This window comes from Eschrichtius robustus, chromosome 16 (assembly GCF_028021215.1).
Source record: "Eschrichtius robustus isolate mEscRob2 chromosome 16, mEscRob2.pri, whole genome shotgun sequence".
NCBI classification, from domain to species: domain Eukaryota; kingdom Metazoa; phylum Chordata; class Mammalia; order Artiodactyla; family Eschrichtiidae; genus Eschrichtius; species Eschrichtius robustus.
Window position 1 is genome coordinate 86,175,435 of NC_090839.1, and position 58,053 is coordinate 86,233,487.

At 53.3% G+C, this 58,053-nt stretch overlaps 3 protein-coding genes across 5 annotated transcripts; 2 read left to right on the top strand and 1 right to left on the bottom strand.

Annotated features, from left to right (window-relative positions):
- Nucleotides 1–12,851: 12,851 nt before the first annotated feature.
- Nucleotides 12,852–20,646, bottom strand: NYAP1 (neuronal tyrosine phosphorylated phosphoinositide-3-kinase adaptor 1). Of its 3 annotated transcripts, none has more exons than XM_068524860.1 (7): nucleotides 20,533–20,646; nucleotides 19,127–19,278; nucleotides 17,290–17,645; nucleotides 15,304–16,824; nucleotides 14,230–14,445; nucleotides 13,908–14,017; nucleotides 12,852–13,425 (listed from the first exon to the last, which is right to left on the bottom strand). In XM_068524860.1, exons 2-7 carry the CDS (start codon nucleotides 19,192–19,194, stop codon nucleotides 13,150–13,152), a joined length of 2,547 nt encoding a protein of 848 aa, XP_068380961.1. In that variant the 5' UTR covers nucleotides 19,195–19,278; nucleotides 20,533–20,646; the 3' UTR covers nucleotides 12,852–13,149. The 3 variants fall into 3 exon arrangements, with proteins under 3 accessions (XP_068380961.1, XP_068380959.1, XP_068380960.1); XM_068524858.1 differs by having other exon boundaries at nucleotides 14,230–14,448; XM_068524859.1 differs by lacking the exon at nucleotides 20,533–20,646 and having other exon boundaries at nucleotides 14,230–14,448; nucleotides 19,127–20,454.
- A 2,498-nt stretch (nucleotides 20,647–23,144) lies between these two features.
- TSC22D4 (TSC22 domain family member 4) lies at nucleotides 23,145–33,894 on the top strand. Its single transcript, XM_068566134.1, has 5 exons — nucleotides 23,145–23,789; nucleotides 24,228–25,269; nucleotides 27,596–27,762; nucleotides 32,730–32,778; nucleotides 33,215–33,894. Exons 2-5 carry the CDS (start codon nucleotides 24,508–24,510, stop codon nucleotides 33,422–33,424), a joined length of 1,188 nt encoding a protein of 395 aa, XP_068422235.1. The 5' UTR covers nucleotides 23,145–23,789; nucleotides 24,228–24,507; the 3' UTR covers nucleotides 33,425–33,894.
- A 246-nt stretch (nucleotides 33,895–34,140) lies between these two features.
- SPACDR (sperm acrosome developmental regulator) lies at nucleotides 34,141–37,935 on the top strand. Its single transcript, XM_068566135.1, has 3 exons — nucleotides 34,141–35,157; nucleotides 35,421–35,747; nucleotides 37,470–37,935. Exons 1-3 carry the CDS (start codon nucleotides 35,104–35,106, stop codon nucleotides 37,701–37,703), a joined length of 615 nt encoding a protein of 204 aa, XP_068422236.1. The 5' UTR covers nucleotides 34,141–35,103; the 3' UTR covers nucleotides 37,704–37,935.
- Nucleotides 37,936–58,053: the final 20,118 nt, after the last annotated feature.

Below are 58,053 nucleotides of genomic sequence, written 5' to 3' on the forward strand. Positions count from 1 at the left end.
TACTGAAGGCCGCAGGCTGAGAGCCCGTGCTCTGCAACAAGAAGCCACCGCAATGAGAAGCCCACGCACCACAACGAAGAGTAGCCCCCGCTCGCCGCAACTAGAGAAAGCCCTTGTGCAGCAACGAAGACCCAACGCAGCCAAAAGTAAAAATTAAAAAAAAAAAAAGATTAGGCTGATCGATCACCTTTGAGATAGGTACCTGGAAAACTAGACAAACAAAAACTTGTTAATTTGACAATTAACTCCAGGGGAAGAAAACTCCAAGAAAGAAAATACAATCATAGTCTATCACATGGCTCAGCTGTAAATAATATTTTTATAATAATAATGTTATAAACACTGTATTCTGCTCTGACCAAAAATTAGAATATAATTTTTTTCAGGGAGGATGAGGGAAGGGGAAGAGTTGTGTATGTGTGTGGATTCAGGTGTCAGAGTTAAGCTCTCATTTTCTGTTTTAAGAAATCATATCTAAAACTGAACAAAATGGAGAAATAGCTGCACAAGCATGCTGTTTAGAAACAGGGAGGTACATACCAGAAGGAACGGCTGAAAGACTTGAAAACAATTGAATTTGAGAAGCAGGTGGAGAGTGTAATGAGGTGAGGTTGCCTTTATTTATTTATCTTTGGCCGCACCGTAAGGCTTGTGGGATCTTAGTTCCCCGACCAGGGATCAAACCCAGGCCCTCATCAGTGAAAGAGCAGAGTCCTAACCACTGGACTGCCAGGGAGTTCCCTGGGGTTGTTTTTCTTCAGGATTAGTCTTTGACTTTGTATTTGAGTATTTGACTTTTAAAATGATTTATGTGTCTAACTTGATAAAAATAAAAACAAATTAATTAAATCAAAGGCCAGGGGAAGGAGCAATAAAATGAAAGAGAGATTTAGGTGGAGCCATGGAACAGTCTGTCCCTTTGCATTTTAAAGTAGGGGCAGGGCACATCAAACTGTATAATATGTGTAATGCATAATAAAAGATAGGATTTATAGGGGACCAATTATAGAGCAAAGATGAGGAGAGACAGATGATGAGAGAGAGCAAGTGATAGAGAAATAAAGAAAGGAAGGAAGGGGAGGGTGAGAGAGAAACAAATGCTAAGACACAGAAAGATACACCCAGATGCACATACACAAGCGAGAAACATGAAGAGGTACAACAGGAAGAAATCCACAAGTACGCTACTGGAGTGTATACCCCACATGTGTGCACACAACCAAGTAAGGACAGAAACCCAAGTCTTCATAGGTAACACCTCAAGCTTTTGTTAAATGGCACAGAATTGGATTATTACCACTAAATATCACTTCCACCACCACCATGAAACTGAAACTCCTCCGCTTTCAAGACTCAGCTGAAGACTCTTCTTCTTGGGAGCCTTCCCGGCCACACCAGTCTGGAGCCACTGTTCTGTCTCCTCAACTTCTAGAGAAAGAAGGTCTTGCCTTACCACTCACTTGGGGGAAAAACATAGGTGGCCTGGTGACATTCTAACATAGCTATATTAAGCTGTTGCTGTTTAGCTTTCCAGTGTTCACATGTTGCTCTCCAACTTGGTTATAAGCATATGGCGGACAGAGGAGCCAAACCTTACTCACTGAGGAATCTGCCACAGGCCCAGCTCCCAGGGAGGCTTTGAATTTGAATACCTTCTCTGCCATTCACTTGCCGTGTGACTTGGGGCAAGTTACTTGACTTCACTGTGTGTCAGGGTCCTAAATCTGTAAAGTAGAGCTAGTATGGGGTTGAATTATACAATATTGCCAATATTCTACCATATTTGACCAACAAAAATGGCAATTTTGTATGGTTCAACCTAATAAAACTGCAGCCTCTTAGGTGGTATGTGGATTAAATGCAGTGCCTGTTGAATCGTAAGCAAGCACCACCCTGCTGCACGAAATGTGGACCTGGTAGTAAGGCACTCAGACCTTGTGGAACAAAGGCAACACCCTTGCAATGCAGAGCAACCAAGCAGAAAGAGCAAGAGCCTGGCCCTGGATATCCTGCAGCCTTCAGATCTGCTATGGACTGCTTACGTCTAGATGCGTATATGAGCAAGGAATAACTTCCCATTTAGGTTAAACCACTGTTGTTTGGGTCTGTTTTGAAGCAGTTAAATTGATATCCTAATGAATAAAGGGTGTGTGTGAGAGAGAAAGGATGCCGGTATCTCTGCCTCCAGAGACTGGATGTGATGCCATTGAGCCAGCAGCCTAAGACACGGCAGGTGGCTTGGGGGGAGGATAACGAGTGCAGGAAACTGACCTGTTCTCTTGGAGCCCAGGAGAGAGGTTGGAAATACTAGTTTGGGAATCACATGTGTGTATATGATTATTGTAATCTTGGAAAGGGTGTGATCATTCTGGGAAGACACGTAGATACAGAAAAAAGAGACTCTATTAGCCAAGTATATCATGAAACGGCGAAGACGCTAATGACCATGATTATTAGGACCACTGCTGAAGCCCTTTGCCATGAGCCAGGCAGGCTCTGAGCTAAATGCTTCAGGTGTGTCAGTTTAATTCTCAGGATAACCCCTTTGGTGGATATCATTAATCCAATTTTACTGATGAGAAAACAGGCTTAGTGGATGGAAGAGCTGGGATTTGAACCGAGGTCTGTTTGACTTCAAAGTCCACATTTCTAATCCTTACTCCATAAATCTAAACATAGTTTTGGTTTTCTTTTTGAACTTGTGGATGCAGGCATATAGAGTTGTCAAAACTCATCAAACTGTAGGCTTGAAATGGGTACATTTTGTTATATGTAAATTATACCTCGATAAAACTGATCTAAAAAAATAGAAATGTGATTTCAGAGCTTTCATTGTGCATACATCAGGGGTCAATAACCAGTTGTTAACAGGACAGAATATAAACATAAAGTGTTAGCAAGTGATAAAGGTTAGAACTCAAGGAAGATTTTGTGTAATTCCCCACCCCCACCCAATCTGAGTTAGAAATAAGAAGTCTTACTGGCACACTCAAAAACATACAAAAACTGGGGGATGAAATAAAGTTGTTAGGTTTTACCACAGTAATCTCAAGGTACCACATTCTAAAGGTTAAGATCCTCTAACTCAGGGCTTCTTAACCACAAGACGCAAGGTTTTTGTTTGTTTTTTGTTTTTTTATTTAATTTATTTATTTTTGGCTGTGTTGGGTCTTCATTGCTGCACACAGGCTTTCTCTAGTTGCAGCGAGCAGGGGCCACTCTTCGTTGCGGTGCTCGGGCTTCTCATCGCGCTGGCTTCTCTTTTTTTTTTTTTTTTTTTTAATAAATTTATTTATTTATTTTTGGCTGTGTTGGGTCTTCGTTTCTGTGCGAGGGCTTTCTCTAGTTGCAGCGAGCGGGGGCCACTCTTCATCGTGGTGCACGGGCCTCTCACTGTCGCGGCCTCTCTTGTTGCGGAGCACAGGCTCCAGACGCGCAGGCTCAGTAGTTGTGGCTCACGGGCCCAGTTGCTCCGCAGCATGTGGGATCTTCCCAGACCAGGGCTCGAACCCGTGTCCCCTGCATTGGCAGGCAGATTCTCAACCACTGCACCACCAGGGAAGCCCTCGCTAGCTTCTCTTGTTGGGGATCACAGGCTCTAGGTGCGCAGGCTTCAGTAGTTGTGGCTCGCGGGCTCTAGAGCGCAGGCTCGGTAGTTGTGGCACATGGTCTTAGTTGCTCTGCAGCATGTGGGATCTTCCCGGACCAGGGCTCGAACCCGTGTCCCCTGCATTGGCAGGCGGATTCTTAACCACTGCACCAACAGGGGAGTCTCAAGACACAAGGTTTCTTGACCTCAATGCTATTGACATTTCAGACCAGAAGCTTCTTTCAGACCAGGTGCTGGTAGGGGGACTGTCCTGTGCATTGTAGGATATTTAGGCAGCCCCTCTGGCCTCTACCTGCTAGATGCCAGAAGCAACTCCACTTTCAGTTGAGACAACCAATAATATTGCCAGACGTCCCCTGGGGGGGGGGGGCAAAAGCGCCCAGTTGAGAGCCATGCAATTAGTACATCACCTGGGTGGTAGAGTCTCCTCTTGGGCCGCAGTACCACCAGAGTCAGGGACTCTTGTCCACTGGGCCCACCCAGGGTGCCACAGTCACTTTCTGGCCACCTGAGCTCATCCGACTCACCCTTCTGGGAGGGACAGCTGTTGCTTGCCTCCTTGGCTGGATGCCTCTACAGCTGCACCCCGTCCATCCTCTCCCTGAATTGATCTGGTGGTTCAATGCTGTTTCTTCATCTGCACCAGCAATGGCTGGCCTTGCTGCTGTCCTCTTGTACCCGCCCCCACTGCATACACTGTAAAGCCCCTTTACAAGTGGACTCCCCTTCCAAGGTGTAAAGAGCAGTGGTCTGTTGGTGGACAGGGGCGATGCCCCTTCTCCCAGAGAGGCACCCCCACACTTCACAATGGCAATGGAAGGGCAATCCTCCGTCCATCATGGGAAGGGTGGGCTGGGGGCAGTCCTCATTCAAAGCAATGATTGAGGGCAGCAAGGTTGGGTAGGCAGCCACCTATTCTCTTCTTGGGAAGGATGTGGATAACCCCCACCCCAGCAGGGAATTCTAGAAGCTGACTCTCCCTGTTCAGGTCTGTTCTGTGGTCAGGGGCCCTTCCCTCCCCGGGTGTATGGCTTTGCCTCTATAAGAAGTTCCTATTAGGAGCTGTCTTCTTTCTCTTGCCTTAGGACCTGCTAGGTGGGAAAGGAAGAAAGAAAAAGAAGGAGAGGAGGGGAACTTTTCCCCATAGAGCTTTCCACTCACCCACCCCAACCTCAAAATCGAGGGGGGAGGTGTCCTCCATTTTTTAGATTTCCTTATCTCTAAGTAGACCAACCATGACAGTTTTATGACCCAAATGCAAGGATGCATTTTATGTTACTAAACGAGCAAAGTGACTTTGGATCTGAATGGGCAGTGAAATAAGTAATATATATATTTAAAATTTTCCCTCTGGTTGCTAACTTTTCCAGAAAGTCTCCCCTCATGACTCTGAAATTTCTGGAATGTGTACATCTCGCCGTTCCACCCATCCCTGGGCTTTAAGGCAGGAATGTCAAACACAATCAGCATAAGGTCACCAGTTGGTCAGTGGAAATTTTTTGAAATGGTGGTGACACCAATCTCTGGTGCCTCCAGCCTGCGGTTTCTGGCTCCCAGCCATTTTTGGTGGCAAAAGATTGCCCTGGGGTGGTGGCAGAGGCCAGTGGGTGGCCTGGATGAGTCCCCAGCCAACAATGCTCCTCACTTCATCCTGGGGGCAGTTTGGACGTGGCAGAGGAGCAAGCAAGAATGGAAGCTGGACCCTCAGAACAGGCTGCCCCTCTGAAGGCGCATCTATTAGGGGCACCTGAGTCTGAATAGCAAGCGACTCTAACTCTTTGTGCCTATAAACCTTAGAGGCACCCTGAGGAAACAACCAAGCACAATGCAGGGAGCGTGAGTTATGGGAACAAAGGAAGCAAAGATAATGTGTCAAATTAGACGAGACAAAGAAACATAACCACCGGTTGCAATGCCTGGCTCTGGATAGAATCTCGGTCTGAAAATCACATGTTGAATATGCTCCAGTGTGATAGCATTTGGGAGGGAGATTTTTGAGAGGTGATTAGGTTTACATGAGGTCATGGGGGTGGGGCCCTAATCCTTAAGAGGATTAGTGTCCTCTGAAGAGAAAGAAAGACTAGAGCCGCTCTCTCTCCACCATGTGAAGACACAATAAGAAGGTGGCTGGCTGGCTGCAAACCAGGAAGAGACCTCTCACCAGGAACGGAATTGGCCGGCACCTTGATCTTGGACTTCCCAGCCTCCATAACTGTGAGAAATAAATGTCTGTTGTTTAAGCCACCCACTCTACGGTATTTTGTTATGGCAGCCTATGCTGATTAAGACACCGGGACACTTTGGGGCACAATTAGGGAAATGTATATACAGCCTGGATATTAGATAAAATGAAAATCTATTGGGACTTCCCTGGTGGCGCAGTGGTTAAGAATCCGCCTGCCAGTGCAGGGGACACGGGTTTGAGCCCAGGCCCGGGAAGATCCCACAAGCCACGGAGCAACTAAGCCTGCACGCCCCAACTACTGAGCCCACATGCCACAACTACTGAGCCCGTGCACCACAACTACTGAAGCCCACACGCCTAGAGCCCGTGCTTCTCAACAAAGAGAAGCCACCTCAATGAGAAGCCCTCGCACTGCAACGAAGAGTAGCCCCCGCTCACTGCAGCTAGAGAAAGCCTGCGCACAGCAACAAAGACCCAACGCAGCCAAAAATAAATAAATAAATTTATTTAAAAAACAAAAAAGGAAAATCTATTGACATGGGGAAGTGGAGACCATTAACGAAGAATAGCGGCTTTCAAAACAGCATGTGCAAGATAATCTCATTTTGTTAAAAAACATATATATGCATAGGAAAAGCCCTGTAATGTTATACAGTAAACTGTGAAATGGTATCCTCTGGGTGGTGGAAATATGGTGTTTATTTTTTTCTTTTCAATATTTGATGACTTTCTACAATGCATATATATTGCTTTGGAAAAATAAAAGGTTATTTTTAATTAGAGAGGGAGTGTGGTCTGGGAGGGGCTTCGTAGATTGTTTGATCCCAACCCTCATTTTTTTTCGAAGGAGGAAAATTTTTGACTCATCACACTGACTTTTAAAAAAACAACAACCTTTTTTATTGTGGAAAATTTCAAACAGACCCAAGCGTAGACAAAACATTCTACCAGCCTCAACAATGATCAACTCATGGCCATTCTTGTTTCATCCCCCCTCCCCTCCCAACCCAATGCACTTTCTCCCTTTCCTTTTTATTCTGAAGCGAATCCCAGACCTCACATAATTTCTCCCATTAATATTTCAGTACTATCTCTTTAAGGACTCAAAAATACACAACCACAATACATTATCATGCCTAAAAAATTAATAATAATTCCTTAATATCATCAAATAGCCAGCCAGTAGCCATAATCCCAATTGTCTCATAAATGTAAGAAGTCAGTTTAAGTTCATTTGGTTGAATCAGGATCTAAATAAGGTCCATAAATCACAGTGGATGATATGTCTTTTGCAGTCTCTCTTTATTTTTTTAAAATTAATTAATTTATTTATTTATTTATTTATGGCTGTGTTGGGTCTTCGTTTCCGCGCGAGGGCTTTCTCTAGTTGCGGCAAGCGGGGGCCACTCTTCATCACGGTGCGCGGGCCTCTCACTATCGTGGCCTCTCTTGTTGCGGAGCACAGGCTCCAGACACGCAGGCTCAGTAGTTGTGGCTCACGGGCCTAGTCGGTCCGCGGCATGTGGGATCCTCCCGGACCAGGGCTCGAACCCGTGTCCCCTGCATTGGCAGGCAGATTCTCAACCACTGCACCACCAGGGAAGCCCTGCAGTCTCTTTTAATCTACGGGTTGTTGCTCTCTTCATTTTCCCTGGTGATATATTTGTGGAGGAATCCAGGTGGTTTGCCCCGAGGTGTTTCCCACAGTCCCAATTTTGCTGGTGTTCAATGTGTTCTCCTCGCCTCTGTATTTCCTGTAATTGGTAGTGGCATCTAGAGGCTTGATCATATTCCTAGGTTCGATTTTTAGGGGGCAAGAACACTTCATAGGTGGTGGTGCATTCTTCCATCAGGAGGCATAGAATGTCTGGTTGTCTCTTATAATGTGATATGTGATGTTAGCTGCTGTTGAAACTCAATACCTGGAGCCATTCCTTCAGGGTGATGCTCCAATTCTAAAATTCTATCTTTGTTCATTAGCTGGAAGAGTTCTATAAAGAAAAACTTCCCTTCATCAGTGATCTGATAAAGGCAGTTAGATGCTTGATTTTTCCCTTTACTTACGAGTTTTCAAAATAATGAAGTGATTCTCTGGCATCCTCCAAAGGCGAGCAATTTTTCAGCCATTATGAACTCATGAATTTAACTCAGTCCACTGCAGTTCTTACCCTTCCTGATGCTCCAATTATCCCATCCTTTGGCCATTGGGAGCCTCTTCAGATTTGCTCCTGAGTCTTTTTGACGTGATCCTAGTAATCTTTGATAGAAATCTCTCATCAGAGCTGAAACATGATCTCAATGGGTAAAATGGGCCATGAAAGATAAGGCAGGTGTTATCTCTGAGGTCTTTTTTTTCTCTCCCCTTTGGTTCGAAAAGCATTCCCTCCCCAGTAAAGGTCTCCCCAACCCAGCTCCTGTCTCCCTCTTGACTTGAATGTTCCAGGGCCCTCTCACCTCTGGCTGTGCTGCCCTAGAGTTCCCTGCTTTGCTGGGGTTTCAAAAAGTAGAAAGTCAGCGTTGGAAGTGCCTTGGTGACCCCAGGAAAGGATGTGGAGTCCCAGGTGAGTTTTACCAGGTGTCAGGCAGGCGGGGCTGTGTCCAGGCTGACTTCCCAGGGGATGCTCATCCTTCCAGATGCTATGTGAGGTTTATAATTCCAGCACACCCTGTTCTTTCAACTTCTAACTCTTCTCAGGCCTTTGATCTTGTACACCTAGCAGAAGAGCTGTGTACCTCTGACTCTTGGCAGCCTCAGCTGCCTGCCTTTGCCTGAGCCCCTCCTACCCTGACTCTGTCCACTCCTGCCTCTCACTCCAGCCTTGCTGAGGTTCTGGTCTCTTTCTCATCTCCCCCATCTTGGTCTCTATCCCTACCCATCTCTCTTCAGCCTCAAAGGAGGCACTGTGCTATCTTATTCAATCTCCTCAACAACCCTCTAATCATTCCCATTTTATAGATAAGGAAAGTGAGAAACTTAGCTGTTAGTGCAGATCTGGGACTTGAACCCACACACGCCAGCTCCACAGTCCCTGACACCTCGGGCCTGCCTCTGCTTCTTGTCACTGAGCACTGCTTATTTTTCTATTTTAGAAAATAATATCTATTTTCTGATTTCAGAATGAAGACATACACATAAAAATTCAAGCAATATAAATTTTACTATTTTTTAAAAGTAAACTTAAGTCCCCTCTCTTCTCAGACCTCAAAATCATCACCATCAACTATTTGGTGTATTTCCTTCCAGACCTACATAAACGTTTATGAATAAATAATTTTTCTAAAAATGGGCTTTCTCTGTATGTACTTTTCTGCACATTGCTTTATTCACTTATTAATTTATTGGGAACTGATTCTTGTGTTTAAAACATCTATATTTCCTGCATTCTATTTAACAGTTTTAGTTTTCCATTGTTACCGTAATTATTTAGTCAGTGCCATACTGATGAACTTTGGGGTTGTTTACAATTTTTCATTATTTCAAACAATGCTGCAATTAGCACCCTTGTGCATTTAGCTTTGCACACCTGTGTAACTATTTCCGTAGGATAAATTCCTGGAAATGGAATTTCTGAGTCAAAACCATGCACATTTAAGATTTTCATAAATATTTTTAAACCGACCTCCAGAGAGACTGTATTAATTTACATTTACACAATGAATGCCTGTCTTCTGCACATACTTGCCAGACTGATGTTACGAATTTTTTTCAGTTTTGTCTGATGGGTGAAAAGTGTTTTATTATGGTTTTATTTTGCATTACTTATTGTTAAGGTTGAACACGTACGTTTGTTGGTAATTTCTCTTTCTTTGGTGAATTGTCTGTTCATGTCCTTTGTTCGCATTTGCTGGGGTTGTTTTTTCTTTTTCTTATCAACTCACAAATCTTTCTTATATATTGCTTCAATCTTTTTAATATGTGTTAGAAATAGTTTCCTAGTTTAATGTTTCTAGTTTGACTTTGCCATATAGAAGTTTTAGCTGTGAATGAGATCAAACTTAAATGCCTTTTGGTTTATTTGTTACTGGTTTTTTTTTTCTAATTTTTATTGGAGTATAGTTGGTTTACATGTTACTGGTTTTCGTATCATTTTAGAAGGGCCTCCTCCCTCCCAAGGTTATAAGAATGTTCACCCACTTCTCCCTTTTAATATTTTGTTTTTACATTTAAATCTTTCGGTGTAATGAATGAAATAGAAATCCAGCTTCCCACACTCTCCCTTGACTAGCTAATTGTTCAAGAAACAATTATCAAATAATCTTTTCCCCACTATTCAAGTGCCACCTTTATCATGTACATGCTAAATTCCCATGTGCATTTGCTGCTATTTCTGGACTCTGTTCTGATAGATTGTGCCATTCCTGTGCCAATCCCAGCTCACTGTGCTTTCAATATTTGATAGGCCAGGTCCCCCCCCTTACTCATCTGTTTCAGAATGTTCTGGTTTTTCTCATTATCATTCTGGATAAACTTTTGAATTGTTTTGTCAAGTTTCCCAAATTATCCTTTTGAGATTTAGAGACTTCACTGAATTTACTGATTTAGGGAAGACTTACATCTTTTACATTATGGTCTTATCTAAGAACTAGTTATTACTCTGCTTATTCAAGTCTTCCTTGGTTGAGTTACTCAAAGTACTTTAGTTTTATTGATTAATTGAAGCCCTATACTTTTCTTGTTTAAGTACTCTTAGATATTTTATGATTCTTGTTGCTCTTACAAATGAGATATTTCCTTCCATTAATTTCCTAACTAATTATTAAAAAGCTATTGGAAATCCTGCCATTTTCGACAACATGGATGGACCTTGAAGGCATGATGCTAAGTGAAATAAGTCAGACAGAGAAAGGCAAATACTGTATGATCTCATTTATATGTAGAATCTGAAAGAAAAAAAGAAAGAAAACCAAACTCATAGATACAGAGAGATTTGTTGCCAGAGGTGGGGGGTGGGAGGTGGGGAAAAATGGGTGAAGGTGGTCAAAAGGTACAAACTTCCAGTTATAAGATAAGTAAGTCCTGGGGAGGGCATGTACAGCATGGTAACTGTAATTAACAATAGTATATTCTATGTTTGAAAGTTGCTAAGAGAGTACATCTTAAAAGTTCTCATCACAAGAAAAAAAAATTGTAATTATTTGTGGTGATGGACGTCAACTAAACTTATCAGGGTGATCATTTCACTAGAGATATATATATATAATGAAATTTTAAAAAAACATAAATAATTTAAAAGCTATTCCTTGTTCTTAACTCTCATCTCTGTCCACACCCTCTCTATGGAGGCCTTGAGTACCATCTTTACGTTGATGACTCCTAACATCCACAGTCTTTTTGGCTCTCCCAAACCATCATCGTTTTATCTCTAACTTGGTATTTCCTACATTTCAAAAATTCTCACACCACTGTCATAATTTTTCATATTCTGTATTCCACCTGTACTATTATTTATTTGCTTACTGTTTTTCTTTAAACCAATTCATTAAAAATAAATTTAGCCTTATCTCGTGCAATAATTGCCGTGAAATAACAAGTAGTATTCTGATGTGCTGATTATAATTTCTCTAATATGCATGAATATAAATACAAAACTATTAAAGCTTTTAAAAAATGTTCTTCATACCACTAAAAGACATCTCTGGTACCATCCATTGCATTTTTGAATCTCTGGTCTAGCTGGTAACAAACCTGAATATTCACCATTGCTTCAGAGTCAACATTCTTCCCTCAAAGTCCCTCTCAGCCCCACTTTCCATGCTTTGTCAGGCTGATCATTTCCTTAGTCACCTGAGCGCCAAACTTGGGCTTCGTGGATGCCCCCTTCGGCTCCTTCATCCCCATCGGAGGGTGTTTTCTTTCAGCTGCATCTTGCAAACTGTCCCTTTGCCCTCCATTCTCCCAGACACTCTTTTTATCCTCCTCCCTGGATTCCTTCTTGAGGACCAGCCTCTTGCTTTGAGGCCCCTCCTTCTGCACCAGCTTCATCACGGTTGACTCACTGCCCTCCGCATTATTTAAACACAGTTGCTGTGCCCATCCCACCACAGCAGATAATCATGAAACGAGCTTGGGACCTTCCCCCTGCTCATCCAAACCTTACCTGTACTTTTAGGCTCACTGTGCCGGAGGAGTCCAGCTCTCTCCCTCTCCTACTCCTGGAGCACTGCCTGGTGTTGGCTCGGGTATCTCACCTCCCTGAATAGACTACAAGCTGCTTGAGGACAGGCTTCAGTCGGAACGTTCCTTCTGCATCGGCGCACGGTCACGCACACATCAGATGCTCAATTAGGGTTTGCTGAGTCACTGCACGGTGGCGTTCCCAAAGACTTTCCTCCAACTCCACCTCTCCCTCTCACGTGCCATAGTAACCCGCCCTGCACAACCTCCGGCTCCCACCAACCAGGGGCAAGAGTGAAAACGGGACAGGTATAAGAAAGGCGGAGCGCACTGAAACATAAGAAGCCAGTTCTAGGATCGTTAGTCTTTTAATATATTATTCTGAAAAGAAAGGAATTAAAAAAAAGTTCCTGACATCTCTTCTGGGTTTTTTGTTTTTTTGCTTTTTAATTTAAATAAATACCCTGCCCGCCCCCCACCCGCGAAAATTTCCCTCCTTCCCCATCATCCCCCCCATCCCAGGTGCCAGACCCTCACTCCGGAGCTAAGTAAGATGCCTGTTTCAGAGCAGGCCAAGCTCACTACCAAATACTGGCAACTTGTAAATGCTGTAAATGAGCCCTCTGGCCCCTGGGCTCCCCGGAGCCCCTCCCTTCTCCTGCTCCACTCCCCACTCCAGACCTGTCCCTAGCTTTGGCGGGCGTGGATGGTGGGGCCTTTAGGCGTTGGGGAGAGTGCCAGCTTGGTTCCCATTACTTGCCTGCGATTCCCCACTCCCTGTTCAGGAGTAGGTCAGAAGGGCCAAGAATTGCCCCCCAGCCCGAAATAAATAACAAAATAAACAGCACCTCCCCCACTCCCCACTCTCTAAAAGAGCCCCTCTACCTCTCACTCTCGGGTCCCTGTCCCTCGCTGACCCGCCCCCCCTTCTTCCTCCCTGACCCTTCCCTCCTCCCCCATGCTGACCTGGGCTTGGCCCTCTCAAGAGGAGGGGTCTGCTTGGCTCAGTGCCAAGAGCGGCAGAGGGCCTCACTCCCAACCTCAAGCCAACCCTCCCCCAAGTTTCTGGGGGTGCTGCTTGGCGCCCCCAACCCGATGGGCCCGGCCGACTCCCCGTCTCGGGGGTTAGGGTGGAGGGCAGGGGTTCTCCCCAGCTCGCTCTCACCTGGTCCTTCAAGCGTCCCTCTTTCGAGGCCGGTCTCCCCCGCCCCGCTCCCCGGTCCCGGCGCCCCGGCCTCCTCAGATGGCAGTGTCCCAGAGGACGGTGTGCTGCCGGCGGCAGGGCGGGGTGCCGGACTTGCGGGGCTCAGGCCCGCGCCGCCAGCTGGGGAGGATGGGCATGCTCTCCTGCTTGCAGAGGCCGCGGTCGGGCCGGTGGCGCGCCTTGATCTCCTTGCACACGCAGCGCTTGCGCTCGATCACTTCCAGCAGCTTGCCGTCGCGCTCGCGGGCGGCCTGGGGCGGCAGCGGCAGCGGCAGCGGCAGCGGCAGCGGCAGCGGCAGCGCAGGCTGGGTCTGTGCCCCTTCCTCCCGCCGCCGGCCCCGACGGGGTTGGGGGGGAGGGAGGAATAAGGGGGTCAAGGACCTCAGAGTCACCCGGCCCTGTCCCCACCGCCGAGCGCCGAGGCCAATGCGTCGCCCAGAAACAAGTCCTCTCTTGCCCCCAAGGCCTCTGTCCTCTCTCCCTGCGCCCTGGTGCCAGGCGGGGCCTGTCTCACCCCAGGAAGGGGCGCCTTTTCAAAGCCGTCTTCCCAGCAGGATGCATTTTTCCACCCAGAGGGGATGTCTCTTTCTAAACGCAACGCACAAAGGCGCACGTCGGCCAGTGGCGGCCCTGGCTGGCTACCCAGGATCTCCCCCAGCCCCTCGCTCTCCAGCCGTCCCCGTTAGTCTGTGGCAGGCCCCAGCCTGAAGTCTTGCCTTTCTTCCCTCACCCGGGCCTTCTTGCCTACCTGTTCCTTCACAAATAAAATGCCCAACCCTGTCTCCCTCCTCACCTGGCTCGGGGCATCCCTGGGCTGGCTGCAGGGCCGAGGGGTGTGGAGCGCGGCCTGCCGGACTCCTGAGGTGGAGGCGGAGCGCCCCAGGCGGTAGCCTCCCGTGAAGTCTGAGGCAGAAGATTGAGGGGTGAGAAGGGAAGGGGCCTCCAGGTTCCCCTCCCCCAGTTCCCTGAGGACAGCCCCTGCCAGGCTGCGCCCCCCCCCCCAGCCTCATTAGAGGAGGAAAGGGGTTGGAGACGTGGTATTAGGACGTAGGGCCCAGGAGATTCCCCCCAGCCCGCCCATCTGTGTGCTGGTGTACGAGGGCAGAGTGTGTCACCTCCGTTGCGGTGGCAGGCAGGGAAGGTCTGGCAGGGTATGGGCAGCGCGGTGCGGCTTCCTCCTCGGTCCCCTCCGTGGTGGATCCTGGCCAGCAGGCCCTCTGCCCCCTGGCTCCTCACTGGGATCCCTGATGCCATAGAGCCTCTGTCCTCATGCTCCAGCTTGCTTGGACCCTCGGCACTGCCATTCCAGGCCCGGACACTGTCCTCGGCCTCTGCTGGGTGACAAGGAGAGCTCTGAGACTGTACAATGGGAAGGGTCTTGCTGTCCCCCCGGCTACACACACCGCAGCCTGGGTGGACCAGTAGAAGTAACTTGCCCCGTTGCAGGTCACAGCTGGGAAGGGAGGGGCCCTGCTTCACACTCCCCCGACATACACACAAGGAGGGACACCAGTCCTGGCACCACCCCTGGGCTGAGAATCATAGATATTTACTGCTGCCAAACCCTTTTCCCTATTCAGAGGGGTCTCCCCTACCCCAGTTTAACTTCAGAGCCCCTCCAGCCCCAGACAGTGCCGGAATAAACGCCCTCTGAAACAGAGACCAGGGGGGCTGTTCCCTAGGAGGGGGAGAATTCCCAAAGCCGGGAAGTGAGAAGGGGGGCATTGGGGGAAGGGCTGCATGTGAACTAAGCTCATCTCTGAGAGTAAGCCTGGCAGAGCATTGCGTTGCCAAGCAACGGTAGGGGCCTCCCTCTCCTCTCCCTCCTGTCTGGATGGGTTGCCATGGTAACGGCTGGGAGGCAGCTGTGTTTAGCTCCTAGTGCGCGCACACTCACAAACACACACCCCTGCAGCCCAGCGAAGGGAGGGGCAGGGAGTAGAGCGGGACAGGGCAAGAAGAGGAGACCAGATTCTACCCCGTCCCCATCCCAGGTCTTCCTGCCTCTCCAGAGCACACACGGGGACCCCATCCCTTCAGTATGCTCCATGCCCCCATCCCTCTGGTCTCCCAGAAAAGTTCCCAGTTCAGGACAATGGGCTGTGGCTTCCAAGTATGCCCTTCAACACCTCCCCCAAATCATCATGGACATCCCCGGTCCCCCTCCCCGTCACCCCCTCCTCACTCACTGTCCAGCTCTCTCGCCTTCCTCCCGCCATACAGGACCTTCCTCTGCAGAGCCCAGCCTGCCCCAAACGTTGAGGCGCCCATCTCCTCTTCTTCCTCCTCTGGTGTCCCCGCGCTGGCGATGACGTGGGCACAGGAGAGGCTGGCAAAGGCCCCCCCGTCGGTCCCTTGCTCCTGCAGCTGGATCTTGACCACGGGGGATGGAGCCCCCATTCCACAGCCCTTATTCAGCACCCCCCCAGCCTTGAGGCTCTCATAGGCAGGGGGTCTCTTGAGCCCAGCTGCCGCAGCTGGGTAGGTCCAGAGGGGGGTCAGGGGGCCGGCAGTTGGGTCCGGAAGGCTGTGTGGGGAGGCCAGGCAGGCGCGGTGGTGGAGAACCCCAGCTGCTGCGCCCATAGCCCCGCCATGGGGGCTGGACTTCCCAGGCACGGGGGGCCTCGAGCGGGTGCACAGCATCCCGTGGAGGACTGAGATCTCCTTCTCCGTCTTTGGCTCCCCAGCACCCAGGGGCGGACCGGTGGGCAGGACGGAGTGCGTGGTCACCTTGACTGCTGAGTACACCATGGTGTAAGACACAGCCTTGTCCTTGGGGGGGCCGGGGAGCAAGGCAGCCGGGGCAGGAGGGGCTGCCGGCACCCCTGCCACCTTGGGGCAGATCATGCTGTGGGAATTGGGGAGCTCCCTCTCCCCCCGGGGCTGGCCAGAGCCCTGGGGCGGCAACGGTGTCGAGTGGCTCCGGGCTCGGCCCGAGGGTCCCAGCAGCAGCAGGTTGGCAGCGGGAGGTGGAGGCGGTGGGGGAGGCGTCTCCCGCTCCCGGGCAGGCACTTGGGGAGCTGGGGTGGAGCCGGCTGGCTCCTTGGAGTGGCAGAGGACCGGTAGCCTCGAGACCCCATCGCCAGGGGCTCGGGAAGCAGGCTTGGCCTGGGGGAAGGCCAGGAGTGGAGGACGGTGCTGGAGGAGGTTGGGGAAGGGTGGGGGGATTTCACAAGGAGTGGTCTTGGTGGGCGTCCCCTCCCTCCGGCTCGGGAGGGCTGAAGCTGGATGGCGCTGGGTGTGGAGCTGAAGGGCGTGAGGCTGGTGCGGTGTGGAGCTTGCCGTCAACGGAGGGGCCCCGTTGGCGCGGCCTTCCCCGGCCTCCTCGGGCAGCGGGTACTTCATCTCCTCGTATATGGCCTCGCTCTCTTCTGAGTCCGAGTCAGCGCCAGCCGTTGGGGTCGGCCCCCCCCCACCCCCAAGAGGGGGCCCAGTCAGTCCCCTTCCACTCCGCCCTCCTCCCCTGAAGACATCCCCCACCATCTCGATGTACACCGGCTCTTCTTCCTGGGCACCCACCTCAGGGTCCCCAGCTACACAGGACCCCCTACTGAGGCGCTGAAGGGGCGGGTTCCCCCCTCGAGGAGAGGCGATTGGGGGACAGGACTCATCAAAGGAGACAGAGAGCTGGGTGTTGGGACTTCGCCTGGGCTTCTGTGGAGGAACCTTCCGGCTGGACTCGCGGCCCTCAGGGGTTGGCTTCTGTGAGCCTGCGCAGGAGTGGGAAAGAGAAAAAGAAAACGGGCTCTAAGTCGGGGAAGGAAATGGGGAGACCCACTGTGACCTCTTGACTCACCGGCAAGGACATTTCTGCCTCTTCATTTTCCCCACGGCTCTCAACTTACAGCCCCAGTGGATTCTTTTCCTACCGGTCTGCCTCCCGTCCTTCTAATGAACGCCCCAGAATCTGCAGCTCCCACCCTCAATTCTCCCCGACCCTCAAGGCCCTCCAAGGCCACCCCTTTCCCAAGAATGAACTTTTCAAGGAGCTTCCCCTGCCCTTGAATGGTTCATCTCAGGCCCTTCCAAAAAGGAACCCCCCCACTCCTTCTGAGAATGGAACCTTCCACTTCCTTGGTTCTTCCCTGAATGAACCCTCCCGGCAGGCCTCCCCTGGCCTGGAATGGATCCTCCCAGCTCCCGGCTCCTTCTGGGCAGGGGTGCTGGTGTCTCACCTGCTTTCTTGCTGGGGGGCGTCTCTGACCCTGGCCCTGCCATGCTGAGCTTGGTGCTGGGGTGTCTCCGGGGCTTGGCCGGGGGTCTTCGGGTGCTGCCGTCCTCTGTGAGGCCCCCCCCGCCCCCCCCAGACCCGCCCCCCACGCTGTCCATGCTGCCCACCGAGTGGCAGGAGAGGGAGCGTGGGGCCATGGCGCTGCGGCAGGGGTGGGGGGTGTGCTCTTGGGAGGCGGGCATCGTCATGAAGCCCATCCTGAGCGAGCGGCGCAGCGAGGCGACGTCCCGCACGCGGACCCCCGGCCCTGGGCCGGCCCCGGGCCCCGCGGAGCCTGCGGGAGCCCCCTCCTTACTGGAGCTGGGGAGAGAAGGCCCAGATGGAGCAGAGGTCGGGCCTCAGGCCTGGGCCCCCCGCTCCCGTACCCCAAGAGGGGTTTGCAACCCTGTGGCCTCCCAGGTAGGAGGAGGGGGGCCGGGGTGGAGATGGGGGGAGCCTGAGGGTCCAAAGCACTAAAGTAGAAGCTTCGGACTGAATTTCTAGGCTTTGAAAAAGGCAAGGATATGGAGGGCAGGGATGAGAGAAGGGGTGAGCCTGTGTGCAAGGGAGCATTCCTGGAGCTGGCCGACTCCAGCCTGGGCATCTCGGGTACACACACACGTGTGGACAACTTCGTATATAGAGATGCAAACCCAGGCAGCGCAGCCCCGCCTGGCACATGCTCCTGCCACCTAGCTCTGCTCCCTCTCACTCTCACGCTGGTCCACACCTGGCCTCTGGCCTCCCTTCGTGTCTGGCTGCTGCGGCCTCCACTCCCACACCGCCTCCTTCCCCAGACCCGGGCTGTACCGCCGCATCCTCAGAACAGCCTCCCCCGGCTGATCCTTCTTCCTCCCTGCCTCTCTCTCTTTCTTTCTTTCCCTCTCTCTCCCTCTCCCTCGGTGCTGTCCTCTCTCTGTCACCCTCCCAGGCTCACCCCCCATTCCCTTTCACTGTCTCTGAGCTTCTGTGTGAGTGAAGGGGGGGGCGCGGCTGGCAGGGAAGAGGGGAGAGCTGCTGTGGGGTGGGCTCTCATTAAGGCCCTGTCTACTAACCCTTCATTAGGGAGAGATCACTGCAGTGATAGCTCTGATTAATCTAATTAACAACAAGAATTAAACTCCACAGTTTTGAGGAGGGAGAAGGGAGCAGGGAGATGGCTCTGACTCAGGCTCCGAGCGGCTGTGCCGTCGATGGGAATGAAGAAGAGAAGGGAGCAAGACGGAAGAGGCCAGGTGCCAGGTCCCCGGGAGGGCAAGGAGAGGGGGTGAGCCGCGTGTGTGTGGGGTGTTGGTTCCCAGCCCTGGCTCATCTGCAGGGCCAGCCTGCCCGTCCCCCACCACACACACACAACCCCGTCACGGGGAGGGGGCCAAATGGGTCGTCTCTGGTGCCCCTCAAGTGACCCATCCCTGGACCATGAGGGCAGCAGGGCCTGCCCCTTCCAAGGTCAGGTGACATGGGAACCAGGAGCCAGGCCCACACTGACAGAAAGGAGGACATCACAGGCCAGAGGTGAGTCAGGAAGGAGTGTCTTGGGCCTCTGGGGATGGGGAAGAGCCAACAGGGTGTCCCTGGGCTGGAAGCCCCCTGAGAGGCCAGGGCAGGGGCTGGAGCCAGGAGCCAGGAGCAGGGCAGGGACAGGGCGTGTGCAATTCCAGCAATTCTGTACTGAGCACGGGCTCTGAGATCAGACTGATGACCAGGCTGTTGGGAGTCAGGAAGGGCAGAGGGATGTGGCCCCGCCACGAGGGAAGCAGAGGTGGGACAGGCGAGGGGGCAATCTGGGACTGCGGCCTTACCTCCTCTTGGCCTCCTCTTCCTTGTGCTGCCTCCACTCCAGCTTGGTTTTTCGGTAGAGGAGGTTCATGTCGTGGGGCAGGAGGCGGGTGCTGGGGGTTCCTGCTCAGCGCCACCAGGCCCGGGGGGCGACCCTCCCTGGGTCCCGGATCCACTTGGTCGGGGGGAATGGAAAGGAAAAAAAAGAAAGATGTGGGGTGGTCGGGGCCAGGAATGAATGAGAAAAAGAGAGAAAGGAGCAGAGATGTGACTCGGGTCCTCAGAGAGAGGAAAACAGATGGAGGCACAGAAAACCCAACACCGCCTCCAGGACCCACACACGTACAGACACAGACGGACGTGTATCCAGAGTCACACACCCTGACAAAGGTGTTCAGAGCCACAGATACACACTCTGGAGAGATCAGACTGACACAGAATCCCATCCTGTAAATACATCCTGATCCACCACACAGACAGGCCCCACCAACCTACAGCAACCCTGCAGTCACACAAACACACATTCAGACCCACAAACCTCCGGGCCACAGACCCATATCTACCAACAGAGGAGCAGACACACTGATTGGCATAGGTAAACACAACCTAGGAACAGCCAGACACACAGACATAAACACCCCGACACACCCACAGCACACACAGACCTCCAGACACACACAAATGGGCTGCACCGAACTGGACGTACCTATAGACAAGGAGTTATGCCGGGGCCTACTTGCCTACACTGCACCCCGCTGGGGAAGGGGGAGACAGTCAGACTCCCCACCCCCTCTTGGGGCCTGAGGCTGGGGGGTGTCATGAGGGCAGGGCGGGGATGCTGGAGAAAGGGTGGGGACATTCTGAGTTGGGCAGCTACAAGACCACCCATCCATGTCTCTCCATTCCCTGCCGACCCCCTCACCAGTCCTTCGCCTGGGCCTGGGCTTCCGTCCACCCCTATTCCTGCACCCTGGCCCCTCAGCGATGGTCTCCGCCTCCCTCCCTGAGGGCCCAAATCACCTTCCTCCTCCGGGATCTGGGAGGCTCCCGGCTTCCCTCTCGCAGTCCCCGCCCCTCCATCCCACCCGGGGGTCTCCAGTCTGGCCTCATAGCTACCTTCTAAGCTGCGGCCTCCATACCTGCCCTGGTTTCCCTTCCCCCAAACACACTCTCCTTTGCGCCTTCTGCCTCACCTCTCCTTCCAGGCGCCCCTCCTCACTGCCGTCCTCTCCCTTCCCTGTTTGTTCCAAACCTGGCCGGCTTCATCCCTCTCTCCATCCAAAGGCCCCAGGTTCCCGGGCACCCCTCCCCTTCCCCTTGTCCTGCTACCCTGGGTTTCTCCGTCTCTCGCCCCGCCTATCCTCCCTACCCCTTGTCCCCCCATCCCACCTCCCCGCACCAAGCCTCCCCAATTTCTACATCACCGTACCTGGCCTGCCGGGCGCCGGCCCCCCCATGCCGGGCTCCGCCCGGAGCAGGAGGAGGGAGGAGGAGAGACAGAGAGAGACCGGGGGGGAGCCGAACAGGGCCCTGCCGCAGAGACAGCCCCGCCTCCGGGTCCGCCCCCAGACCCGCCCCCGGCCCCAAACCCACCCTTCCACACCCTCCAAGTACGGAGCGGGAGTGGCCGTGCTGCGCTGCGCCGCTAGGCTGGGGTGGGGGGGGGCACCGGGCCAGCGGAGCCGGCGGGGGGACACGGAGAAACGTCGTGGGGTGCAGGGGACCCGGCGCCAGCCCGCCCCCGCTTTGGGGCGTCCACTCCTTGCAGCCCCTCGCCCCTGCCCGGCAGGGCCGTGCTGGGTTTGGTGTCCAAGGCCCCGGCGGAGCGAAGCTGGGCGCAGCGCGCAGCGGCGCCCCCCAGCGGCGACCCGGGGCCTGCACCCACGCGCGTACCCCGTGCAGCCGGCGCTCCCCGGGTGCGCACGCCACGGCCGGCCCGGGCGAGGTTGCGGCTGCGGGGCCCGGGGTGCAGTGAGGCGGCGAGGCCGGCAGGGGGGGCCGGTTTCCGGGCCGAGGGGCTCAGAGAGTCGGGAGCTGGACCATCCGCGTCTTTGTCCAGCAGGGGGCGAGCTCCCTGTGCCGCGCCCCGTCTTCCAGCCGCCCCCCAGGTACAGGGAGGGCACCGGAGCTGGCTCTCTTGGTGCTCGTCGCCAATCCCTGCAGGTTCCCAGGGGTCCAGACCTGTTTCACCGCCAGGGCTCAAAATGTTTTGCCCGTCCGCCCCCGCGGCCCAAGTCAGCCTCCCAGTAACCTTTGACTCCGCAAAATAATGAATATTAAGAATAAGTCGTAAATGGCGCCATATATTAAAAGGCTATTATAAACGCCCCTGGGAGAGTTAACACATTAAAATACGTAACTGTCCTTTCACATTTACACCTTAGTGTGAATAAACTTTTATTTATTCATTCAACAAACATTTCCACAGAGACCAACAATGTCCCTGGGACTGTAGACACGGAGGAGTCCAAGTTGATGTTGATTGTCTGAGTTGGTGGGAAGGGGAGGATGCAAAGATAAAGTTTGAATAGTTTGTAGCGAGCTATCGCTGAGGGAAGGAGGATCTGGGGGCGGAGCAGCGGGGCTGTGTTCTGAATATTGCCTGAGGGGAGAGGGTCTGGGGTGGGGGTGGGGCCGTTGTGTGGGAGGCTGCTTCCTGCACCTCACCGCCTGGGAGGCCTCAGGATCTGGCTACGGTAGTCATTGTTACCATTTGAAGGGAGAGAGACTGGAGTGCAGATGCATTTTAACAATGAGATAAAGAGGAAGTATATAAACTGGGGGCAAGGGGGTTTGCATTATTTTGTTTTTGTCTAATCCTAAAGGGTGGTTAAAAATTTCCATGAGCTAAAGCTGAGGAAGGAAGGATGTGTCAGACAGCCCAGAGCTAGTCTCAATGCCATCAAATGCTAGCTCTGAGGCCTTGGGCAAGTAACCCAAGCTTCAGTTTCCTTAGCAGAGACACTGGAGCTCAAAACCCACCCCATTTCTTCCCAGGGCTGTTTTGAGAATCCATGAGATAATTATGTAGAGTGGACAAATATGAAGAATTTTAATATCCTTGAAAAGAGTTCCATATGACCCAAATTAATTAGAATCCATTTCCTTCTGAACCTGGGAGTGAAGGCAGTTACGGTCGTTAGACGCTGCTTTTGCTAAAATAATTCTTTTCAGAATGTTGTTGGGGGGCGCAAAAAAGAGAAAATGGCAGTTGGAGGTTTATTCTTCCATGCCAAGCACATAGTAGGCCCTTTATGAGTGTGTGTGGATCCTCCACAGTGAGCAGGGGATGGGATGGAGAGGTGGGAAGGGTGAGAGGTGGGTGTGTGGGGAAGGGTCCATGCTTGTGGCCAGCCAGGTTCCTCCTCCGGCGGGCACATCTGTACGGGTGCCTGTGTGTGACCCGCGGTTGGAGAGAAAATGCAAGTCAGCACCTTCCTGAGTGTGTCTCTGTCATTTCTCTATACCGATCTAGGGAGCCAGACAAGGACACACCTGAGTGTGAGAAATGTCCCTGCTCTACCACTGACAGCCTTTCTGAAAGTCCTGGGTCTCAATTTCCACCTCTAACAAGAGGAATAGTACGATGTTTGGGGTTTGATTCAAATACTCCAGCACACTACAACAAAAGATATTGGGGGTATAGATGAAACAAGATTGAGTTTCAATTGTGAGTTGACAATTGTTGAGACCCCATGCTGGGTCCCTAGGGGTTCATTTTACCATTCTCTCTAGTTTGTGGCATGTTTGAAAATTGTCATAAGGATCCACTTGAAAAAATAAGGACCGGGGAGAAAAACAGTATCTTCCTCGTACGGTTGCTGTGAAAACCAGCGACGATATGACTGCAGCAGCACCAGAACAATTTACTGGGCGCTTATGAGAGTGGCAGGCACCCAGCGGGATCCTGGTAAGTTCCTCCACCACTCTTCCGTGCGTCTGTAGACCAATGGCAGCAAATGCCTACAAGTAAGGGAATCCCGGGCCTCCCCGCAAACTCCTCCCCTTTCTCTCCGCCCTCCGCGGCCCCTCCCTCCGAGGAAGAGCTGGGCTGGGGCCCAGCAGGTGTGGGGTTAAGGCAGCCAGTCCCGGGCCCCAGGAACAGCAGCGGCAGCGGCAACTGCACCAGCAGTGGCGGGGGCAGACCTGGCCCCGGGCCAGCTGGCTGGGAGCCCCAGGAGCGAGAAAGGGCGGAGGAAGGGGAGGAAGAGGGGAAAGAGGAGGAGGAGGAGAGGAGCAGTCAGCAGGCCCGAGGAGGCAGGACTTCCGGGCGTGGGGGTTGTCAACAGCCCCGAAAGAGAAAGACCGAGAGGAGTGGAGAGAGACCCAGCGGTGCCACGCGGGAGGAGACTTGGGAGAGCCGCTCGCCGCGACGACCGCCGAGGCGGCTCCACCTGCAGGATCGGGGGTTAAGCCGCCCCCTCCCGCATCGGTCCGCAGACCCTTGGGGCTTCGGAGGCTGCGCCTGGGCTCCGCCAAGGAGGCGGGGGTTCCGTCTTTTCTGGACAGCAAACTTTCCGCGGAGATGCCTTGCGGGGCGAGGTGCGGCCGCCGAAGAGGACCGGCCAGCCTCTGATTGCCGCCTGCGCCCCCGAGCTGCTGGGGCCAGGAGGCCCCGGGGAAGGGACAACCCAACATCTTAGGCGGCCGGGACCCCCGGCCCAGCTCGGTGGCCGCGGCCGAGAGGTAGGGCTCCGGGTTGGGCGGGGCGCCGGGGCGGCGGGGCAGGGCCTGCCTCAGGGATGGGGGAGCTGGGGTGCGGGGGGCCTCGGTGGCCCAGCACAGGCCTCCCGGCGGCCTGGTCGGGCTGAGGAGCGGCTTCACTCCTGTTCACCCAGGCCTTGGAGCCCTTGCTCTTGGGACGACTTGGGTCCCGTGAGTTTGAATTCCAGCGAGAAATGCCCAACTTTGGGTCTGGGCCGCCTCTTCCTGCTCTCTGCGCCCGCCCGAATCTGTCCTCTGTGCTCTGGTCTCTGTCATTTCTGTCTCTTTGTCTCTGGCGGTTTCCCCTTCCTCCCCCCATTCCGCTCCCCAGAGAGGAAGCCCCGGAGGTGGCCTGCCCACTGCTTTCTCACACATTCTCTCTTTGTCTCTCTGTCTCTCTGTCTCTCTCTCTCTCTCCAGTTTGCAAACTCAGCTCTGGAGTTCGGCGGTGGCAGCCACAGCAGCAGGAAAAATCTGCCCCTGCCCCCCCAGCTCCCGCCGCCTCCCCTGCCCTGTTCTCCCTTCGCCAACCAGACACCCCCAGTTCCCGTAAGGCCCTCCTGCCATGTCGGACCCAGACGTCCCCAGGGGCCCTGATGTCCCCAGCATGTGGCCCCCCTGTTCCCGGGGTGCCTGAGCCCCTCGAAGAGCCACCACCGCCCCCCTGCCCACCTTGGCCCAGTCCTGAGCTCCAGGGACCATGAGCGGGGGCAAGAAGAAGAGTAGTTTCCAAATCACCAGCGTCACCACGGACTACGAGGGTCCGGGGAGCCCAGGGGGTCCAGATACCCCTGCCCTGCCGGCCCCCACTGGGCCCCCGCCCCGCCTGCCCAGTGAGGAGCCCAACCCCGAGCCAGGGGGCAAGGGCACCCCCCGGAATGGCTCCCCACCGCCTGGGGCCCCCGCCTCCCGTTTCCGGGTGGTGAAGCTGCCTCAAGGCCTGGGAGAGCCGTATCGCCGAGGCCGCTGGACATGTGTGGACGTTTACGAGAGAGACCTGGAGCCGCCTAGCTTTGGCCGGCTCCTGGAAGGGATTCGAGGGGCCTCAGGGGGCAACGGGGGCAGGTCTTTGGATTCCAGGTTGGAGCTGGCCAGCTTGGGCCTGGCTGCCCCTACCCCACAGGCAGGCCTGTCTCAGGGCCCCAGCTCCTGGCTCCGCCCGCCCCCCACCTCCCCTGGACCTCAGGCCCGCTCCTTCACCGGGGGGCTGGGCCAGCTGGCAGCGCCCGGCAAGGCCAAGTTGGAGACAAGCCCCCTGTCAGCCTCCCCGCCCCAGCAGCGCCCCCCAGAGGCCGGGACAGGGGATAGCGCGGGCACTTCCCGGGCTGCCACGCCCCTGCCCTCTTTGAGGGTGGAAGTGGAGGCAGGGGGCTCAACAGCGGGGACCCCTCCACCGTCCCGTGCGAAGGATGGAGCTCTGCGGCTGAGGATGGAGTTGGTTGCTCCAGAGGAGATGGGGCAGGTAAGAGCTGGGTTCAGGGTTGGGGGAGACACCTGAGGGGTGGTGCTTGTCCATTTCGACCTTGGCCCCCACTTCCATACTCATCTCTCCTCGCTCCATTGTCACCTGTCTGTCACATCAGACAGCCCCGTCCTTTTTCTTCCTGCTCTCTCACCTGGAAGTCCATTCCTGCTGCTCACACGGCCCTTGTTTTCTCACTTAGGCTCCCTCTTCCCCACGTTCGGCACTTTCTTTCTCTTTGGTCTTTCATTTGTTGCCTTTGGCCCGAGTCTCCATCTCCAGGTAGCCCAGTCCTGTCTCTCCATCGTGGAGATATGACCTCCTCACTTTGGCCTTCACCTTCTGTCTTGGTCTCGCTTCTTCACGCACTGAGCGTGGAGGCCCCAGGCAGGGCTGGGGTATTTGGGCCTGCTGGGGTTGGGAGGGAAGGGCAAAAAGTAGGCATTGCACTGTAAATCTCTGTACTATAAATCTCTCCTTTGCAGTCCCATCTCCAGTTGGGTGGCGGGGGGGGGGGGGGTGTCTTCTTTCTTTCCACTCACCACCCTCCCAGCCCCACCTCCAGCTTTGTCCCAAGACAAACTTCTCCAAGACATTGAAGAATTGGGTGGGGGTGAGGGAACCCATTACAAGGATGGGACGTTGGCTGGTTTGTCCTTTCTACCCCCAGTTGTCAGTCTCAGTTCCCTGCGTCTGGGTCTCTCCAGGATCAATCACTGGGGGTGGCCACCATGCAGTGGGAGAGAGGTGGGGAGCAGGCGAGAAAGAGTTAAATCCTTTGCTCTTTCTGCTTCCTGCCTCCAAAAGAGGAACAAGTCCGGGCTGGGGGGCAGGATGCCTGGGTCCTTGGGGTGGGGGGTGGGCAGCAAGGGATGTTGGATGTGTCTGTCCTGAAGGAGAAAATAACACCTTGGACGCAGGAGGAAAGGCAGGTAGTGTGAGGATGAGAACTTTTCCCCTTCCTGGCCTTGGGCACAAACCACAGTATAAAAATAACCTGAGACTGTGTGTCTGGGCCTTGTCAGGACCGGTCAGGACCGGCTCCCCCCACCCCCTCCTGGCCTCAAACTCACGTCTCTCATGCCACCCCCCACTTTTCTTGAGTTCTTTCATTCCGTTCCTACCCCAGGGGAGAAGATGCATTCCCTTTAGTGGTCCCTGTCCACACACTCTTCCAAAGCAAGCTCCCTTTGCCCCCAGCCTCAGCTCTCTCTATCCTTAAGCCCTGCCTGAGCTTCCCTTGGGCCCACAGACCCTGCCCCTCTCCCCTCTGTGCCCCCAGTTCCCTTTCCTTCCCCCACGTCCTGATTCCTTCCTGTGCCCCTGCCTCTGTGCTGCTGTTTCCCTGCCCCGAAGTTTGTCTTCCTCCTACACTCCCCCATGCCTCTTCTCCCCGGGTTGCCTCTAACGGGCCTGGAGGAGGGCCGGGGGCACCACCTGGGCCCCCTTCCTCTGTTCTGTCCCGCCAACCACCCTGGACTCTCTGTTCTTGGCTTTTTCCGAGAAGCTGGGGCCTCCTGGGGCCTCACAGAGGCGTCTTGTTCCTGTGGCCCCCGCCCTTTTGCAGCCACCCCCAGCGCCTGTTGGGCTGTGTGGGTCCACGCCCAGGCTCCGCCTCTCTCCATCTCCGTAACTGCTCCCGGTCCCCAACCCCCAAGAGCCAAGCTCAGGAGCAGAACTTCACCTGAGTCCCTAGAAGTTTGAGAGGAGAGGCTAGAATGGGTAGAGGAGGGGGGAGGGGAGAGGAGGTGGAGGACCAGTTTCTGAGGATTCATTCATTCTACAAATGGCTACTGAACAAACTACAAGCTCTGCCCTCTGGAGCGTACCTTCTAGCAGCAGGGAGGCAAAAATACTTAAATTTCAGGTAATATTAGGGGCTATAAAAAAATAGAACAGTTCAGTGGAATTCATGAGTCAAAGGATGGAGAAATGCCTCTCTGAGGAAGTGACATTTGAGTCACCTTAAGAAGTCAGGTAACAGAAGGCACAGTCTCTGACTGGCCTCTGATTTAGGGGTCCTAGTTCAGGTGGTGGAAGGGTACTGGAGTGCAGACCAGAGCCCCTTTCCAATACCCCATGAGCCACTTTTTGGAAGCCACTCACCCAGTCCTCAGGATGGGTGCTGTTTCCCTTGTCTCTAGTACCTCCTTCCCCAGAGCCGGGGGAAAGAGGGGCTGCGGGGGCAGGACGCCTGGGTCCCTTGTCCTCGGAAGACGGGGTGTGTGGGGAGAGCTGGGGAGGGAGGAAGACTACTAGGCAAGTTGTAAGGTGGCTGGATCCTTTCTCTCACTCAATGTGACAGTTCCCACCTGTCTGTCTCCAGGTGCCCCCACTCGACTCTCGCCCCAGCTCCCCAGCCCTCTACTTCTTCCCCGATGCCAGTCTGGTTCACAAGTCTCCAGACCCCTTTGGAACAGCGGCTGCCCAGAGCCTCAGCTTCGCCCGCTCCATGCTGGCCATCAGTGGCCACCTGGACAGCGATGACGATAGGTAGGTGGGCTCCGGTTCCCCACCCAGCACCTGGGAAAGCTGAGTGAAACTGCCTGCTAGGTGTCCTTCCCCCTACTTGAACTTGGAGAGGACCTCTTAAACTGAGAAGCCTGGCCTGGGCATAACACACTGGGCAAAGCTGATCTGAGACCTACTCCCTCTCTGTGGAGAGAGCTGGGTGGGCCTCCCTGGCTTAGGACTGTCAAATGGTAGACTTTTTTAGAGTTTGAAGGGAGTCATTGTTGTCAAATTCCAGAGCTCTTGCAGATTTAGCGATCATCTGGCCAACCCTAAGAATTTACTGGCAAATGTTCAGGAGACCAGAATAGGGAGTCGGTCTCCTCCCAGTTCTCCCTCTCCCTACCGAGGCGAATGGGACTCCTGCAGAGTCCACGCAGACTACTTTAGGATCCTGGGACCTCTGGAACCAAGAAAGCATGTCCCTAAGGTTCGGTTCTCTGTGCTAGGATCACCATGGGGGCTGAGCACTCCCCGGAGGCCGAGGCCAAGGCCAAGCCAAAGCCGTGCAGAGGCTGGCTGTCGGTCACAGGGAAGGCACAGGAGAGCAGGATCTCCTGGGGTTTGCCCTTCAGGGGAGAATGTCCCGTTCATGGCACGGTGGGCAGAACTTCCTGTTTTGAGGGCCAGGTTTCAACGTAGCAAAGTTATCAAGCTGAAAGGGGAGGAACAAAATCGCGAGTCAGATGGCCAAGCTGCTCCCTTCTGGCTGTGGACTGATACGAACCCAGGAGAGGGACCAAGGAGTCGCCACTTTTATTTTGGAGGGAGGAGTGGGACTTCCTGTTTGAAGCCTGGGGGAGGGACTTCCTGTTTGGAAGGCACTAAGGGGCGGGGCTTAGTGGGAAGTGGGGGACTTATTTCAGCGGAGTCTCTCCTTCCTGCCTTCCAGTCACGTGGCGACCCCCCCCCCTTCTCCAGTCAGGGACTGAGGCCTTGAGGGGGGGGGGGGCCAGAGAGGAAAGAGAAGGGGTGATAGGGGCCGGTGGGATGGAGGGCGAGGGCCCTGGTGGAGGCACTTGGAGAATGAGGGACAGAGTAGGGCTGGGCAGGGCCGCATCAGAGCTCCCTGCTCTAAGGAATGTGTGAGGTGTGAGGTCGGCCAGGCCCGGGAGAGTCACCTGCCCCCATCGCTGCTATTCTCAGCGCTTCCCACCCGCTCCCCCTCCCACTTGGGAGGTTCCCTGGCACGGAGGGCTCCCTGTCCCTCCCCCACCCCTGTTGATTTGAGAGGCCAGCTTCCAGCTTTCTCTTAGAGAGTTCTGCCTCTAGAAGCCTCCTGAACTCTATTCTTTTGGCTTGTCTCCTCCCTCCCCTCCTCCCTCTGTCCCACCCCCTCAAACACCCCAGTCTGACCGGTCCGCCTCCCAGCCTCCACTTTACTCTGCTGAGCTCCAAGCCTCTGGGGCTCAGGCCCAACCCCTCGAGCTCCACCCTGCTGGGCCAGCGTGTTTGGGCTGGGCCACCTCCTTGGCCCCCTGGAATGGGGTGTGTAGCCCCCACCTCACCTCTCTGGTGTGCCGGGAGCTGGCAGAACAGGGTCTGAGGGGCATGGGGCCTCCCTTTTGAGAGGGAAAGTGGGCTGGGGTATTAAGTGCCTGGACCCCAGATGGGGAGTTGGGGATCCCTGACCAATCTTAAATCTGGGGATGGGAGAACAGAGGGTACATGGTGAATTCGTGCCCCCAACAGGGCCTGGCAGTTGGGAGGTACTTGAATAAGTGGATGGATGGATGCATGAGGGGATGGTTGCATAGGTGGGTAGATGGCCAGCATGGGGAATCCAGACATTACAGGGAATGAATTCTAGGAACTCAGGAAAGAAAAGGTATGTTTATCCAGTGCTTCCTTGGGGTCAGATGCTACCTCTTATCTCACATAATTCTAAGAGCAACCCCATGATCCCCACTTTCCAGATGAAGAAACTGAGACTCAGAGGAGGAAGGTTTTTAGAAACTTGCCCACTGTCACCAGCTAGTAAGTGGCAGGACTGCTGTTGGAGCCTGGGTCGGACCCCAAAGCCACTTTCTCTCCTCTCTTCTACTGGAATGCCTGTGTCCCAAGAGAGGAGGAGGAAGCAAACATCTCTGGGATGCCCTTTCTCTCCAGGACAGAGGCAGGGACAGCTCTCCCAATCCGGGCAAAGAGCCATCCTCCCCACCCCACCCCCAACAGATCCGGGAGGGAGTGTAGACGGGGCAGCCAGGCCCCTGGGGGCTCATCAAAACACGGTGAGGGAGCAGAGCTGGCCCTTGTCCCCGACATCAGAACCTCCCCACCTCTCCCAGATGTCCTGTTTCTTCATCTGATCCTCATTTTGAGGCTGTTTCATTTGACCTTCAAAAAGGAAGACCAGCCTCTACAGCTGTCCTTGCCCCAGGACCTAAGAGTCCTGCAGGGCCAGAGTACCCAGGTGTGCATGTCGTGCTCTGCACAACTCCAGGGGGCGCCACTCACATTTGAAGTCACTGTTGACACTTGAAGTCATGACAGTTATCGAGAAGATGGCAATAAGTCTTGAAAATTTTATTCTGACTCATACAAAGTTGCTTTGGGGGCTTGTGGTGAAGGCTGATCCCATCCAGTCAACCCCAAGCTTCCCACTCCTGACCCTGCTCAGGGATGCCAGCACAGTGCCAGGCAGCCCTTCTCTCAGAGGTTCTCAAAGGGAGGGCTTGTGTTGCCAGAGTCCTGGTCCCTTGAAGTGTTAATGTTAGAATGTGCCAGTGGAAAGTGCCGTCAAAAACTCCAGCACTAGGCAAACAGGAGATAACCATCTATCAGCCGACAAATGTTTATTGTTGTATTATTCATTTATTTCTGGCAAGAAGGAACAACTTAACTTGGCATCTTAACTGAGTGTTCGCCAAGCAAGGCCAGTGTTCCTGTTCCTGTGAATCTAACCCCTCTTTGGTCTCTGTGTGTCTGTGTGGACTGGTGGTTGGGGGGAGAGTTCTGTGGTGGCCCAGTCTCCACCCAGGTGTCTCGGTTTGAAATAGCTTGAAAACTGCTTTGACGCTCCAGCTGGCTGGCCTCCCTCTGCTCTCAAACTTCTTCTCTCCCCGCAACCCCAGGGGTCCCAGGTGTCCTTCCCCCACCCCATCCTGTTCTGCTCTTTCAGGCCTGGTCACCCTCTTGGTTACTCCACCTGTCAGCGCCTTCTGCACCCAGAGCTTGGATGGGAAATGGAAAATTCCCAGTGCCCTCGTGCTCCCTTCCTGGCTGCAGGGCCTCATCCAAGGGTCACCTTGGATTGAGTGCTAATTCCCCCCACAGGAAAGCAAGTTGGAACTGACAACCAGGAGAGAGGGCTGGACAAGGGAGCACAAGGGTGCGGGAGGCAGCATGTTGGGGCCACCTTCCCTGAGAGGGGCGAAACTGGGGGCTGGAGGTCAGGACTGGTGATCCTGTGGTACTGGGAGGCATAGGTGGAGGGCTGGCCCTGGGGCCGAGGCAGCTGAGGCAGAAGCTGGACAGGTGTGGGTGGTGAGCTGCAGGGTGAGGCAGGAACCTGGGGCCTGAGTGGTGGGGAGAGGGAGCTTTGGAGGAGAGGACAGGGTGCAAAGGACGGTGCAGGTTCTGGGACCCAAAGCCTGGGCCTGGGGATCCTTGAGCCAGGCCTGAGTCGACCTCTGGTGGCCACTTAATAAACTGCAGCCAGACCTGCTCTCCCTTCCCCGTCTTCCGTTCCCAGGACTCTTCAAAGCGCCTGCACCTATTCCCAGTATCCCACCTCCAGCCTCACCTTCTCACCTCTCCTTATGCCCTCGCTCCCTCCAAGATCCCAGACACCAGACTGGGGTCCCAGGTCCATAGGCTGTACTCGTCTTTCAGGCTCTGTTTCTGTTGCCATGGTAACTTTCCCATTTCTCCTCACCCTCACCGTGGGAGGAGGGGAACTCTCTGGCTAGGCCCCAGGGGTCATCCCTGCTGTGGGCTTTGTGTTTCAGGGAGGTGCTCATAATCCAAGGAAGACCACAAGCATATCAGAAACACACCCCACCCCATCGCCCTCACTCCCTTTCTTACCTCCCGGCTGAGAGCAGCTGAGGCCTTGAGGGAGGCCAGTGTTCGCCCAGAGGGGGGCAGGATGGGATCAGAGGTGGGAAGAGGCCTCCCAGGGCCAGGCTGTCCCTCACCCTTCACACCCTTCCCTGCCCCAGGCCTCTGGCCCCGCAGCCCCTCCCCTGACTCGGCCCCCCAGCTGACTGTCCTCAGCCGGCCCCCCTCCCCTCCGCTCTGGGATTGGTGCCAGGGTGAGAAGGGGACACTGGCACTGACCGTGTCTGGGAATTCCCGCCCACCATGGAGCTGGCGGGAGGGGGTCCCCGTGTCCCTGAGGAGCCAATAGCAGCCAGGCTTTGCCCTGGGGAGTGGTATATATCTTTCAGGCCAGCACCCCCTAGGCACCGTCTCCTTTCTGCCTGCCTGGCACCAGCCAGACTCTGCTCTGCCCGGGGGGCTTTGAGCCCCCCAGGCAGTCCTTATGATACAGCTCTCTCCCTCTGGGGACGCCCAAGGATCCTTTTCCCTTGGGGATGGCCCAGCCAGGGGTCTCAGTCAAGTCCCTGGTGTCCTCGTATGAGACCCGAGCGGTGGGGATGGCTCCGGGGCCTCCCCAGAAGAGGGGCTGTGTCTCCTCTCCTTGTTCCCCTCGGGGAGCATCCCCCATCCGAGGGGCCTCTGGACCCCCACCCCACCGGGGCCTGGGGGGGCCTGGGCAGCGGCCCTCACCCCGCCGGGGGATGGACAAAACCCTCCTCTCCCTGATTCTCTACTGTCACAGGTACAGGCAGGGGTGTGGGTGGGAGGCTGCAGCAAATGGGGCTTGTGGAGGAGGCCAGAGCCTGCTCTGAGAAGCACCTGGAAAGCAGCAGGCTGGGGTGTCCAGACACCTGGCTTGGCACCTGCTCCTCCTCCTTACCTCTCGTCTCCCTGTGTCTCTCCAGTGGCTCCGGAAGCCTGGTTGGCATTGACAACAAGATCGAACAAGCCATGGTAAGAGAAGCCATCTTGGCCCCAGCAGGTCCCGGCTCATGTGCTGATGCCCAGGCCCCTGCCTCCGTTGGCCGGCCCAGTGCTCCATCCTTGCTGTCCTCATTATTAGGGAATACTGACTTCCACTCCTCAACCTGCTCCCAGCTGGGTCCCCTGGGGTCCTTCGCCCCCTCCTGAACCCTTGACATACCTTAATTCCTAGCCTGCTCCTGGCCTCCGTCTCTGTCTTTGAGCCCTGACCTTGCCTCTGTCCGGCATCCTTGCCCATCCCAATACCCCACCCCCTGCACCTTCCCTGTTTGACTTCTTCCCCAGTGGTCCCCCATCATCTGGGAGCAGGAGCATCTCCCACACCTGGCTCCTCAAGGCACTGGGCAGGGGATGAGGTTGGGGTGGCCTGGGACCCCTGACGCTTTGCCTGTCCCTGGACCCCCAGGACTTGGTGAAGTCCCACCTCATGTTTGCGGTCCGGGAGGAGGTGGAGGTGCTGAAGGAGCAGATTCGGGACCTGGCCGAGCGGAATGCCGCGCTGGAGCAGGAGAATGGACTGCTGCGTGCCTTGGCCAGCCCCGAGCAGCTGGCCCAGCTGCCTTCCTCGGGGGTCCCGCGGCTGGGGCCCCCAGCGCCCAATGGGCCCTCAGTCTGAGCCTCCCTTCCTTCACAATGTGCCTTTGGGGGCCGCCACAGCTGCTAGGCCTTGAGCCAGCTGCCTGCCCCCTCTTCCTATGCAGCTTTAATGCCCCCTGATCCCCGGGGATGGGAGTTGAAGGCTCAGAAGTGGCCTGTCCCCCGCCCTTCCTTGATCTCCCCATAGTGCCCAGAGACTGGGCTGGGGCATCCCTAGACATTGATGGAGGAGGGAGGGCATCAGGGCAGGGTGTTAGATGGAGCCCCCCCCCCCCTCCTCCCTCCCTAGGGGTCAGTGTTCTGGGACCCCGCCGGCAATAGATGGCTTGGGGGTGTTGGAGGCTGCCTGGCAGACATCCCCACCTTGTTCCCTGGAGTGCCCCCCTCTCCTCTGCCCAGGGGAGGGAGTACAGAAAGTATCTGGAAGTTCTGGGATTCAGGTTGTTATTAAAATAATAATTATAATTAAAAAATCCGAAGAAACTTGAATCTGGAGGTTGGCATCTCGTTGCTTGTGTCCAGATGCGGGACCTGCACCAACAGTTTCCACCTGTGGGAGAAAAACTTGAGGCTGTGGGCTCCCCTGGAGATCTTGTCCAGACTGCGGAGGTTTAATGTGGCTCAGAGTGGAGATGCGGAAGGAAAAGGGAGCCAGCGGCCTGGGTCCTGGGAAGGGGCAGGAGAGGCAAGGCGTTGGGGGGGGGGGGCGGGGGGCGTCGGCCCACGTGCTGGTGGGGGACAGGAGAACAATGGAGGCTTTGGTGATTGTGCAGGATCCACCCCCAGCTTCCCAGCGTGTCCCCTCTGCAGGCTGGATCCGGGTGGCTGCTTGGGGGTGGGGCGGGGGGCCCTGAATGGGCCCCTTGTCTCAACGCTGGGTGTGGGCCAGGCTCCCCGGGCACACGGTGCCCTCGCCAGGCCTGGCCGGCCTCCGTGGCCTCCACCCCCAGCTGGCTGAGGATGGGGCCCCGTGGGTGAGCAGGCCCCTCCCTGACAGCCTCGGCTCCGGCCTAGCCGGAAGAGGCAGGTAGGGAGACGGACCCCATCTAGTGGGGAAGCGGGGAAAGCAGCAGCCTCCACTTCAGGAGAACCCTGGCCCCACTAGGGGGGACCTGCTGAGAGTGGGATCCTGGAGGCAGACCTGGTTTGGACTCCCCGCCCTGTGGCTCCCTAGATTTATGACTTGGGCAGGTTCTTTGGTTTTTCTGAATCGCAGCTTCCTCCGGGGTAAAATGGTACTGACAATAATACCTACCTGAAGGGCAACTGGGAGGGTTACATGACATCAGACATGGGAAATGCCTGAGGAGTACCAGGCGCTCAATAAATGTTAGTTTTCCTTCCTTGGATTCGGGGGAAGGAGGGCCAAGGGCGCAGGGATTGGCTCCGGGGATCCTGGAAGGGTCTCGGGGGTTGGGGTCGGGGCCAGGCAGGCTCTCACAATGGGCTAGAACCCTCCCTCCCTCTGGGTTCTCATCCACTTTGACTCCTCTCCCTGTCCCAGGGAGGGGAGGAAGGGCCTAGGATGAGTCACTGGGGGGATCTTCCCTCCTGGATTCTCTATTTCTTTCTTCACCGCTGCGCTAGAGGCTCCCCAGAGACCCCTGAGGTGGCGGCCACTGGCCTGCAGCCTGTCCTCCTCCCCACTGAACTAAATGCTGGTTCTGCCCCCTACTTGGGGCTTGTGTATCAGGAGAAATGGCTGTGGTCATGAGGTTCTTCCGATGGATTTGGCGCAAGATTAGTCGCTGGGTGAGTTTCAGAGATCGCCCCTTCCTCTTGTCCTGCTGGGGTGGGAGGTGCTGGTCAATGACCTCTAGGTCACAGAAACCCGCACTTCCTCACCTGGCCTCCCTCCTCTCCTGGCCACCTGTGGCCAAACAAGACGGAGAGGGAGGTGGTGAGGGACAGGACAGCTGGGGAGGAGGCCCTTCTCTGGGCCTTCCCTTCTCCTGACTGTTGTCTCTTGCTCTGCCCCTCTCTTCTGTCTCTCCTCTCCCTGTCTCGGTTCTTAGGTTTTCTTCTGGAAACACAAAGCTAAGTCAACCATCGTAGGACGCACTGACTCCAAGAAAAATGAGTTGAAGGTGGAGAAGACTTCCAAGGTGTCTGAGACTTTCAAATTGGTTGAGTCCCCCAAGGAGGCTAAGGTCTCCAAGATGGATGTGTCCTCCAAGGTGGCTGGCCCCTGCGTGTTGGCCAAGACCACCGCGGACAGGGCTGCGGTGGAGGCGGGCCATGGGCAGAGATCGCTGTTGCAGCTGCCCCGGACTGCCGTCAGATCTGTCTCCTCGCTCATGGTCTCCGTCCTGCAGTCTGGCTGGCAGATGTGCAGCTGGAAGGTCAGCACCTTGTCCCCCTCCTATCCCCCATGACTCATTCACGCTGGTGGGAATGTAAAATGGTGTGGCCACTCTGGAAAAACAGTGTGGTCAGTTCTTCTAAAACTAAACATGCAATTATCGTATGGCCCAGTGATTGTACTCCTGGGCATTTATCCCAGATAAATGAAATTTTATGTTCACACAAAAATCTGTACGTGAATATTCATAGCAGCTTTATTCATAAGAGCCCAAACCAACCCAAATGTCCTTCAGTGGGTGAGTGGTTAAACTGTGATATATCATGGAATGATACTGCTCAGCCATAAAAAGGAACAAACTATTGATATATGCAACAACTTGGATGGATCTCAAGGGAGTTATGCTGCGTGGAAGCAACCAATCCCAAAAGGTTATATATCGTATGATTCCATTTATACTATATACCATTCCAGAAATAACTAAATTAGAGAAGTGGGGATCCAATTAGTGGTATAGTGGTTGCCAGGGGCTGCACATGGAGGGAGAGACGGGGGAGGTGAGTTGGTTATAAAAGGGCAACATGAGGAATCCTTGTGATAATGGAAATCTCCTGTATCTTGACTATGGTAGTTGGATACATGAACCTGCACATATCATGTAAAATTGGGAAGAATTCAACACACACACACACACACACACGAATACAAGAAAAACTGGAGAAATACGAATAAATTCAGATCAGTGGATTGTATTGATGTCAATATTCTATGATACTACTAGAGTTTTGAAAGATTTTACTATAGGGGGAAAATAGGTAAAGAGTATAAGGACTCTATTATTTCTCACAAGTGCATGTGAACCTGCAATTATCTCAGTCAAAATTTTAATTTAAAAAGGGAAGTGTCTAGATCACTACCAAGTCAATTTATTTTGGTTTTGAATTAGGTATTACTGCATTAATAATAATTTTTGAAAGTTCACCTGGGGAATTCCGTGGTGGTCCAGTGGTTAGGACTTGGCGCTCTCACTGCCGAGGCCCAGGTTCACTCCCTGGTCGGGGAACTGAGATCCCACAAGCCGCGCGGTGTGGTCAAAAATAAAATAAAATAAAATATTCTGGGCAGGGAGAGAGGCATCAGGTAGAACAAGTTAATGGATTGGAGTGATATTTAAGAGGTAGAATTGTTGTCCCAAGTGGTTGATTGCATGATGGTGAGGGGCGAGGGAGAGACAGACGTGAAAACAGGCTGGAGCCATTCACTGGAAGGAGAGCTGACTTAGGGGAGAAAGTAATGACTTCAGGGCGTTGGGACAGGATGAGTTGAAGTGTCAAGAGGGACATCTGCAGGGAGACGTCTAGGAGGCAGTGGGATATACAGGCCTGGAGGTCAGGCGAGAGCTTTGGGTTGGAGACAGAGTTGAGGGTGTCATTCTGGCCTTCATTTTAGTGCACTCTCCATGGATCCCTAGTGGGGACTCAAAGGTGGGTCGGACATGGTCCCTGTCTTCCAGGAGCTTGCATGCTGGTATTGAAAACAGATGAGTCCGCAGAACAAATAGTGCATAAAATGTGGTATGACAGGGTGAACACAAGAGTAGAGACAGCCCGAGAAGGCTTCCTGGAGGAGGCGTTGCCCAAGCTGAGGCTTGACAGAGCAGGTGGAATTAGACAAGCCTTTGCCGTTTATCTGCAGGTGGTTCCACCAGTGGTTTCCCCCTAGACCAAGCTGTTCATCTGTGCTCATCTTCTCTCTTTCACAGTCATCTGTGAGTTCTACCTCAGTCACCTCCCAAATGAAGACCGGGTCCCCTTTGGAGTCGAGAGGGACTGAGATACTGCAGGAAGTGTACCTGGTGCTGTGGGCCATTCGGAAACAACTGCGGCAGCTGGCCCGCAGGCAGGAGAGGCGGCGACGGCACCACGTCCGGGCCCACACCTGTCCCCAACCTGACCCAGTTCAGGGCTTGAAACAGGATTCTCCGAGTCCCCTCTAGGGGGGAGCCCCACATCCTCAGAAAGCCCCCACCTCACTCTTAGGTAAGGTTGATAGGAGAGGTTAGGGCAGCAGGCCAGGAGTTGTGGGTGAGAAGAAGTTTTCATACCGTCACCTCTCATTGGGACCCCCAGGCCTGGCCTGGGGTCCCACGTACTCCCCTTCATTCCTTTTATTCAATTTGTAAAAAATTATCAAAATGTTGGGAAATAAATATCAGATATTTCTGAGTAGAGGTAGAGTGTTATTTGTGGATGACCCGAGGCACTGAGGGGAACTTGGGTGGGATAGGGAGGGGCACCTGGGGAGCTGGCCCAAATATGTGTGGGAGTAACGGGGCGGGGGGTGGGTGGCGGGCAGGCCCCCACACACTTCTAGGGGCTGAATTGCCTTTGGCAACTGTGCCGGGCCAGTAACGGTAGTCTCATCGGCACCGGTTCCTTGAGGACATGCTGGGTACCAGGTGCTGAGCCCGGGCTCTCGCTGGAAATCCTACAAGACAGACTGTTGCAGATGTTACGGGACTTGTCCAGGGCCCTACGGAGAACGAGACCTCGCTGGAAATTCCGCCTCCGTAGCCGGTCCACTGCCCTGCCTCTCTGGCGCTCTTGGGCCCGGCCATGGCGAGGGTCAGGGTCCCTCAACTGGCGGACGCGGACACGCATCAGGCTCTGTGGGCCCCGCCCCTGCCGAGGGCGGCCGAAAACTACATCTCCCAGGGTTCCCGGCGGTGAGGCTGGCCCGCGGGGCGCAGAGGGCCCGGACCGGGGGCCGGAAGGGTCGCGGTCGGAGAGCGCGGGAGGGTGTCGGCCTGGCGCCGCGGGAGCAGCGGCGGGAGACCGTGGCGATCTGGTGCGAGGTTGGGGGGCGGGGGCAACACGAGGGGAGACCGTGGAGCCTCAAGTCCCCTCTCCGCCTTAGCCTGCCCTCTTGCCGGGCCACGCGAGGGCGCAGAGGTGGCTCCCCAAGGAAAAGCAGGGATATTTCACGAGACGGTAAAATTCGGGGATGTCAGAATTCACAGGGCTTGGAGGTGGGGGAAGGTGCAAGGCTTGGCAGCCGCGCCCGAGCCTAGGGGGCAGCAGAGGCCCTGGGAGCGGGGGAGGGACGGCTGTGCTACTGGGTCTTGCTCACCGAGAAGTTAGGTGTGAGCAGGAGGCGGTGGGCGTGAACAAAGCTGGGAGCCGGTGAGGAGCAGCAGGGATGGTTTGCTGGAAGCGCCCAGTTCACTAGAAAAGTCAGCAAACTCTCCTCCTGGCCCCCAACCCCACCCCCCGCAGCTCTGGCAAAGTTGGACACCATTGCTGGGAATTTGAGTGGCTTTTCCCAGAAGTCCGGAGCAGCCCCCGGCTGCCCTGCCCGATGCCCTACAGCTCTGCTACCCTGAACCTGTTAGCTGTGCACCGCACCCCAACATTTACAGCCCTCATAATACCACCCACCACTTATTAAACACCTACTGTGACTATTTTTATGTCTTGTTCTAAGTACTGTAATTCTCACAGTGGCTTTATGGTGAAGTATTATCACTTCCATTTTTTAGAGAGGAAAACTGAGGGACAGAAAGGTCATGTTTAAGGTCGTGCAGTTTTCATTCATCCAACGAATGTCTAGCTCACACAGGACATGTTACATACATGTTACATAGCAGGTGTTCAATATATGAATGTGGTGGCTTCTCCAGGAATCAGTTCTGAGGTTAGCCTGAAGCCAGTCAGGCCCTCAAAACATCCTAATACACAGTGGCTCAATTCTGGGGCTTTCAATCACCAATTATTCACCACATCTCCATTGTGTGCCAGGAACTGTTCTGGGGCCGAACAGGCCATGGTGGGTCTGTCCCAGGAAGCCTGGAGGATTAATGGGTCCCAGGGTTTTGGAGTAGTGCCTCACTGTCTAAGGTCCAGAATCAGCCCCTCCAAATCCTTAGATATGCTCCTTTTCCTATTGGGGACCTAATAGGAAATTTCAGTGAGAGGAGGGTAGGAAGGCTGGGCGCCCCTGAGGGTCACTAGTAAATAACCTTGCAAGTAGCTACAGGCCCAGGAGCCAATGGGCTTGAGGCTGTGGGCTTGTGGGAAGGAATACACCTCCCATTTTTCTCTGGCTTCTTCAGCGTCTTTAGGATGTAAGGGGAGGAAAGGAAGAAGGTGAGTTCAGCCAGCAGCCAGGGGAGCTGCTGGCACCTCCCACCGTCTCTCCCTCCCCAGACGTGATGGAGTCCTGTCTGGGCTTGGCCAGGCGGGGGCAGGAAACTCATAAACTCATGGGAGAGAAAGGGACGGGACGGAAGGGGAAAGTCCATAGAACTTGCTTTTCCTAGATGTCCCAGTGCACCCAGGCAGCCTCCTTCCTCCCCATCCCACGTAATCTAGTCCAGAGCCCTGGAGAAGGCCCGTGTTGGGACGTGAGGACGAAATTCCCAACTGGGGGGAAAGCATATAGGATCTCCTGGGGGTGGAGATTTGTGTGGGGGGGTGGGATTCTTACCCACCCAGCCCTTTCCTGGTAGAGAGCAGTGGGGGACAGTGTGACCCCTGGGGAAATCTTCCTCCTGATGAGTCTTTTTTTTTTTTTTTGGCTGCGTTGGGTCTTCGTTGCTGCATGCGGGCTTTCTCTAGTTGCAGAGAGCGGGGACCACTCTTCGTCGTGGTGCGCGGGCTTCTCATTGTGGTGGCTTTTCTTGTTACGGAGCATGGGCTCTAGGCGCGAGGATTTCAGTAGTTGTGGCATGCAGGCTCAGTAGTTGTGCCACATGGGCTTAGTTGCTCCACGGCATGTGGGAAATTCCTGGACCAGGGCTCGAACCTGTGTCCTCTGCAGTGGCAGACGGATTCTTAACCACTGCGCCACCAGGGAAGTCCCCTGATGAGAGTCTTGAGCAAAACTCCCACCTTGGCCAAAAAAAAAAGAAAAAGAGAAAAAAGAAAAAAAAGGGACTTCCCTGCTGGTCCAGTGGTTAAGAATCCGAGTTTCCATTGCTGGGGGTGCAGAACTGCTGGTTGGGGAACTAAGATCCTGCATGCCACGTGGCACAGCCAAAAGAAAAAAAAATCTCGCCTTGGCAGCTCGGTGCTTTATGTCCACCTAGAGGGGTGGGATAGGGAGGGTGGGAGGGAGACGCAAGAGGGAGGAGATATGGGGATACATGTATATGTATAGCTGATTCACTTTGTTATACAGCAGAAACTAACACACCATTGTAAAGCAATTATACTCCAATAAAGATGTTAATTAAAAGAAAAAAAGCTCGCCTTGGACACCTTGCCCTCCTGTCCCCATCAGACCCCAAGCACTTCCCCTCCCCCAAGGCTGCTGGACTCCATGAGGCAGAGGTGGTAGGGGTATAGGTGGGCCCAGCTGGGACCAGGGGTCTTGATTTTCAAATCCCACTCATCCTAATGGGGTCGGGGGCCCTGGAAGTGTGGGGAGCAAAGGAGAGTGCTGGTCCCAGATGCCCCTGCTCTATTCTCAGTCCTGCCTCATCTCCCCTCCACCCCTTCATCATCAGATTTCCTGAAAATGTCAGATCTCTTCTTTTTCCCTGGGATCCCCCTACAATCTATTCATCACACAGCAAAACATGTCACTGCCTTGCTTAAACCTTCCAATGGCTTTCCATCGCCCTTGGAAAAAAAACCCAAACTGTCCCCTTTGTTTTAAATGCCCTTCTCTCAGATCTTGTCATGGTGGGCTCCTTGCCCCTCTGGACTCTGTACAGACGTCGCTATGTCTTCGTGAACTCTTTCCCTGACCACCGGACCTACAGATTGGGAGAGAGCCACTGTCAAGGTCATCCTCTATCTCTCACCATGCTTTATTTTTTCATAGTGCTTAACAGTATCTGAAATTATCCTATTGATTTGTTTACCAGTATACTTGGGTGGGAGCAGTGGAATGCAGTAGTTAAGAGCATGGGAAGTGGTTTAAGTGAACACTTCCTTGATGTGTAATCTTGGGTAAATTGGTTAACCTCTCTGAGCCTCGGTTTCCTCGTTTGTGAAGTGGGGCATGGTAGTAGTACCGGTGTCATAGGTCTGTCATGAGGGTCAGGGAGATGACGACTGGCACACCATAAGGGCTCAATAAATGTTATATGCTATTATGATGCTAATGCTTATGATCTATGGTTTATGATTATTACCTCCGTGGCCTAAAAGAGTGCTGAATGAACCAGAAAGTAAACCTTCACCTAGTGTGTGGGAAGCACTTTCCAAACAGCTCTCTGGTGGAGGGAACACCAGTCTTGGAAGTGACAAAGCATGCCATGTGCCGTGAGTAACAGGAAGAGTACTTGAGAGAGAGTCAGGAGATCCTGGTCCTGGTCTCAGTATTGCTGCCACTTTGCTGTGGGACTCTGGTGAATCCCTCTCCTTCTTTGGGCCTCAAGCTCTTCAGATAAAATGATGGGTTGAAACGGCTGGTTGATCTGTCCCCAGCCAGCTTCCAGGGGGCTCCAGTCGGGTCCTGTGCTCCCTTTATCCACTGCATGCTTTTCAGGGTTGGGGACACATGGTGCCTCTAGCTCCCTCAGCTCTGCTTGTTAACAGTTCAAAGCTGCCACAGAGAGAGTTGACCCAGGATAAAATGTTCTTGGTTTAAGCCTTTGAACCCAGAGACAAAGTCCCAGCCCTGGACACCGGATCATCTTTCTACCCCTGTCCTTCCCTCCCCTTCGGCCTCATCCACGTTCGTATTTGAGCCCTGGGGGAGGAGAGCCAGTCCTGAGCCCCACTGTGGGCTGGGGCAAAGGCATGAAGGTCTTGGCCTCAGACACGCTGGAAGTACACACATGGATGTGCCTGTGTGTACTTGTGGGTCTCTGTAGTTATATTTTAACTTGTTCCTGTTTTCCTCTCAGGAGTGGCAGGACCGATTAATTAGAGGAAAAGGTTGTAGGATGGCAGGGCTGGCATTCTCTACCCTCTACCTAAGGGAAGATGTCACCTGTCAAATGAGATGTTAGTCTCTAGGACTGTTGTAGGGCTAGCTTCCTTTGTCTACCCCCTCCCCCCAAAATAGGCACATGGTCCCCCAGGACTTGAGGGAGGAGGGGGATGAGAGGGGAGCACCTTTGGGATTCAGAGGGCTGGAGCTCTTCCAAGGGGCCAGGAGGGCTGCAGGCCTGGGAGCAGGTGTTTCTGGTGGTGGCCTCATGCTGAGTCCTTTGTCCCCTGGGTCATTGCTGCCCAATTTGCCAGCGCTGTCTACTCCTTACTGGAGCTGCCTATCTGCTCACTGGGTCAGTCTGGGGGGACAGGGTAGACCTGCTGGTAAGGCCTCCAAGGGAGGGGCTCTTTTCTTCCCTTCTCTGTCCTCTTTGTTTCAAAAGCTGAGCCTACCTGCCCCACACCTGTCTCCCAGCTCACCTGGGATGCTGTGTCTGTCTCCCTGCTAAAGCGGAGGCCTGGCCTTCCGCCAGTCTCCCTTTCCCTCCGTTCCTCCTGGAGCAGGTGGCTGCAGAGGGGCAGGGTTTGGAAGGCGGGGATTGGTCTTTTTGTGTTGAAGGAGGGGTCTGTGCCTTGTGTAATGAGGTGTGACGTGGGCTGGGCTTGCCCAAGCTGGGGCAGATGGGGCCCTTAAGAAGGTTGGTTCCCAGGGTGCAGGGAGGTCTGCACCACCCTTCTCTGGATTTCTCTCCTCTAAGTTTAAGACCCAGTTGTTTTTCTTTTACCGTTTATATGCTCTGACAATTTTTCTAGTCTTTTCTAGAGACCCACAGAGTTAAAGAGTTTGCATTCTGGAGCCAGACTGCTGGGTTTTGAATCCTGGCTCTACCACTTACTAGCTCTGTGGCCTTGGGCAAGGTGCTTAACCTCTCTGTGCCTTAGTCACCTCACCTATAAAATGGAGATGATATGGGAATGATGTGAGAATTTAATGAATGAATGCATCGAAAAAACTTAGAACAGTACTTGCTACGTATTATGTGCTGTATACATGTTTGGTTTTGTTATTATTTCTTTGTCTAGAAACTCTTTAAATGTGAGAGGCATCGGCCCTTTATGATATGAGTTGCAAATATTTTAACACAGTCCTCTGTTTTTTAACTTTTATTTAGAAGCAACGTGGATTCATATGCAATCGTCAAAAATAATAGAGCTCTTGTATACCCTTCATCCAGATTTTACTCAGTGGTAACATCTTGCATAACTACAGTACAATAGCACCACCAGGAAACTGACATTAATGCACTCCACTGACCTTATTCAGATTGCACCCATTTTACATGTACTTATTTGTGTATGTGTGTGTGTGTATTTAGTTCCATGTAATTTTATGACATGTAGATTCCTGTGACCACCGCCACCACAGTCAAGATACAGAACAGTTCCATCAAAGGGATATCTTGTGCTGCCCTCTTATATCCTTAGCCATATCTTTCCCTCTCCCCTCCCTAACCTTTGGCAACTACTAACCTGTTCTCCCTCTGTACAATTTTGTCATTTCAAGTATATAATATAAATGGAATCCTGTAGTACATAGCCTTTTGGGATTGGCTTTTTTTCATGCAACATAATTCCCTTGAGATTCATCCAAGTTGTGCATGTATCAATAACACATTCTTTTTTATTGCTGACTAGTATTCCATGGTATAGTTGTTCCACAGTTTGTTTGACCAGCCATTGAAAGACAGTTGGGTTTTTCCAGTTGGGAGCTCTTCCAAATAAAGCTTCTACGAACATTTGTATGGAGATTTTTGTGTAAGTTTTCATTTCATGCACAAGAGTGCAATTGCTGGGTCACAAGTTAAGTGCATGTTTCATTTTGTTAGAAACTGCCAGGCACTTCCCTGGTGGTGCAGTGGTTAAGAATCTGCCTGCCAATGCAGGGGACATGGGTTCGAGCCCTGGCCGGGGAAGATCCCACATGCCGCGGAGCAACTAAGCATGTGTGCCACAACTGCTGAGCCAGCGCTCTAGAGCCCACAAGCCACAACTACTGAACCCGCGTGCCACAACTACTGAAGCCCGCGTGCCTAGAGCCTGTGCTCCGCAACAAGGGAAGCCATCACAATGAGAAGCCTGCTCACCACAACTAGAGAAAGCCTGCACACAGCAACGAAGACCCAACGCAGCCAAAAATAAATAAATACATTTATAAAAAAGAAAAGAAAGAAACTGCCATACTGTTTTCCAGAGTGGCTGTTTCGTTTTACATTCCCATCAGCAATGTGTGAGTAATCCAGTTACTCCACATCCTTACCAGCATTTGCTCTTATCACTATTTTTAATTTTAGCCATTCTGACAGGTGTGTAGTGATATCTCATTCTGGTTTTAATTTTCATTTTCCTAGTGGTTAATGCTGTTGAACATCTTTTCATTTATGTTCAAATAATTGCCATCCGTTTAGCCTCTTTTTTTTTTTTCTGGCTGTGGCACGCAGCATGCAGGATCTTAGTTCCCCGACCAGGGATTGAACCTGTGCCCCCTGCAGTGGAAGCGTGGAGTCTTAACCACTGGACCGCCAGGCAAGTCCCCATATAGCCTCTTTAGTGAAATGTCTGTTCATGTGTTTTGCCCATTTTCTAATTGGATTGTTTGTTTGTTTTTTACAGTTTTGAGAGTTTAAAAAAATATTCTTTATATATATATGAACTTTGTTGGAGATGTTGTTTGCAAATATATTCTTCCAGTCTGTAGCTGCCATTTCATCCTCTTAGCAGGGTCTTTCACAAAGTAAAAAATTTTAATTTTGATGAGGTCCAATTTATCAAGTTTTCCTTTTATGGACTGTGCCTTTGGTATCAAGTCTAAGAACTCTTCCCCTAGGTCTAGGTTCTGAAGATTTTCATCTATTTTTTTCCCTCTATTTTATAGTTTTGTATTGAAGTCTATGATACATTTTGAGTTAATTTTTGTATAAGGTGTGAGGTTTAGGGGAAAGTTCATTTTTTTGCTTATGGATGTGCAACTGCTCCAGCACCATTTTTTGAAAAGGTCATCCTTTCTCCACTGAATTCCTTTCACCCCTTTGTCAAAAATCAGTTGGATCTAATTCTGAGTTCTCTATTCTGTTCCATTGATCTATATGTCTGTCCCTTGCCAATACCCCACTGCCTTGCTTACTGAAGTAAGCCCTAACACTGGGTAGAGTGATTTCTCCCACTTTATTCATTTTAGCTGTTATTTTATTTTTCAAATATACAATACAGTATTATTAACTATAGGCACCATGCTGTACATTATATCCCAAGGACTTATTTTATAACTTGAAGTTTGTGCCTTTGGACCCCCTTCACTCAGTTTGCCCACCCCCTACCCCTCTGCCTCTGGCAACCACCAATCTGTTCTCTGTATCTATGAGTTTGGTGTTTTTCTTTTTTAATTCCACATATAGGTGAGATCATACAGTATTTGTCTTTCTCTGTCTGACATTTCACTTAGCATAATGCCCTCAAGGTCCATCCATGTTGTTGCAAATGTCAGGATTTCCTTCTTTTTTATGACTGAATAATATATACACATATTCATTATCCATTCATCCATCAATGGACACACTTAGGTTGCTTCCATGTCTTGGCTATTGTAAATAATGCTGCAATTTATTTATTTATTTATTTTTATTTTTTTATTTTTGGCTGCATTGGATCTTCATTGCTGCACACGGACTTTCTCTAGTTGCAGCGAGCGGGGGCTACTTTTCTTGCGGTGCACGGGCTTCTCATGGCGGTGGCTTCCCTTGTTGCCGAGCACGGGCTCTAGGCGCGCGGCCTCAGTAGTTGTGGCTCGCGGGCTCTAGAGCGCAGGCTCAGTAGTTGTGGCACACGGGCTTAGTTGCTCTGCGGCATGTGGGATCTTCCCGGACCAGGGCTTGAACCCGTGTCCCCTGCACTGGCAGGCGGATTCTTAACCACTGCGCCACCAGGGAAGCCCAGTGTTTTTATATCTTTTGGACAAATCTCCAGAAGTGGGATTGTTGGATCATATGGTAGTTCTATTTTTTAATTTTTTTTTTAAATTTTATTTTTTTGGCCACACCACGATGCTTGTGGGATCTTAGTTTCCTGACCAGGGATCGAATCCAGGCCCACAGCAGTGAAAGCACCAAGTCTTAACCACTGGACTGCCAGGGAATTCCCTGGTAGATCTATTTTTAATTTTTTGAGGAACCTCTCTACTCTTTTCTATAGTGGCTGCACCAATTTGCATTCTCATCAGTGCACAAGGGTTCCGTTTTCTCCATGTCCTTGCCAACACTTGTTATTTCTTGTCTTTTTGATGATAGCCATTCCAACAGGGGTGAGGTTATTTTACATTATTTTATTTTATTTTTTTACCACACAGATATATTTTTGAAAAATTTTATGGGGTTAGATAGAGATTTCTGTGTAACTTGGAGCGTGTCATCTCTCCACTTAAGATCTTTTCAGGGCATCCTGTAGCATTTAGGATGAAATCCAAACTCCTTGCCTCAGTGCCTGGCTGTGGCCCCTGCCCACCTGCCTGGCCTCATCTCTCCAGGTGTCCCTTTGCAGTCACTTCTGCTGTGCCTGGCTAGTCTCAGTTCATTTCCTCTTGCAAATGCTGATTGTTCTGTTTTGAAAGTGGTTCCCCCACATTTTTCACTTGGCTTGCTCTCATTCCTCCTTCAGATTTAGTCTCTAGCTACCTCAGAGAGAGATGCCTTCCCTGAATTCCCGTCCCCCTGTCCCCTGGGCTTTGTTCAGGGCTGTGTCCCAGAGCTCACCTCAGCACAGTGCCTGGCATGCACAGGGCAACAGGGTTTGGGGTAAGGAAGGATGACTCAGGTAGGTAGTAAGTACCCCTGGGTCCTAGTCTGCCCACCCGATGGGGTCACACTCCTTCCATTTGGCGTCCTGTCTCTGGCTCCCCAACTGTGCTCCCTTTCCAGGCTGCGCTCCCCTCCCCAAGGGAACCTTTAAGACCCAGGAGCCGGTGAGGAGAGGCAGAAAGCTGGGGGCTGCGAGGAAGAGGCAGAGGAGAATGAGCACTGTCCCGAAGGGCTGCTGACCCCTGTCTCAGGCCCACTCCACAGAAGTGGGGGTTAGGGGGTGACAAAGGAGAAACCCAGCTCTGAAGGAGACAGGAGTAGGAAGTCACAGGTGGGACCCCTCATCCCTAACAGCCCACCTAGATTTGTTGTTTTCCTCACCACCCTGTCCTTCACCTGAGGGCCCCCTGAGATGTGCTATGCAACCCTCCACCCCGTCAGCAGCTGTGGCTTGACCTGTGTGTCCCTGCCCCCAAGGAAAGGGCTTCCCCTGGGGCCTGTCGGGGCAAAACCTCCAGGCAGCAGTGACCAGGTGCCTGGGCGCCTGTGTGGCACCCCCCCCCACTTTTTCCTCTCAGCACCCCGTGGTCCTGCCTCCCTCCTGCTCTTCCTGTTAACACCCAAGTGTCCTTCCTTCTCCTAGTCTCCGTGATCTAACCAGGAGACTCGAGCCAATCAGAGAGAAGTCAGGGCAACTTCCACTCCAATGTGAGTGGGAGCGAAGGAACGAGGGGTCAGGACCACGTGAGGAATAGGCTTCTCTGTCTTCTCTTCATGAACTCTCTGGGCAGAAAAACTGGTACCCTGCAAAGCCAGTCCCCTGAACCTAAGGCAATGTGGGAGGGGGGCTTCAGAGCCCCATCCTGCACTTCTCAGCAGTGCACGGGAGGCTGAGCCAGCCCAGCCTTTGGGTTCAGAAAGACCTGGTTCAAATCCTGCCCTTCCTGGCTGTGTGACCTTGAACAAGTGAGTTAACTTGTCTGAATCTCACTTTCCTTATCGGGAAAAATGGTAAATATTTATTTCACATGGCTGTATGAATGTGAAGCGCCTTGCACAGGGCTTGGTACCCAGTGAATTGACAACAGGTGAAAACTCTTCTCCAAAATGTATCATTAAAGAAGTGGTTCTGCCAGTGTGGTCCTGGACCAGCAACATAGCATCCCCGGAGACAGGTAGAAATGCAGACTCTCAGACCCCACACCTCCTGAATCAGAACCTCTGAGGATGCGGCCCAGCAACCCATTTTAACAAGCCCACTGAAGTTTGAGAACTGCTGCCACTTCGAATGAGAATGTGGACGATGAGATTCTGAAGCCTAGGAGACATCAGAACCACCTGGAAGCTTGTTAAAAATACAGATTCCTGGCCTCAAAGCCAGAGATTGAGGTGGGACCTGGGAATCTATCTTTTAACCTGCGATTAGTTTGATGGGGGACCCTGCACCAGAGGCTGCCCTGGGGGAAGGTCATGGAAGACGCTTCGAGTCATAGAAGGCTCCAGCCTGGGGAGCTGAGGGCTTCCCATGGGTGGAGAAGGGGATTTCAAGCTGGAGAAGGGAGGAATTTGGACTTTACCCTAAAGTCCCTGTGGAACGGGGAGGAGTAGTGCCCAATGAGGGAAGGGCGTGCCCTCCGTGGACACCTGCCCAACCCCGTGACGTCACCCCACGAGCCGGGACCCCTTGCGCTCCGTCCGTAGGGGCGTGGCCTCTGGGAAGTGGGCGGTTTCTCCCGCCTCCGCCCTCGGTCTAGTCGGACCTCCCTCCACGACAGGTGGGTGTGGGTGGGGAGAGGCCTGGCCCGAGGGCACCAAGCGCAGGGTGGGGCCTGTGGGGGCGGAGGGGTCAGCGGGGCGGCCGCCGAGCTGGGGCACCTGGAAGACCGGTTGCCTCGCGGTCCTGAGCTCCGGGGGCGCTGCGGTGCGCGGACGCCGTTACTCCCGCGTCGGCTCCGTGGCCGTCTCGCCGCGCCTCACTGGGCCTCGGGTTTGGGAGCTCGCAGCAGCCTTACGGGGACGGCGGCGGAGATGCGGGGGGCCTCGTGGCGGTGTCCGCGAACAGGCGTACCATCGTGAGCCCCTGAGCCCCGATCGAGGGGCCGGGCTCTCCCCGCAGCCCCGACGGCGTTAGCCGATGGAGGATTATGGAGGAGCTCCTATCCCTTATCCTTAAACACTCAGGGTCACCCGTGGTGACACGGGCCATTGGAGACACTGGTTTCACGGGACAGCTAATCTCTAGTTAAAACAACTCCTCAACAAGCTAGTGAAACCATGTCCTTTGGCCTGGAACAGCCGGCCTCTCTCCCCCTCTTTCCCTCTCTCTGTGTCCTGCCCTTGTTGCCAAGTCCACCACCATCGGGCACTTACTTCATGTCGAGCGAGATTTGCATCAGCTTCTCATTTAATCCTAAGAGCAGGCCGTCCCTTAGGCCCTAAAGGCATCACCCCCATTTTCCAAATCAGTAAATTGTGGCTTAGAGGGGTTCAGTAACTCCGGCAAGTTTCCAGTTAGTGCTATGAGAGTGAAAAAATGTCTACCAGGCCGGTGCCTTTGTCACAGACCACTGCTTTCCCCACCTCTCTGACTGGACCCAGGGGTCCCTCCTTCTCTCTCCCGGAGCCCCCCTCCTCCAGCCCTCTGCTTGCCATTGTGCAGGTTGTACACTGCACAACTCCAGTCGACAGATGTATAGAACCATTAGGGCAATTTTCCATCAGATGGCAGTAAAGAGCTTTGAGGAAGGGGCACACTTTTCTCATTTGCACAAAGTAGCCTTCTAGGCTGCCCTGCTGTCCCTGCAGCCATCTCCCCACGTTTCTTTTTCCTCTCCCTGGCACAGAACTTGTTCCTGGTGGGGGATCTGACCTCATCCACCCCTTTAGCTCTCATTGCACCCACTTCATGCTTCTAGGGTTTTCTCTCCTGCCAAGGAGCAGCTGATCTTCAGCATCCAGCATCCCCCAAACCTGCCACTTCTGAGCTGTATCAGGAGACCTGCTGCTTCCTGTTCTGTCTGGTAGGCCTGGCTGTTGTGGGCATGCTCTCTCTACGCAGTCATCCTGAGCTGCTGCTGCTGCTGGGAGTGAGGCTGGTGGAGGCTGGATGGGGAGGCTGCCTCGGCCGATGGGGAGTGGGGGATGCTGGAGTCCTGGGGAGAAGTGGAAGTCCTGGATAGGAGAGAGGAAAGGGCTGGCTGCAGGAGATGCCAAGGAGAGGGGACTAGCCCCTGGTGGTGGCAAAGGACTGAAATAAGTGCGTGTGTGTGTGTGTGTGTGTGTGTGTGTGTGGTGTTGGGGAAGGGGATGTATTGTCTGGAACAGAAGGTGCTCAGAGATTAACTAGTATAGCTCTCCTCCCCCCCATTTTACAGATGAGGAGACTGAGGCCCAACGAGGAAAAAGATGGTGTTGCTGGGGGCCCGGGGATCCTCTGATTTCTGGTCCCAGGCCCAGTCCTCTGTGCGATGTGAGTCCCTCCTACTCCTCTCCCTGTCCCCCAGGGGCAGACTTTGGACCTGGGACTGTAGATGTGCTCTCAGTGCTATGGTCACAGCACACTGCTGATTGGTGTCAAAAGGCCTCTTTCTCCACCGAGTTCACTTCCTGCTAGACTACCCAGTCCCCGCCTGCAGCCTCCTCTGTCCCTCCAGCCCAGAATCAACCCAGCCTCAACCCTTTGTTGCCCGGGTAGCAGCCTTTCTTCGGCCTGGGATGCCAGCAGGAAATGTACTGGGCATTTGGGGGTTCTCTCAGGTTGAAGGACTGACACCACGTGTGTGGCGAGTAACTTGCAGGCAGGGGGCTGGTTCCTGATTGCTAGGTCTCTGCTAGCAGCCTACGTTTCCTAAAACTTAGTGTCTAAGGCTTCAGTTTCTTGAGTACCCCTCCTGGTTGCCACGGCAGCCTGACACTTGCTGAGCATGATTGGTGACCAGCTGGGTGGCCACCCCCAGAAGCTTAAGATCTTGGGGGCCCCTGGGTGGGCATGGCTGGATGTAGACCTACCCCATCAACTTCTCCACACAACAGGCCGCCCCATGGCCACCCCTCCCCTTGTGCTGTCATGGCTCCCGCTTCCTTCTCCCCACACAGAGGGACCCACAGGGGGGCCAGTCATTCCTCTGTAATCCCAACACCAGGCTCCCCTCCCCAGTGCCCCCAACACTCCACCTGTCTCCCACCACCCACTCTTTCTCCTCCTGCCTTTGCCCCGGTTTCCCTTGGCAACTCTCTGGAGCCTGGAGAAGCCCTCAAAGGAAAGATGGTCCTTCATGGCCAAATCCTTCCCACCACAGGGCCTCCAGTCCCAGCCCTCCAAGGATGGGGATGCAGCCAAGGTGAAGGTGTGGGTGAGATCCTGGGGGACACGGTGGCCTGAGCCTGAGGTGCAGCCCAGACCTTTCCTTCAGCTATATTAGTTTTCTGAGGCTGCAGTAACAAATTGCCACCAGCTCGGTGGCCTAAAACAACAGAAATTCATTCTTTCAGGGTTCTGGGGGCCAGAAGTTGAAAATCAGTTTCACTGAGTTGAAATCAAGGTGTGAGCAGAGCTGTTCTCCCTCCAGAGGCTCTAAAGGAGAATCCATTCCTTGTTTCATCCAGCCTCTGGTGGGTGCTGTCACTCCAATCTCTGCCTTTGTCACATTGTCTCTTTTTCTTCTGTATCAAGTGTCCTGCTGCCTTCCTCTTTTAAGGGTAATTGGGATTGAACCTGACATCTTTGAGAGGTCAATTATTACACCAGCCTTCCCCCAAATACACACGTAAGTGTTGATCGCTTAGTCCAGCGGTCCCCAATCTTTTTGGCACCAGAGACCGGTTTCGTGGAAGACGATTTTTCCACCAGCGGGGGGTGGAGGGGCTGGGGGGGCTGGTTCAGGAGGTAATTTGAGCGACAGGGGGCAGCAGATGAAGCTTCGCTCGCTGTCCTGCTGTTCACTTCCTGCTGTGTGGCCCTGTTCCATTACCGGTCTGCGGCCCCGGGGGTTAGGGAGCCCTGGCTTAGTCTACAAGTTGTGGGAATCAGCCAGGAAAGGAGTTGAGAAGTAAGGAGGAGAGGTCCCAGGACCAGCTCTAGGCCAGACTCTCAGTAGCTTCCAGGTAGGCTCACCTGGGGGTGGGGATGAGGGGCATGAAAGACCAGAAGGGCGACTGCATTTCTCCCCAAGTTGTGCAAACAGAACTTGCCTAAAGGCCTCCTTCATGCCACCTGCCCTGCTCTCAGGTTAGGAAGCACTAGGGGTTGTGGGTAAGAGCCTGGGCAGTCACACAGACCTGGGTGTAGACCGACACCTCACCCCTTACTAGCTGTGGTTCTCAAAGTGTGGACCAGGGGCCAGCAGCATCAGCGTCTCCTGGGAGTTTATTAGAGACACAATTACTAGGGCCCCACTCCAGACGTACTGAATTAGAAACTCTATGGTGGAGCCCATCAACAAGATCTCCAGGAGATTCTGATGCGTGCTGGAGTTTGAGGGCCACTGTCTTAGACTCCTCAGAAATGTGCATGACAGCACCCACAGCAAACACACAGTGTGATTGGTAGGATTAAACAAAGCTGTGTCCCCAGAGGACTTAACTGCAGCCCTAGATTTTCAGCGTAGGTGCTCAGTACATATTTGTGGGATGAATGAAAGAGCTTTACAATGAATAATGGAATACAAGTGGTGTGGTTTTCATTCACTCAGCCAACAATTACTGAGTGCTAGGTCCTGCCTGGGGCAGTTTTGAAGGTGATTCACTCCAGCCCAGTACACAGCTGAGAGAAGGTAAATTGATAGTCTCAATGCGGGGTGAGAAATGCCCCAGCTGAGGGATGGTCAGATGTGCTGAGGGAGCCCAAAGATGGAAGGAAGGAAACCATTGTTGACTTAGGTGCTTCCACACATGCATTATCTTTTAGATCTATGAAAAGAGCCTTAGAGTGTAGTCCCATTTCCTATACCTACTTGCTGTGTGACTTTGAGCAAATCACTTGGCCTCTTTGTATGCGGATGTATTTCCCCATCTGCAAAATGGGGATGATAATACCACACAGGGTTTTGTTTCAAGCAGTTAGCGTAACCCCTAGCATATAGTGGGTTCTGAAAGATGTTAAATGTCTTCTTGTAATCCTCCCAGCAATCCTGTGATGTAGGTGTTACATTTACTTTTTAAAGTCTCAAAGGAGCTAAATGTGCTAGAAACCTAGGCCAATGTCAGTTACTGCGATCTGGCCCAACTTTAGCATTGAGCTCCCTGGCAGCCACAGAAAAGGAGGAAAGGTGATGGTTACCTGGAGAGCTGCTTAATTTACATAACAAAAGGAGACCACCTGGCTCCTTGGGGGACCCTGGCAGGGCTACCCCCAGGCTGGCCGTCTCACCTGCCCTCCCTCCTGCTCCAGTTCACAGCTAGTGCGGTGGTTGGCTTGTGGGAAGCAGAGTTGTTTCAGTGAAGGCGCACCTGAGTCACACTCAAGGGGAGGGGACGTACACTGCGCCTCTCAATGGAAGGAATGCCAAAGAATTTTGGGCCAAGTAAAAAAAAATCATCATATTAGTCAAATCCTAAATTGTCAGAATCAGGGATAGTGTTTAAAACCTGAAAAGAATACTTTTTTCTTATTTGGCAAATATTTATCTTCTCTCTCTGTGGTGGGCCTGTGCTGGGCTCCGGGGAACATGGCCACCCTCTTGCCTGAGCATAAATGGCGGGTGGGGAGAGGAAGGCTGGGCACCACACAGAGGAGGGTGCCTTGGGCTCAGGCCCTGGCTCTGCACCTACCAGCTGCTAGCCCTGGGTCAGTTTTCTCATAGACTCTAAGATCCCCTCTGCATTGCAGGTCCTGGGAGAGGGCTCAGTCTGTGCCTGGGCACCTCTTGGGGGCAGCTTAGGGGAGGTGGGGAGAGTGTGAGGGCAGAGACACAGGTTGAGATAAAGGGGAAGAGTTTGGGAAGCTGGCTCAGGCTTTGCCAAGGGAGGGTGGTGGTCTGCGGAGGCTGGGATCCCCCGTCCCAGTAGTTTTTGGGGAGGAGAGTCCTATTGCCCCACCCGAGCTTCCCATAGCCTCAGCAGCGGTGAACACCAGTGGGCTCTGAGCCAGGGTTCCTTCTCCACCATCTTGGAACCCCCTGCAGCCTCAGGACCAAGGCAGGACCTCAGAGCTTCAGTTCCCTCTCAGGCCTTCTCCCTTTTACCCCCCGCCCTGGTCCCTCCTCAAGTTTCTGCACAGCTACCCAAGCTGAGGTTATTGCTGGGGAACGTGGCCCCCGCCTCTTGGTCACTTCGTGATGTCCCAGCCCCCAATACCTTGTCTCTGCCCCCCTTGACCCCCCGTCTCGCCTCTTCACCTAGAGCACCTCTCATCCCTACCTGGAAACTTTCTGTTTCCCATCCCTTCCAGCATTCCCCCTCCTCTCCTTCCCCCGCCCCTCCCTGTCTTTTCCTGTTGGGTTGACATTTGGCAGATGGTCCTGGGACCACTGCAGAGAGTGGAGTCAGAGGGACTCTGATCCTTCTCTTCCACCAGCCAGCCTCGGGCTGTGCAAAGACCTCACGCCAGCATCTCCCTGTTTGATCTAGAGGTTTCCGCGGAATCACCCTTCACCCTAGGGATCCCCCAGCATATCCTGTGTGCCCACCCTCATTGAGTAACAGACTGCCCCCATCCCATTTTTTTGAGGTGCCGACTCTCAGCCAGGCAGAGATCTGTTAGGACCTGTATCCCAGGGTAAGGCCAGCAGTTTACCATGTGTCCCTCTGCATAGTTAAATTTCCCCTACCCATGGCTCCATCTTCCTGGTTTATGGCCATATGTTTTGTGGCTCTAACCCCACCCACCTTGCTCATGGCCTCTATCCCCTTTCTTGTAGCTCCAGTGGTTTTTGACCAGCCTCTCCCCAGGCTCTTTTAGGCCCTAACCAATGGGCATCAACTTCTGTTCCCTATGTTGACATCAAGGACATCCCCTCCCCAGCAAGCCCAGGCTCGCAATCCAGTACTCTCCCCTTTGCCAAGACCAGCTCCACTGAATTCTCCATACCTCCAACCCTGAAAACCTGTTTCTCTCTATTTTCCTAGTTTCATCCAGTTTCCCCTTCTTCATTCTCTACCCCACCCAGACTGTGGACAGCTTCTTCCGAATGAGACCTTATTCCCTACCCTCAACTCTCCTTCATCCCAGAAGCTGGTCTCATCCCATATCCCTGGAGACTCAGACATAAGGGGTGTCATCCTGGCCCTCCTGTTCCTTTCTCTGCTTCTGGAGGGGCCAGGCCGAGGGGCTCAGAGTCAGTGCGTTGGCGGGCAGCCGGATCTGTGCCCTCGCCTCCAGATGTCGGTCTGTTCCTTCTGGGTTGAGAGAAAGGAGTGGAGGGCTCAGGCCCTCTGTTGGGGGGTGGTTTACCCTGCCAACCCCTGAGATTAGGTAGGATGGGAAAGTACACTGGGGCTGGGAGCCTGGATGTGTGTGTGGCTGGGGGGTGGGTTACAGCTGTTGAAGTGCAAGGTCAGCCACTCCCATCCTCCAGCACCCCCTGTGTGACAGGGACACAGTGTGGAGGTGTCTCTGGGTTGACCCCTCGGCAGCAGCCAGTCTGGGAGTGGGAGACGGGAAGTGAGGGGTCCCTGCACATGGGGTTTGCAGAGGGTGGTGGCGGAGGGTTGCTGCCTCATCTCTTTGACGTGTCTGGGCCCTATTGGAGGGTGCCTTCCTGGATGGAACCTTGGCTCTTCCCCTGGCTTCTCAGCTGGGGCGGGTCTTCCTAGCTGCCTGCTGCCATGGTCCCAGTCACACCACTGTGCTGGATGCATGCTGGTGCTACTCAACAGCATGGTCCCTTGAAGGACCTCTGACCCTGTCCTGTCTGCTGTCCCACCTTAGCCCACCTATAGTGTCTGGCCCAGCAGAACCTCAGGGATGACCCTGAATGACCCCTTCCAGCACCTAGCCTTGTCTTTCCCAAGCCAGGATCCGTGTCTGGGATTGCCTGTCCTAGATGAGTAAAGGGAGCACCACTGCCTGGTGAGTCTAACCCACCAAGACAAAACCCAAGAGCACGAAGCATGACCTCTTCCTGGGGGTCTTCTTGTGCTCCTTTCCCTCTTCCTTCAGCATTGTTTCTTCTCTCCTCTCCCACCCTTCCCAGGATGGGAAGTGATGCAGAGGTGGGACCTCCCCAGCCTGGAGAGTGGAGGGAGGGGCTCGTTGATGAGGGCTCGGGCAGGGCCCCCTCACTTGGCAATCTCAGTTAACGGGGTTCGGGGAAGCTTCTCTGTCTCTCCTCTCCTTTGCTTTGAGTAGGTGGTGGTGGTGGGGGGGGTCAGTTCCTGGACCACATTTACAATCTCTCTCCTCACTCCCTCCTCCTGGGTTCCCCCTTCGCACCTTCTACTGCCCCCAGTCAGGGCTTGGTTTGGTGTGGTGTGTAACTGGAATCCATCTTTGCAGAAGAGGGTACAGCTCTAGAACATGCCGCCATGAGGGGACTCTGAAGTTCAGGATAGAGAAGGAATCTTCCTTGCTTATCAGTTCCGTCTTAAAGGGGGGACTTTTTTTTTTTTTTTTTAGAGAGGAAGAGCAACATCAAATTGTATTAACATAAATATGTACATGATAATTAAAAAAAAAAAAAAGAGCACAAGCAATTCCAACCAAAAAAATCCTAGGCAGAGTGGAGGTTGGACTGAGACCCCCTCATTCCCTCACCTCCACTTACCCATCCTCATATTCATATTGTTTCTTTAAAGTTGTTCGGTGAACTTTGCACTTCTTGGAGGCCCATAACATAAGCTGGCAAACAGAATGGCTTGTTTTTTTTTTTTTGGCCCATGCTGCGTAGCTTGCGGGATTTTAGTTCCCCAACTAGGGATCAAACCTAGGACCCCGGCAATGAAAGTGCCAAGTCCTAACCACTGGACCGCCAGGGAATTCCCGGTAATGGCTTGTTTTAATCTCTGTATCCAGGCCTAAGAAGAGATAGCGGCCAGATTTTTTAAAAATGTTTTATAGTTATTCTTTTTGCTTAAAAATTAATTATTTAATTAATTATTTTAAATGAAATACAGTTGATTTACAATGTTGTGTTAGTTCCAGGTATACAGAAAAGTGATTCAGTTATACGTACATTCATTGTCTTTACATTCTCCTCAATTATAGGTTATTGTAAGATACTGAGTATAGTTTCCTGTGCTATATAGGCTATACGGTAGGTCCTTATTGGTTACCTATTTTATACATAGTAGTGTGTATATTTTAATCCCAAACTCTTAATTTATCCACCTCCCTTTCCCCTTTGGTAACCATAAGTTTGTTTTCTGTGTCTGTGAGTCTATTTCTGTTTTGTAAATAAGTTTATTTGTATCATTTTTTTAGATTCCACATATAAGGGATATCATATGATAGTTGTCTTTCTCTGTCTAGCTTATTTCACTTAGTATGATAACCTCTAGGTCCATCCATGTTGCTGCAGATGGCATTATTTCATTCTTTTTTATGGCTGAGTAATATTCCATTCTGTATATATATATACACCACATCTTCTTTATCCATTCATCTGTTGATGGACACTTAGGTTGTTTCCATGTCTTGGCTGTTGTAAATATTACTGCTATGAACATTGGGGTGCATGAA

Excerpts from the sequence above, each read along its gene's own strand:
- NYAP1 (XM_068524858.1), bottom strand. The coding sequence starts at position 19,194 with ATGAACCTCCTCTACCGAAAAACCAAGCTGGAGTGGAGGCAGCACAAG. Across the intron at positions 17,646-19,126 it reads GAAGAGGAGGCCAAGAGGAG|CTCCAGTAAGGAGGGGGCTC; the intron begins GTAAGGCCGCAG and ends TTCTCTCCCCAG. Across the intron at positions 14,018-14,229 it reads TGCCTGCCACCGCAACGGAG|ACTTCACGGGAGGCTACCGC; the intron begins GTGACACACTCT and ends CTTCTGCCTCAG.
- TSC22D4 (XM_068566134.1), top strand. The coding sequence starts at position 24,508 with ATGAGCGGGGGCAAGAAGAAGAGTAGTTTCCAAATCACCAGCGTCACC. Across the intron at positions 27,763-32,729 it reads CTGGACAGCGATGACGATAG|TGGCTCCGGAAGCCTGGTTG; the intron begins GTAGGTGGGCTC and ends GTGTCTCTCCAG. Across the intron at positions 32,779-33,214 it reads ACAAGATCGAACAAGCCATG|GACTTGGTGAAGTCCCACCT; the intron begins GTAAGAGAAGCC and ends CTGGACCCCCAG.
- SPACDR (XM_068566135.1), top strand. The coding sequence starts at position 35,104 with ATGGCTGTGGTCATGAGGTTCTTCCGATGGATTTGGCGCAAGATTAGT. Across the intron at positions 35,158-35,420 it reads GGCGCAAGATTAGTCGCTGG|GTTTTCTTCTGGAAACACAA; the intron begins GTGAGTTTCAGA and ends CTCGGTTCTTAG. Across the intron at positions 35,748-37,469 it reads GGCAGATGTGCAGCTGGAAG|TCATCTGTGAGTTCTACCTC; the intron begins GTCAGCACCTTG and ends TCTCTTTCACAG.